Genomic DNA, 72,089 nt, shown 5'->3' on the forward strand with positions numbered 1-72,089 from the left:
CTAGGATAGTTTGACTCCGGCAGAATTCCATGAAATAAGAAACTTCCATAGGAAACTATTAGTACACTGAAAAAACAGTATGTTCTAAGAAACCTTAGAAGATTTTTGGAAGATTATTATACACAGTCTTTTATAAATGTTGCCAGAACAGTAGAAGGTTTAAGAGATACCATCATAGGGCTCGGTAGCAGATAAAGTACAGTTGGGGAAAGATGTGCATGCCAAGGTGTAAGAGGAAATCGTAACCAGAAGGATCATGACACCAGGATCAAAGGGTCAGGCACCTAAAACACACAATGATTGCCAACTTCTGTAAGAAAAGTCCTGGGGGCCTAGGGCAACAAAAACAAATGAGCAAACAAACAATTCATCTTTGTCAAAAGGCCAAACCATATGCTCAGTAAAATAGTCTCTAGCCAAATCTACAGGCAAAACTATCTCTTAGGGAGTTTGATGATTCTGACCTGTGAAATATTTCTACTAAGTAACAGAAAAAGTAGGAAGCTACTAAAAGTGCAAATGACTAATATTCAGCAGGAACAGACCTTTTCCATCCAGAAGAATTTAGAGTTTGAGCTCCTTATCTTTTACTTTTATGCAGTACGTTAGGATAAAGCTAAATTATTTTTACCTATAGATTTGTTTTTTTTATTTTTTGGTAAATGTTTGGTGAATTCTGATAGGCTAACCCAATACAGACACCATCCTAAATGAGATGTCATTTACCAAGGTCATCGGAACCTGGATGTCACTGCCAATTGGTTTAACTTAAAAAGGTTCTTTAATTTTAAGGGTTCAGGTCTCTATAAAGAAAACAAAAACACAAAATATTTGTTGAAAGTAACCAAACATATACTAAAGAATAAGATACATACAGTTTTAGTGAATAAGAAACTGAAAGATAATTTTATATAAAGCACAAAAAATATAGAGATTGCCTCTCTGTAATAGTAGAGTTAGTTTCAAATTTCTTCAATAAATATTACACAAAATAAAACACTAGGGAAATTCTGTTTACACATTTTCTATCCAGTCCTTGTTACATGCTTGGTTCTCTGTCATTCGTTCCTGATGATCTTTTTCATATTTCATTTGATCCTTTTTCTCTATGATAATCCTTCCCAAAATGATTTCTTCCATGTATAATGAAAGCTGTAAGTGAACAAAAATTCCATCATTCCATTTTAAAATTGATCAATATTAAAAATTTAAAGCTTAAAATTTCAGTTCATTCTATTTCAGCAAATCTGGATCATATTGTTTCTATTGACAAAGCAGAAATCTCTTCAGTCCTAGAGCACATAGAGTTATGATTTCTCCAGTGCATAATTTACAAGAATACTATGTTTACCTACTACCTGAGAATGGCCTCTTCTATTCATTTTTTACTCTATTGGCAAATGGAAGGTTATAGATTGGCTGCAATTTTGAAAAGAAGAAAATCCCTTTCAATTTGAAACCTATTTGCTAACATGTCTCCATTACTGAAAAGCAGGTAACTTTATAAAATTTCCCATGTTTCAAATTCATGTCAATGAATTATTTTCTACCAAATCAAAATATTCTGATGGAAACTTTCAATAATCATATTGATTATTTATGAACTTTAGCTGAGGAACACTCACTAAATGGTCTGACAATTAATTGCTACTGTGCAAAACACCAATAAGCACACCAAGCTCCAGCATTTATTTCCAACTTGGCGCCATTTCATGGCTTAATAAGAATTTAAACATTTTATATCATGGAGACAGCGTCTTTCCTTAAACCTTGTGAACTAGCCTCTGCTAGCTTCAAACTTTTCTTCTACAGCTTCCTCACCTCTCTCAGCCTTCATAAAATTGAAGAGAGTTAGGACCTTGCTCTGGGTTAGACTTTGGCTTAAGAGAATGGTGTGGCTGGTGTGATCTTCTATGCAGACCGCTGCAAATTTCTCCATATCAGCAATAATAGTATTATTATTATTATTATTATTATTATATTATGCACAATAGCCAAAATACATATGGAGAGAACCTAAGTATTTGTGGATGGATGAATGTAGAGGGAATATGTCATATATACACAGTGAAATATTATTCAGCCATGAAAAAGAAGAAAATTCTATCATTTGCAACAATATGGATGGATCCAGAAGACATAATTCTAAGTAAAATTAGCCAGACAGAGAAAGACAAATACTAAATAGTCTCACTTATATGTGTAGTCTTAAAAAAAAAAAGTTGAATTCATAGAAACAGAGAATAGAATGGTGGTTACCAAGGTTGGGGGAACATAGGGATGATGGGAAGATGCAGGTCAAAAGGTACAAACCTTCAGTTATATGATGAATAAGGTTTGGGGATCTAATGCACAGCATGAAGCATGGTGATTATAGTTGATAGTACTGTGCTGTGTACTTGAAATTCACTGAGAGTAAACCTTAAGAACACACACACACAAAGTTACCTATGTGAGGTGCTAGGTGTGTTAATTAACCTAACGTGATCATCCTTTCACAAGTATACATATGTCAAATTTGTCACATTTTGCATTTTACATATATACAATTTTCTTTGTCAATTATATCTCAACCAAGCTGAAAAAGTAAATAAGATGATAAAATAAAATACTAAAAACTGGAGGTAGAGGAAACACTCTGGGTTTTCAGCTGTCAGAGTCAGGAGAGACAGAAGAACTTGGAGAAGTCCAGCGAGTTATTCTGGGACTTCACAGAGTATAATTCAGCTACACTCCCCAAATTGGGAAGCCACAGAATGACAGAAAGAGAGAAACAGCCAGAGAAACAGCCAAAGAGAGAGAGATCGCTCAAGTTGCAGACAGCCAAGAGCAGTTTCCTTCCAGCCAAAAAGCTAACAATTAGACCGTAAGATAGGGAACAGAGAGAGAGGGACAGAGACAGAGACAGAGACAGAGACAAAAGGAGGCAGAGATCTTTCTGCCATGGTTTAGAGGGCTGATGTAACTGGGGATTTAACTGTAAAGCTTAAGGAGAGCTCAGAGGCCTGGAAAAGGAAATGTTCTGCTCATAGCCAGCAATAAACTTGAATCAAACTAAAGCTGTACGAAAGCCCAGATTCAGACCAGCTACAGAGTTCCACACTCTAGTCTTATGACACCTTAGTTTTTATTGTTTTAATACAAATTTACCATGTATAATAAACATGAAACCCACACAAATGTGAGAAAATATGACCCATGATCAATACAAGAAAACATCAATAGAGGATGAAACTGGGATGGCCCTGATGCTGAATTATTCCACAGGGGCTTTGAAATAGCTAGGTTAAAGGTGCTAATTTATCCAGTAAACAGAAGGGGAAAAAGTTCCACAAGGGAGACAGGATTGATTGTGGAAAGAAAGGAAGGCAAACAGATGATGCTAATATGATTGCAGAAGAATAGAATCAAAAATCAGACCTCATATGCTTCCATAGTAATTATTTCCATGGTAACACTTATCATATCATTTACTTTCTGTTTCTCCAAGTAGCCTGTACAGACCTTGAAGATAAGAATTTCCTGGTCTTGATCACTACTGTATGTATCTTTGAGGTCAACGTAGCACCTGGTACAGAGTTAAGTGCTAGATAAAATTTTGTTGACTAGATAATGAACAAAAAATTAAAAGGTTAACAGAGACTTCATTGCGAGCACAGTATAAAAGGAAAGAGAAAAATTCACTGAAAAATTAAACAATATTTATAGATTGCCAAAAGAGTATCTCGATGAATTCTTAATTTTACTACTAGAGAGCAATTAAAATGCTGGAAAGACAACAGCTTGATGTATTTCTATAAAATATATCAGTCGTTAAATTAAATGACTGAATTCCTTGCATAATTCTATGTTTGAACTGTTTTAGCTCAACACTAGAACAGTACTGTAAATTAAAATTTTTTAAAAAATTGAACTCTCCAACTCCATAATTTAACCATTCATCCATCACTGATTGCAGAAAAACTTCCTCTCATGCATGAACTTTAAATGCAAGCTCTTCAAGGCAGCGTTTCAGGCTGCAGGGTGAGGCAATGGTTGGAGAATTACTAGACTTACCCGTTGTGAAGCCAACTGGAAGACAAGAGGGAGAAGGAGGTGGCACTTCCATTGGTCAATGTCTTCTACCAGCTTTACTTCATGCATACAACTCCGGGTCAGTCTTTTGAAGTCCATTTCCATTAAAAGTGCAAAGGAATTTGCAAGGATCAAAAAAAGTGATGGATTTCAACGATGTCAAGCAGGGAGCAGTGGGGAGAATAAATTTAAGTCGGAAAAATAATTTTCCTTCATATGGAATCTTGATTCCAGTCATAAAGATTTCCCTCTAAACTCTGTTGGTGGAAAGGACTGTAGCTTGTTATTTTTTTTTTCCATTTTGATAAATCCCTAACCTAATAGAAACTCTATTTTTAAAAAAGGAAGGAAGAAAAGGGAAAATAATAAAGAAAGAATAAGAAAGATGGTACATCTCAACAAAAACCCAGAGGAGCACCTGAGTAGGAAACAGAATAAGAGAGGGAGATGTTGTGTTAACGATCAGGTTCAGCCCTTAGTTTATCTCCTGTATCATATCTCTGCAGTAAGAGAAGGAGAAACGCTTTGTTATTCAATTCAGCTTCCCAGTTAAGCAGCGTCACCTGTTCGTGGGGTATTATGGCACAGGAGTATTTACTGCGGGAGAATGTCCCCATTCCCGCTGCACCCCCTACACACCCAGGACATGATTGATTACTTCAGGCTTGATGCTTGCTCTTCGGACTCAGAAGAGAACAGTTGCATCTGGCTTCCAGAATTCTGCAATGTCTTTTTTATCTTGTGTGCCAGGAATGTATACCTAATACTAGCAATCTCTGCCAATTTTACTAAAAGTACTAAAAATGCTGTCTTCTGTTTAGGAGTAAGAGTCCAAATTGGTAGGAAAAGGGTTGATGGAAGGGATTTTACCTTAAAAAGGAAAATATGTCCCCAATGATTTTTTTTTAAAGGCAAAGGAAACAACATGTCTCTCTGAGTATCTTATTTCTTTTACATAGGGAAAAACCTCACAGTTTCCTAAAATATGACTTAAAATTACACAAAAATCAAGAAAGTATTAGTTCAGAGTTTTTAAGAGCACTTCCTAGTGCAATTCATTCATTTGTACTGTAGAAAATGGATTTTAAAATATGAACTTTATTCTATCATCTTGAGAAAAATTGATTCCATTTCTGGACAGACTCATTATTAACATTGTTTTCTGATAGTTATGGGTTTTAATTTGTCTTTTCAAAAATCAATAGATGTGAGCTCATCTGTAGGAAATAAATGCCATTGCTTTGAAATAATTTTATATAGCTTTCTGTGAATCTGATATAACTTTTTTCTTTTAACACTTTGAACAAGCAATGTTAAAGCTTCAAAACATTTTTTGCCCAGTTTCTATGAATTCCAATTAAAGATTCATTAGAGCATCATGCCAGTAAATTAAAGTTGCAACAGGCATTTCTGTATTTATCCCCAAAGAAGCCTGATGGTGATGGACAATCCACTAATTCAGTTAAGGAAAGAGAAAGAGAGAGAGAGAGAAGGGGGAAGGGGGAGCAGGAGGCAGAGGAGGGGGAAGGAGGAGGAGATGGAGGAGGGGACAGAGATATGAGGACAAGAGAGGACAGAAGAGAAGAGGAAAAGGAAGAGGAGAGAGAAGTTGACAGATAGAAAGGAAAACATGTGTTAAATTCAACTCACAATGAAATCACCCTCCTGTCAGATCACAGGGTAGCAGGATTTTGACACATGGTATTTATCCTCACGTGAGTCCTTATTGCACTTTTAATTTGTACCTTTTTAATGAATTAAAGAGATCTTTTTATATTTATATTTTATATGTACTTTGTGAAACTGGCACAACTAAATAGGCGTATTTATACGTTTGGAGTTAAACACCTGTTCAGTATGGATTGTTGTATAGCAAATGAATTAGAGATGTTAAGAACATCTATTCATTTCAGAAAGTACATTTTCTGTGTATCTATTTCATTGGAGAATTTTTTTTTCTCTTTATGTGTTTCAGTTTCCATCACTCATCTTTGAATATCTTTAAATATGTTTTCCAAAGCCCCTTCTATTGTGTAACTTTTCTCAGTGGCAGTCTCCTGTCTGCAAAGGTCATTTACTATCAAGTTTACTGTATATGCCTAATTTTATATTGTGCAATAAATCTTCAACAGCCCCTATGTGTGACAGGTCTGAAGGTTCAATCAGAGGTTGGATGTATCAATGTTTAATGCATTTCTCAATAAAAAATTAGCACATGTCTTCAACTAAAATAAGTGTTCTTATTTTATGTGCTCTGTTTTACAAGACTATTAAAATGGAGGGGTTTTTTTTATTATGGTTTTAGTATTCAGATAGGCATGGTATCAAATTGAACTATTAGGTTAACAAAGTAAAATGCACTGTGAAACATGACTACATTAAACCTTAAAAAATCTAAAAAAATACAGGTGATCAAGTGTGTGCAAATAACATAAAACAAAATATATTTGATCTATATAAAATAATGAAATGCTTTTATTTTGAGGAAACAATGTGTTAAGAATTGAAAAGTTAACCTTGCTTTTTTTTTTTACTTTAGAGGTGAAAATAACTCAAAGTATTTTATTTGGAATAGCAAGTGTGGTATGAACAACAACAAGAACAAAAATCACTGAATTACTTTCTAAATTATCAATACCTGATAACTTACTCAAGGATGTGGTTTCTTTTGATTCATAACAATAATTTTTTCAATTTCAAATGTGGGGCAGTCTGAAAGCTAAAATAAATGATTTTTAAAATTCTAATGTGTATAACAAAGAGAACTTTACTTAAATTAATATATCTATGTGTATATCTATATCATAATTAAAATTTTAAAGAAATACTGTGTATATATGTCCACTGTTTTCAAAACAAAACATTTTGCAGTACAAGATCTCATTAATCCTTCCTATAAATTATTTCAATATACAGATTTTTAGAGGCCAAAGCCATGTACTGAAATAGAAATCAACCCAGCAAGATATGCACATTAAAACTGATGTAATTTTAAGATTCTCCATGGTCATTCGGAGGGAAAATATAAGCCATCTTGCTGATAGAATCAGGAGGCTCTTATATTCAGTCATTTAAACCAATGCAATTTCTAATGGTTTTACTTGTGCTATGGTGAATTTACTATAAATCCCACCAGTATGACAGATTCAATCAGTCCATTTGTTGGAATGACAGGTCATATTTGCAGCGGAATGACCCGGCACCAAATATTTCAAAATCACTGAAGATATTAAAATGACAAAGAATGCAAAAAACAAGAAAATAGCAGTCAGTACAGAACAATTGCAGAAATAAAAAGCCACTTACATAACTACAAAATTACCTGTAACTTGCTGCTGAAAACAAATTGCTATCGAGTCTTACATTAAAAATACTTTGTATACCAGAAATTGACACATTGTAACTGACTATACTTCAATAAAAAATACAAATAAATAAATAAATAACAGATACAAAAAGAAAAGAATGCTTTGCACTTCAATTAGCTTCTACTAAGTTTGACAGTATTCCCTTCGGTACACCTTTTCTGTATCATAATTTCCATTGAGAAGCAGTGAATAATGCTGCAGGAGAAAATAAAAACACTTGGTACTTCGAAGCTCTGGCTCTTAGACCCAGCTCTGTGACCTTGAGCAAATCTTTTAACTACCCCAAGCCCAGATTTCCTCAGTTGGAACATGCAAAAACCCCTGTAGTCCCTTTGTCTCACAGCTGAGGGCTTAAAAATCAAAATTAAAAAAAAAATTATCATATAGATGCATAATAAAAACTGTAATGCAATAGACACTTGTAAGATACAATTGTTATGTTCACAATTGGTGTTAAGAAATTTGTTTAAATGAAAATTCCTCTGATTAATCTTTAAAATTACTTTATCTTCTTACTGCTACACAAATTATGTGTTGGTCTCTTCTCATAGAAATTGGTTCTCTCCTTTTCATGGTTCTCTCCTTTTCATTTACTATATATCTTCTGCCCCATTTTCATATTACTATATCTGAAAGCAAGATTAAATAAAAGAAAGGCAAAAAATTGCACCGTAAGCTAACTTACTGAAGTTATTTCTAATTTCTTTTATTAAATAGTAACTATGACTATTAATCAAACTAGACTCCACAAGAAGGTTACAGAAAATGGAAGACAGTTTTAACTAAGATGTAGAGAATGGTCATTAGTCTCAATCTGGGGCCTGAAATCTCTCTGAAGTATTTGGAAGTCCCACAGAGTTAAAATGTAAACAGAGGCTCCGTTTCCTTCTGGAGATCAAAAGTCTTGCAAATACACTCATACCAGCCATGGGAATTTAATACAAGTTTCCTATAGAGTGTAAAATACTAAACTATTGACCCTAACTTTATATATGTTGCTGCTCATCCTGAGGAGTTCCAAACCCTTGCTGCGTGTTTGACTCATATTCGAATTGTATAATGCTAATTAAAATTGATGATAGATGGATAGTTCATAGGTAGAGAGATGGATGGATGGATGGATGGATAGATAGGTAGATAGATAGATAGATAATAAATAGATAGAACAAGAGCTCTACCATATACAGTTGACCTTTGAAGAACACAGGTTTCTGTGGGTCCACTTATATGTGGATTATAGTCAACAAATACATTGAAAAAATTTGGAGATTTGTAATAATTTGAAAAAATTCACAGACAAACCGTGTAGCCCAGAAATATAAAAAAAAAATTAAGGAAAACATATAAGTGCATAACGTGTAGCAATACTGTCCTTGCATAGGCATAAGTGAGTAAATGTGTTACTTTTCTTACTAACTTTGCTTTCAAAGAACTCCATTACGGTACAGTATGTGTGTCTCATAATTGAAGAAACTGCATATCAGCCTATCATCACAGACAAGTGCTTTTTAAAAAATGTAACAGTGTTTCCAACATGGTATTATGAATATGCCATAAAATTTTTATAATGATTTGTCTGTTACTCTAGGCTAGGCTACTTTGACGCAATTATTGCTGCTCCTTTGTTATCAATACACGACTTGTTATACCCAAGTAAGTAAATGTGAATTTCTTTGGCACATTATCTTTTCGTGTCTTATGTCTAGTGTTAGTAATACGTATAACATCTGCAGGGTTTTGTATCATATAAGACAGTATACGATACTTACATTGTACTGACAGATGATTCAACTTATAAACAGATAATGTAAACTTCTGGTACTAAAAGTGTAGTCCAGTACTGTAAGTGTATTTTCTCTTTCTTATGATTTTCTTAATAACATTTCCTTTTCTCTAGTTTACTTTATTGTAAGAATACAGTATATAAAACATAACTACACAATATGTGTTCATCGACTCTCAGTAAGGCTTCTGGTCAACAGTAGGTCATTAGCAGTTAAGTTTTTGGGGACTCAAAAGTTACGCATGGATTTTTCAACTGACTGGGAATCAGCATCCTTAACCCCCGGGGTGTTCAAGGGTCAGTTGTGCTGCATGAGTTCTTGGGCATATTATTTATCCTCTTCGTTTCTTGGTGTTTCAGTTTCCTCCTTTGTACAAAGAGGATAATGATGGTATCTGATTAACAAAGGTGTGAGGATTAAATGAGGTAATGTCTATAAAACTACTGAAATAGGGCTTGACTCACAGAAAGCATGGAGTGAGTGCTGTGTATTGATATCATTATTATTTCTTATTAATTCTTATTAATTTTTATCATTTCTATTTCATGAGCAACTTTCTTACTCAGCCGTGCTTATCACATTTATAGGCCCACAACCCTCTCTGAACTGAGTTGCTGAATGAGTTCAGTCCTACCGGCACTGGGCTGTAGTTCTCTGTTGACTTGATTCACAGGCTGTGGGAAAACTAAGAGGCATCTCAGGGAATCCTCTGAGTTCCAGACGTAACCCTCTTTCCATTCACATTAGGTAGCAGTAACCCAAGTCCCTCCTGAAGTTCACAATCAGTCACCAAACCAGTACAAACTCACTACTTTGCCTGGTAAGTTATTGGCACCCAGACCCAGAGCCCAAAAAGCCAAGTGACAATCTCAGCTTTCAGTTTAAAGTAACCCATTGTCTGTTGCTTAGTGGAAGTATTCCAATTTTGGAAACTAAAACCATTTGATTAAAAGAGTCTAAACTTTGGGGAGTAGGAAGCAAAATTTTGTGGATCATTGGGGTAATACTGAGAAAAGCTACATCATTAATGTCTGTTGATAGCTGAACCCATGAATATTAGTTTGGGAAAAAGCCAGTATGTATATTATATACTATATGCTATAAACTAGATGAAACTGCCCCAATCCAAAACATGGCACTGGGAGATTTGATTTCTTTATATAAGTTGTGGGAAGGTAATGAGTAAGTGTTATTCTTGCTTTGATTATCTATTTTGAAATGCACACTCTTTCTCCAGATTTGCTTGCCTAATTGTGCTACTGCACCTCAATTTCAACTATGTATTTCTGTCTTGTCACTATTCCATTGAGGTGTGAATATATATTTCCTAAGTAATGCTGACTGCTGAGAAGTGAGAGGGGGTGTGGTGGAATGGAAACCGCAAGGGTGTGGAGAGAAACAATCTGGCTTATCTCATGGACTTGTCGTGTTCTAGGAATCATTTTCAGAGAGTTAGGGAGTTAGCTAATGTCTCTGACTCTAAGTCTTCACATATTTAAATGGATCTAATAATAACCTCACAGTGTTTTGTGAGAATTAGATAAAATATATATTAATCAGATAATAGGCACATGATAGACATTAGTATTCTAATTGGATTTTTCAATAGAGAGGCGTATACTTTTCCATAAATTAAGCAGGTTAAATATTATAAGGAAATAGAAAATATCATAAACCAAATAATTTTATTCAAAATGCATTTGAGAAATTGAATTTTGCTGTTTGTCTTGCATAACAAATACTGAAACAATATATTTACATTTGTTTTTACATATATCTGTTAAATGTTGGAAGAATCTAAATGAATTTATTTAAATATGTATTAAATAAATAGTTTAAAAGGTTAATCTTTTATTGAATATATACCATATATTATATGAAATTTATTTGATTTCTCTATAATATTTGTATTTAAAAATCTAACAGAAATTTCTTTTTCCAATGTTGTGTCTGGTAATTTTTTTTCATCAGAGTTTTGTCTGAATCTATACCATTAGTCATCTCCCTACACAACCTTTTAACTAAAATCAATGAACTTATAGAAATTCTAACAGTGAACTTAAAAAATATACTATCTATCCAAACTTTGATTAAACCAGCTGCCTAACTGTGCCCAAAGCATAAGGTTTTTGTGAAGATATGGTGAAGTCAGTGTACCAGCATTTGGTCAAGACATGTGTGTTTTGAATCTTTCATTCTTTTTTATTTTAATTCCAAAGTATTTCAAATCTTTCATAAAAGCATAGCTAAAGGTATCTACTTTTATTTAGTATGTATGTTCTCTAATCTTATTTATATTCCAGTATCTACTTAAAACATGGCATCATGAATTTCTAAAATAAATTTCCCTCTTTATACTAAGTGTTCAAATTACTTCCCTCTTTATTCTAAGTGTTCATATTATTAGAAGACACCTGTTTGCTCTGTTCTAGGTTAATATTTATAAGGATAAGACCTGAAATCATCAACCCTTACAATAGTTATTTAGAAACAATGTAAAAAACAATAATTGTGTAGAAACATTCTGAGCTTTTCATTGTAAATTGATGGAAGGTGTCAAAGAAGTTATGATGGCAATTATGCAAATGAATGTAGAAAATTAGCTTGCCACTGTACTTGTTTCAGGAGTAATTTTAAAAGCAAGAGGCAAACAAAGGAGCTAGAGATGAGCCAGTTCAAAAACACAACACTGTCATTGCCATCAATGGCTTCCATTCATTTGATCATCACAGAGACAGTACCAATCTTTATTTTTTAAAATTGCTGCTGATTTATGCATTTGTCTTCTGTATTATATACTTGTTGAGTTAAAAGTTAAGCAGCTCAAGAATTGCTGAGTTGAAACACAAAACATTTGAGAAGGTTAAACCTTTCATATATAATGGGAAAGTAACCCACCCACTTAAAAATAACTAAATAAATACTTTCAAAAAACAAAGATTTCAGTAATTGAAATAAAACTGATATTAAATAGAGTTAACTTTTTAAACTAGTGAGTTTTTAGCTCTGCAATTAAATTTTAAAAATTCCTTAGATGTATTTAAAATTCCTTGAAAACTAATATTTAGAATTAGCAAATGATTATTGAATGTTTATAACATTTAACATAGCATAACATTTATAATAATAAGCAAAGTATTCATTTTAATTTTGAAATATATAACATTATATCAGAATCTTTTATAAATATAGGACCAGAATTCTAAAAAAAAAAGAAGTAGAATCTGTAGATTAACAGGAAAAAAGTCTTGTGATTATTTTATTTTGTTTTGTTTTATTTTATTTTATTTTATTCTCTTTCTTTTTTTTCTTTTTTTAACTAAAGTCTTGTGATTATTTTAAGAGAAAAAATAGAATGTGTGATAATATAATATGAAACATTAGAGATTAGATAAAATAAAATTTACACTCATAGAGCTGACAATCATAAGAAAGGTAATAAAGGTGTAATATTATCGAGCATAATAATATGGCTCGATTCCTGTGTGTGCATATGTGTGGATGTTTTAAGGCCAGTCTAGCCGCAGAAGGATGGGTAAAAGAGGATGAGAATAACAGCAGAGACAGAGAGTGTTGCTGAGGCACCAGAGAGAGATGCTGAAGACCTGAACCACGTAGGGGGAGAAAGAGGAAGAAATGGATTTACGACAGTCATCAGGGTAACTGACACAACTAGACCAACTAGAAAATTGTCTCTGGGATGGTCTCCCCTCTACCTCCCCCCCACCCCAGTATTAACTAATGAGTTTACAGCAACAAAGATCTAACACTTCCACCTCCCTGTGTGCAAGTTTTACATCTTTTGTCAGGCAGAACAGTGGAGAGACTAATTGAGCTTCTATTCTGCATCACATGGTGGTAAATGAGCACACATAGAACACATAGGGCATGAGGAAAACACTGGAAAAAAATGATGGAAACTTGATATGCAGGCGATATTAATAAATTATACACCATTTGGCTTTTCCTCTTGTTTAAATTCCAATTAGAGTAAAAGAATGCTGAGGATGATCATGATGAAGATGCTTTTAAAATCATGACTTCTCTAAGTAAGGAAAGGGGAAATTACCGCAGAACTTTTAAATAAGGAAGTTGCCATTTTAGAGGTCAGTGTAATCGAAAAGAATGTGAGTTCCAGCAGGAAATAAAACAGCAGCTAAGAGAAGATAATGCACAGTTGAAGAGACCCTCTGGTTTACAGGGATTCTCAACAACCATAGTAGGAAGCAGTCAGGCTCCTCGCACACATCAACCTCTCAGGAACTGTGTGTAGGTCAAGTGAGAAACCTGAGCCGTGGCCGCCGTACAGAAGCAGTGACAGGTCAGAGAGGAATTGGAGACAAGTGCTCCCGCTCACGAAGATCTCAGTGGAGGCCAAAGGGTGTAATCGTCTGGTTCCCTAATTTATCGTCTCATAACAGCACCCTCAGATCTTGGTGCTGCATCAGAGCACTGAGCATCACTTCAAGAAAGTAAGTGCTTAGCCGTGGATCACAGGGCAGGTCTGCTTTGATGCTCTGGGTCTGTGGACTGCTGAATTGGAAGCTTGAAGTTTCCACATTGAAGGAAACAACTTTGATATAAGCCTTGGGGCTGAAATATCAAGAAAGGACTTCTAAGAATCAATTGATGATAAAAGCACCATTCTGTTTTAACTTACTTTTGTGTATGTGAAAAGAATGGTACCAATTATTCTGTTTGCGAGGCTGGTTGGTTGTTCCCGGTGGCAGGTTGCCCATACATCATAGTAAAGGGACGCTAACCCACAGAGACGTGTCAAATTAAACCTTTAACGTAAGGAAAAAAACATCAAGAACCTTAGAACCTTCAGAAAAATCTGTCCACAAAAGTAATATTAGATGGAAGAGAAAACATAAATATTCAGCTGCTTTAGTAAATGTGTAAATAATGAGGTTACAGGGTTTCTTATATAGAATAAACTAATGCAAGTCATTGCAAGCAATGAGAATATCAAAAATAAATCTTACTAGAAGAATAGAAAGTCATGAATAAATCTGAGATTATGCAAAGGTTTGCATTTCTTGGAAATTTAAGATGCAAGACGTCCTCAGTGGAGAAAAGGATGTCGAGAAATCAAGTGACCATAGTATTGGCATGATCAGTTATGAACTGGTGATTCACAGAAAAAAATGTAAATGGCCTTTAAACATATAGATAGATGTTCAATTTCATCTAGCTTATAGAAATTAAAATTAAAACTGTAATGAGTATAGAGAGATAACCATTTTTGTCTACAAGGTTGTCAAAAGCCTAAAGACTTACCACAGCCTTTGCTGGCAAGCCATATTCTCACTCACTGTTTATGGAAATGAAAATAATTTTCTATTTAAAAATTAAGTAAAAGTTACAAAACTAAGGGAGGCCAATGGTGATAATGTGCCATGAACTAAGGAGAATGATTAACTCAGCAATGCACCTAGAGTTAAAACAATGACTGGAACCAAGATCAAGGAGTGAATGTTTAATTTAAATATGAAATAACATTTAGCGGCAAACTTCCCAAATATAAATAACATATTTTTGACTGTTTATATGTCTTTAGCACAACATACAATGTATCACATAAATTATTCATTCATCTGTCAAACATTTCTTAATTTCGCATATCATTCAAAGGACTGCATTTGGATGTTGTGACTATAAAAATGAATCAAATATACATCTTGCATTCGGGCAGCTTGTAACCAACTGAACAGACAGAAACTGGGCACACAGTTTCAGTACAGAACGTTAGTTGGTAGAAATGATACACGTGCTGATCTGAGAAAATTTGGGTCAGGTAAATTTTCAATTAGAATAGACCTGAGTATTCTAAGTAGTCTGACTTAATTTTTTATGGCCAATTTCTCCCTTTACTGTCCAAGAAAAAGATCTCATTCCTTATTTTCACTCCTCAATCCTACAATACTTCCTTCCCCATCCTTACACTGAACTGATGACCAGAATTCTTCCTTCGCTGGAAAAATAGCTCAAATCCAGCATACTCATCTATTTTCGTCTATGCCTGTACACGCGACCTTCTTTCATACTGCTACGGAAGACTTGTCCATTCTCCTAAATCCAAATTTCAAACTTTCCATTTTTTCCAGTAGATTCTATCAGCTCTCGCATTCGCAAGATAGTGTCCCAATGATTATCCTCTCTACTTCCTGCATTATGATTTTCTCTGCTACGCTGATCGTTACAATCAGGATAACTGTGCACACCTACCAAGACACTGAAACTGCTTTTGGCAAGATAGCCAATGACCAGAGCTAAGTTCAACAGTCAATTTTTAGTTCTCATCTTACTGACCATAAGCAGAATTTAATGCAGGTGATCACTTCTCTCTCCTTGAAACTCCTTCTTCACTTGCTTCTAAAGCTCCCAACTCTTTTAGATTTTTTATGACATTGCTGGGTGTTCAGTATCTTTCTTGGTTTCTCATATCCTTGACCTCTTAATGTTGGAACACCAATGAGGCTTCTCTGATTTTCTTCTCTGTTCTCTTAGCATTTACTTATTTTTTCCTCTTGGCTTTAATACAATTTCTATGCTAACAATTTCCTCATTTACACTTCTGGTTCAAAACTTTCCCCTGAACACTTCCTCTTGGCTTTAATACAATTTCTATGCTAACAATTTCCTCATTTACACTTCTGGTTCAAAACTTTCCCCTGAACACTTCAGTCATACACAAACACACACACACACACGCACACAGGTCCATATAAAACCTCTCCAATTTGGTGTCCAATACAAATCTCATATTACAAAACTAAAAGTGAGTTTCCGAGCTACTCTTCCCAAAACATAAGCTTTATCTCCTACTACTTTCTCACATAAATCTACATTAGACATTCAAGGGACTGTAGTCATTTGATATATCCAAATGAGATTGCAGTGATTTGTGATTCCCTAATTCCCAAATTCTGCAATAGCAATCAGTTTCTCTCCTAAAATTCAGGAAAATATAGCTATGAGTTTAAGTAAGCTGGTCAAATCTTCAGTGAAAGTCATTACACATATATAAATATGTGGAAAACAGCAGTGCCTCTTTGAATACAGCTGCTAAATTACTCTCCCAACACTGGGGTATATGCACAGGTATGAGATTCACACTTGTGATGCACACATTACTACAACTCTTTATGAGCTTTCTGTTATTCACAAATAATGATACTGTTAAAGCCTCATATGCCCACAAGCTCATACCTTGCTAATTAAATTACACATAAATTTTAACGTGGATTATCAACTGTAATGTTACTCATGTATGTCTTGTAAGAGCAATTACACTTTTAATCAATCCCTGACTACTCCAATCCACAGAAATCTCTCTCTTCTGAACTTCCAGAATGAGAAATACTTCAACCACATGTATAGAAGAATAAACAAGGACCTCAAAGGAGTCCTGCGTCCCAAGTTTCATTATTAACTCTATTCTCAGATAAAGACTTGAATTTGGGAGAGATAAAGCTAATTACCAAAGCGAAGGTTTCATACTTTCTTTGTACTTAGTTTACTTCCATATTTTGACTGACCGTCTTACAATAACTATCAATAGTAAATAATTAAAATAATTATAATACCTAAAATTGGACTACTAACCTCTAGTAAGATGTTTTCATGTATAGATACTGAAAACATAAAAATGATCCAATAAATATTTTTGATTAGTGGATTATAAAAGGTGCATAGTAGAGCGTACTATAATGCGGTTTAACAGCCCTCAGAAAATTAGTATATAAAAGACCAATATTTTAAGGATAAATTTTTGTCTGAAGGTATTTTCATATACATTAGTCCTACTTACCACAAGAAATTGAGAGTGGCCATTCATGCTATAATCTTTCCACTTTAATAAAATCTCTCAAATTAAGTTTCTAGAAAAATTATAAAAAATTTGAATGTTTACCTAAGAACTTTCTTCACTGACATTGCTCCACAGAAAATATAGTTTAACCCTATATTTGGTAAAAATTAATTTCCAAAATGTAATTAAAACCCGATAGTTCTTGAAGTGACTGTAGGAGATCATTTATGAAGATAATTTAATATCACGACACTACCAAATTGAATTAATCTGCTTATGTATTTCATCCCAGAAACCAACTTATGTGTAACAACGAGGAAAAAAAAAAATTACTCAAATCAACCTAAGAGCTGTTGGCAAAGAAAAATACTACTCAGGATAAAACTTTAAATATAAACTCACTGTGCATAAAAACATACTATGGGATGTAGATGTAAATGGACTTTTTTTTTTCTGAACAATCACAGGCTAGAGAAGAACTAATTGAAAACCAATAAATTAAATACAGTGCAGCAAGCGGTCTCTAGCTAACTCGGCCTAGACATCAATAGGTCATTCTCAGTTAATTAAGTGAAGGCATAATCAGCTTAATTTATGTAGTTCGCGGAAGTTAATGATGTCATAGTACAGTACCTGACGTTTGGCCTGTCCGTATAACTTGTTTTACAGGTGCAGGTTTTTCTCAGTGTTCCTCTGGATGGGCACTTTACTTCTGTAGCTCACCTCCAGTGCTTGCCTTCCTGCAGAAAATGGGAAAGTCAATGATGAAAAGAAATGACAATAAAAAAAATCACTAAACAAAAAGTTATTTTTCAAATGGCCTGATGTTTCAGTGGATTATTTTGCACTACATAAACATAAACCGCAGTGACAAGCAGACGTTTTCTGAAATAAAAGTAAATATTAAAATGCAATGTGAAAAATCAGATGGGTGTAAATGTATATGATAATGCAAATATAGATACTAAAAAGATGAGCCAGCGAAGGACTCTTTAAAATATTGCGCAATGATAATATATATATATATGTGTGTGTGTATATATATATATATATGTAAGCGTGGAGTTAAAAGATGAAAAAATTCTTTAATATATTTGCAGGTTGTATTGCATTTCAACACTAGATTTTCTACCTGCTAGTGGACTATCTTCTTTTTCAGGAAGAGAGTTTCATTCCACTGTCTCGGTAGCTCATCTTCTCTTTTCTGAAGCTGCAAGTTTACACACAAAGACAAACCACAATGTCAACCAATTGGACCTCACTTAAGGAACCTAGGAGATCGATTTGTAAAGCAAAGAATGAACAGGACCCTATGTCTGAAGTGCGTTGCTCAAACTGCTCTTTCATTAAAAGATGCTCCTTCTTATTGATTTTGGCTTAAGTAATGAGAAAGCTTATCCAAAAATCTTTAGCATTTGGGCTCAAGTTAAGGAAATCAATACAGTCATTTCCCATCTGAACTGCATATGTGAGTTTTATGTACGGGAGACAAGACAAAGCCAAATTCAGATAAATCAATAGCATTGTCAATAGAACATGAAACTGACAAATGGCGTTTTTCAGCAATTAAAGTGAGCTGTAAACATACAGAGGCTAATCAATTACAATGTTGTGCCATTAACAGTTTTTAATTGGCAAAAAAGTTATGCATGAATGTGACTCTCCAGGAATGAAGAGTAGAGAACCTACCTGAGCATGGTGTGGGACAATTTCACCAATGTTTTTACGAACACAGATGACTCTACATACATCTGCCAAATAAAGACTTTAATTAGACAGATTGCATTTGAAAATAAAATGATTTATCTAAGCCTGTGAAATATTTTATAAACCCAGGAAAGGTACACATATTAACTGTGTTCTTTCCTTTGGAATGCACTATTTCAAACACTGCTTTAAACTTACAGAGACTGTTTACCTATTTTTGTATCTGCTAATTGAATTAAATTAAAATAACTTACAGCTAAGTTGAAATAATACCATTATTCATAAATCTGAGAAATAAAAGACCAGGTTAAAGCTTCACATTTCTGCCTTGATTGTATTCTTCAAAAATACAAAAAAAAGTCTTTAAAAATTATTTTGGTAATACATAGAGAATTCCAGCATTTATTCAAATGACTTCAAAAGTGTCTTGTGTCAGTGATAACCTGTAATAAAATACTGAATGATTATGGTTTGCCATTACCCTGAAGTATTCAGGAAAATTGCATTAAAGAGAGCCAAATATAATTCATAATATACTAAGGTAGGTATATCATTAAAATGTAGATAAAACCTTTGTTTTTAATAAAAAATGATATAACAAAAGTAAAAGGTTAATTGAAAAGCAAAATAAACTACCGAATTTAGTAAGGCACATTACCTAGATTACCAGAAATCAATGAAATCATTAAAACAATTAATAACATAGAGCTCCATTCAGACTAAGATAAACTCTGTGGCTATTAGAATGCGGATACAAGGCTACAGAGACATCTATTCTGACTGGGTAATTTCCTCTCCTCTGTAACAGTTCAGTAATATATGCAACTGGCATTATACAGCCACCCATTTCTTCCTGTGAGACAAGAGATCTTTCATGCTTTTTGCTGTCTATGCTAAGTGAATCAGAAGAACCACAGTCTTCACAGAAGGGAACATATTCCACCACCGTGTTCAGGATATAAAATGGGCCATTAAAGCATCAGTACTATTAATCAAAACGTCATAATTGTTCAGCTTCTTCCCTGGGTAGAAAATGTGCAGAGTTCTACTCACCCTCCAGTCAGACACAGGGATGTATATTCAGCAAGGACAGACACAGACATCTTCTCAGTACCTATGAGGGTAAACCTAAAGTCATCATATACTTCTCTGAAGATCATTTACTGGGAGGAAACTGAAAATAAGCACTCATGAACTTCATGAGTTCATGAACAGAACAAAAGTTATAATTATAAATGTTCTTTTTGCTCAATGCACACAAAAAATGTGAAATTCTAGAAGCAGAACAAAAAAATAAGGTAATGTTATGAAACAGAAAAAGATGCTTGAATTTTAACCCTATTCCAAAGCTTCAGCCTTGATTTAAAGGAAGTTTGTTTTAAACAAAGCAAAAAACACAGGTGACATTTTAAACCTATTTCAAGGTTTCATTGCCACCACTCTCAAATGCCAAGACTCAATGATCACATACTATTTGGGTCTTTTTTCATTCAGACTAAAACCAAGAATAGACTGGTGCTCCCCAATAGCAATATAACTTCAGAATAATTTATCATTTTTGATAAAAATCTTTGTATTTAATAAGGGAAAAATCTGACCTCCTTAAAGAAAAGAATGTTTTTTCATTCCTTTAATATCTAGCTAAGGAAATGCAAATTGTTAGTAAATATTTAAGAAATAGTATGCAAGCGAACAAAAACTGAAATCTTAAGTTTTTGAAAGGGACTCTGCTAAACAAAGAATGTTCTGTATAAACATCTAAGAAAATACATGAACAATTTACAACATATCAATAAACTGAATAGAAAATAGTAGACTAAAACAACAAAAAAAGTTCATTCTTAATTTTATGTTCTAAAGAAAAAGATATCCCAGTTTAAAGAAATAGTATGAGTCATGTAGAAAATGTATATTAGACAAAATCCTACAAAAACAACACATGCACATATGAATAATTAGAACTTACTGAATGGCAGTGGTTCTGGAGGCAGGCGGATCTTGGCTTGACATTGAAGCTCTGCCATTTGCTAGCTGTGCTGATTTGGGGCATATTTTATTTGAGAAATTCGTTATCTGTAAAAAGTAGAGAAAATAATAGAAAAATTTTATGAGGTTTTTATGAAGATTAGAGCAGATGATATATATCATTTTTGACATGGTGCCTTATACACATTAGGCCTTTGCTCAATGCTTCATGACCAGATGAATTCATTCATTTATTAATTAATAAACATTAGTCTTATTATAATACAGACTTTGAATACAATACTGAAATTTCAAAATATATTGCTAGTCAAGTCATTTGTATGTAACTCTAATTAAGAAAATGTTTTATTGTAGCTGCAGACAGAGGTCCTAGAATAACTCTACCAAGAGGGATTCAGATTGCTATAAAGCCATGATCATTCATTCACTCAACAAATGCATATTGAATACCATGTTATAGCAGGCACAGGATTTTAACCCTACATTGAGTAGAATTTTTTAGATGACACTCATTAGCAGAACCATTTTACATGTAACTGAGAACTATAAAGCAAGTATTACACTCAGTGACAAGATAATACTTTGCCAAGCACCGTTACCCTAAGAAGCAAAGTTGGTGACAGCTCTCTCCTAGATATCTGCTTTCGCCCTGGCTCAGAGGTCACCCGAAGCTGAACACATGAAGAATCAAGGCTCAGTTTTCGCTTTCAGCAATATATAGATGACCATAAGCCAGTCTCTATTAATTTCTAATAAAGTATATAAAGGCTAAGTAGGCCAAAATATTACTTTCTGTGTTTCATGATCTCACCCTTAAAAGGCAACATAAGATATCAAATTTGTGCATTCCTTCAACAAATATTACTGGCTACCCATTACATAGTAGGTGCTGGAGATAAAGCAATAAATTAGATGAGGAAAAACCCATGCTTTTATGGAGTTTATACTCTAGCTAATTCTTATTTGATACTTACTACATGTCAGGCACTAAACACTTTACATTTATTAATTTGCATAATCTTCATGACAACCCCATGAAGTCATTACTATTACTACCCCTATTTTACAGATATGGACACTGAGGCAAAGAAAAGTTAAATAACTACCTCAAGATTAAAGCTTTTAAAAGCTGCTCTCAGAGTTTGAACTAGGCTCTGTATACAATGAACTTGCAGTCCAGGCAGAGGAGCTGCGTGTCAGTGGATCACATTGCTCAGCCTAATGGAATACTACAAACTGCGCTACAGAATGCTGGCTGTCCCCAGGGCACTGGCTCCTTTCCCTGGGGCCCCTTGTTCCCTGAGTGATGCCTGGAGATGCCCTGATACAGACCTACTTTCCAGTCGTCTTTTATATTCATCCATCGATAGCACCATTACCTCATGCCTCATAGGTGTTAATACAGTTAAGTAAGTTACATTCCCACCACTTGGATTGCTGGGTGAAACTGAGACAGTCCTCTTGTACACCTTTCCCAGAGAGGAAGATCTATTTTATGCTTTCTTTTTTTTTTTTTTTTAATTTTAGTTTGTTCTCAATTTTGTGTTTTAGGAGTATAGGGGCTCCTAGTCTTTGACTACATCTATTACAAGAACTGGAACCAGAAGTAAGCATTTATATTACTAAATCATTTTGTTTCTGGAGATCAACAGCACATTGTTTACACACTGTATCAGCAAGGACACAGTTTTCTTTGTAGACTTCAGTTGAGTAATATTTTAAATATATATTCTGTGAATATTTCATAGCTATTTATATTTATTATCTAATACATAGTAATTTAAATAATATATATTTGGCTTTATTTATTTATTTTATTACCTATAATAAATAGTAATTTAAGTAATACGTTTAAGTACTATATCACCAGGTACATGCACGCTACATTCTATAATAAAATAACACCATCTTGCTTTTCAGCCCTCCTCAAAAGTATGTCTCCTCTATCATAGCAGTGGTTTTGTATCTGAATTCAAAAGTTTAAATCTAAAATTTCAGTAGCTTTTGAAATTGGCTACAAGCAAAAATTGATGATTATCATTTGGAATAATTCTTTAAATATGTTCTTACTTTTTTGTTTGTTTGTTTCCTGGTTGTTCCCTGTGTCTCTTTTCTTTTTTCCTTAATGTATCTTAGTCCCTTCAATTTCCTTCTCAGTACTCCACTAACACTTCCTCTCAATTCTAACTTAATCTACTATCTTCTTTCCCATTAACCTTTAATATACACGCTTGCTATCTCCTCTTTACTTCCTATCTGGCCCATTCATCTCTCATTTCTTTCCTAATATAATAGATGTGGGAAAGGAAACTCAATCCTCTATAAAACAAATACTGAAATTAAGATCTCGAAGATTAGAGAACAGGATAACTCCATTGCACCACTGGAATACAAACATATTTACATATCATCTTTTTCTCAGAGTTTTTTTCATCTTGCTTTTTCTAAACCAATGTTTCTAGCAGGGGGAAAAGGCAGACTAATTTTTAGTCCCTCTCTGCTCCATCAAGTGCAATTTCTCTAAACTGCATTTGAATTAACCTGTTCAAAGGATTAAGAGTACATGGTATTTATCTTTGAATCTCTGCTACCTGGCAGAGTGACTGCCCCGGAGTAGGCCCTCAGTGAGCATTTGATGAGCAGAACTGAAACAAGCAGGCTTCACACTTGCTAGGAAAATAAATACGTAAATTAAAGGAAAAACTGCTCACCAGTGCCTGTGGTGAGGACGGCAGAGTTGGTGGGGCAGGTAGTCAGTACACAAATTTTATCCCACTCTCCAATCTCTCACTCTTCTCTCTGATTATCTCTTCCCTTCTCTTCTAGGCCAGGTATTCAAGTTTCCAGCAGCTGTTTGAGGGTTAGGGTTAGGGTTTTACCTAGAGGCTCAAAAACTCAAATGGCTGGTGCTTTAATAAGCTGTGTTTTTGATCCGTGAATACATGGTGAACCAATCTCACACCAAGGTGCAAGAAAACCATAAATGTAAAAATTTCCTTTAATGATCTTTCTTTTCTTCCATTCCTATCCCTCTGTAACACTCAGATTTCAAGACATACTGAATTAAATTCTAACATGGTTTCAATACAACTTGGACTCACAAGTGTCAGCAGTGTGAGTAAGGCTGCGTATCATGGAGAAGAGTGGTGTTCACGTGGAATCTTTCAGAGGCTCCCATGAGGGTTTCAAAGTTTCCACCCCCTCCCCTCTGTTTTACCCAAAGAAGATCTGGTTTATTTTATACATTTGACTTCTGCATGCTTTTTTTTAGAGAAAGGAATCGGTTGCTATTTATATTTTGACATCAACCAACCCACATCAATTCTATCACCTAAAAAAAAAGAATAAAATTGGAACTAAAAAAAGTTAATAACTGGTATGTTCAAAAATGAGCAGATGGAAGAACCAGGATCTGAACCACTGAAAGTACCATTAAGTCCTTCATCTTCCAGGAATATGTTTTCTCTGGTCTGCTGTATTTGAGAGAGTAGGATGGTTGATAAGAAAATGATTCTGTGCTACACAGCGAAAGTTTGGTCTGCTGTTTATTTCTGCTATATTCAGAGTGAATCTCATTCTGAAACTTAGTTCAACCAGTTCTGGAATTCACATCCAGTGAAAAAGAAGAAGGATGTGTAGACAATAATATGTTTTACCAAGTAAATACATGAGTTAATTTCATACTAGAGAATGGAAACCTGTATGTGGTACAGTGGAGGCCCATGGCAGGAATAGACAATACTTCAAAGGTGCCAAACTAAGATGTGATGCAGGTAAATGACACAGAATCTGATAAGGGTCAGGTATGAGCAGGTTGAGACAGGTAGCCTAATTGTCAGAGTTGACTATGGTCAAGTTTGAGATAGATTGGAGCATTCAAGTGGAAAATACTTAAAGCAAAGAGGCAGTCTTCACACTTGTCACCAACTGAGTATTTTAGGATTTGTGGGCTTTCTAGAAGTCTCACACCTTCAAGATCTAATTAATTGTCCTTATCCCTAACTCATTTCACCTGATCGTTGAAAAAAAGATCTTTTAATTAGTCACTGTAACACCAATCATCTCCATTCCTTTTGAATCCTCCATCTGATAAAACGATTTTATCCCCTAGGTTTGGCGATTCATTTACTCGCCAACACAGTTCCACATTTAGTAAAATGTGGTGATAAATCTGAGAATGTAATCCGTCATATATAAGAAACATTATGTATATCTATGTGTTATTTCTATTTTTGGCTGTTTTGATTTGTGTGTTTGTTTTGTCTATCCATTTCTCTTTCCAGAAAAATTTTCATTTTCTTCGGGATCAAGATCTTTATACATTAATGATATATTTTAAAAAGTTCAAAATTCAGTGTAAGAGACACTCATCATAGTAAGATTCACACTAAGATTCCATAAAACATGTGGGGGATAAGGTAAATGAGGGATAAAGTAGAGGGGGGATAAAGTAGAGGGGGCTGGAGCACCAAATTTAGCTACATTGGAAAGTATCTTCAATCTCTCAGTGAGGAATTTATCCACTATGTCATATATAAATATTATAGCAAAATCTATGCAATCCTCGTCACAGAATGAGATCTAATTATTCTCAATGTGTATGTTTGCCACATTTTAAAAGTTAAAAATAAAGAACATATGTTGGTTATTGTTAAAGATAACTACCTGGACTCCCCTCAACTTTCATGCTCAGAAGATGAATCAAGGGAAAGGCATGTAATAGCATGTTTGGAAAGGAAATAGTGAATATTCCAGTAGTAAGGTAGCATCTGCTGAATGGTGAGCAAGCAGAAAAAAATTCATCTGCTGGTATTAAATCCTAAGGGACTAGATCATCAGAATCTCTCTCAATTTTCAATTTTACCAGTTCTCTGTTCTTAAGATCTTTAATCACACCAGGAAAAAATTTTCACTTTATCAAATTATTTCTTTTTTCACACCTTTTTCCAAATGAAAGCTACAGTCTACATTGACATTTTTCTGTCCTAAACCTTTTCAACTCTTTCTCCTAATACCAACATAAGCCTACCAAACCGATCAATAAACAGTGCCTTCTAAGGAAAATTCCTTAAGAATAATGACCAACAATTTCAAAACCATACTTATTAAATGTGAAATTCCAGTAACTTCCTCTTTCTTATTTCTCCTTGCTCACTGAAAGGGAGGAAGGAATTCCAGAAATAATAAGGAAGACATAATAATTGATTAGATGTAGAGTCTGAAAAGGGAATTGTTAAGGACGTTTCTCAAATGTCTGCCTTGAATAATTGGATAAATGTAATTTCTGTCATGAATAAGGACCAATGACATTCTGATTAGATTTCCATTCTGGAAAAGTCAAAGCTATAGGGACATGGACAGATCAGTGGTTGCTAGGGGTTAAGTGTTGGGGAGAGGTTTAATACAAAGGGCAGCATGAAGGAATTTTTTCGGAATGACGGAACAGTTCTGTAAATTGATTGTTGTGGGGTCTATGTGTTTCTATGCAGTGGTCAAAACTCATACCACTGTTCATCAAAAACAGTGACTTTTACTACAGCTAAAATAAAAAGTAAATAAAAGTAATCAGAGCTTGAAGATGAATTATTTTAAGTGAGGACATCACTTAAGAAATAGAAATATGTCAGAATGATTGTGAGGAAAATAAGTGAAAAATAATATAATGTTAAACTAGAAATTAGACTAGAGCACGGAAGATAAGATTGTGGCAGATTAGAAATAAGATTAAAGAAATAATACTAAATTAAGAGAGACAGAAAGTAAGAATGACACCTCTTAGCACTTCCCCAGGTGGCTTGTGTTTGAAAATCACTTCTGCATTTCTACTCCTCAGTCCCATCAAAACATTATTTTTTGGAGAGTGGTTGGTCTCCATGACTTTTGCTCAACTTAGCTGGTTGGCAAAATTCTTACTGCTGAATATACAAAGAGGTGGGTAAGAAATGTTAAGATGAGGCAAACAGTTTGGACAAATTTGATGGGTACAGTTTAATTTTATAGATGATAACAATGACCACATCCAAGTCACTCAAGACAGTCACTCAGCCTTACTGAATGAATGAGCTTTGCTGAATTCAGTTTGTCAAAGCACCTGGACTCATGGCAGTCAAAACAAGAGGGAGGCTACTACTGTCCTGGAATAAATTCCCTCTGCGCACAACCATCAACCAGAGTTAGCCAACCACCATTATCTCTCCTCTGCAGGACTCAAAGTCTTTGTCAGCAGGAGTCTATGGAGAGCCCCCAATTCTTCTCCTTCCATTTACTGCACTAGGACACCCTGCTTTCCATTCACATTCTTCTCTCCCATCAGCAGTCACAGCCTTGCTATCACTGACTTTACAACATCAGGATGGATGGCATCATGCCCTTTTCTGTCCCCAGTAGCCCAGGTCAAATCCTCATCCAGCAGCGGCCTCTGTCTCTTCTGACATCATCTCTTAACCCTATGCATCTCCTAAATTTTAACACTCTGGACTTTAAGGTCAATCATCAGTAAATAACTTTTAAAGTTTATACCAAACTACTTACATGAAAGTCCCCATCTCCTACTGAACTGAAGCTTGGTACTTCCATGACACTACTTCTAGAAGTTTTTCAAATAACTCATGGTTTATTTGGCTTTTGTTTGTTTGTTTTGTTTTGTTTTGTTTTTGTGTCCACATCCCTTCTGCCTCAGGACTGAGAAAGGAAGTAGATTATTTTTGGTTCCCCTTTGCTGCTTCCAGACCACTATCCCTGCACTTTGTAGTCATCTAATATTCCCCAAGGGACTCCCCTCTTTCTTTAAAAATTCTAGCTCCTGACTCATTAATATTCTGTTCAGTTCCGCACCTGTCCTCCTTCTTGGTGATTTTGAGCTCCCCATAGAAGGCAAAACTTTGATGATGTCTCAAATCCTTGAACTCCTTCATCCAGTGATCTTGTTCACCTCCCTACATCAGTTATTCCATCCCAACATCATATCCTTGACTTCAACATTTTCAATAACAAACTCTCTCAATTTAACATACCCTACTGTCTACTATCATTTTAATCTCTCCAGTTTACTCTTTCTGACACCTATCTCTCATAACTTTGGACTTCACTTGAACTTTCAACCCGTTTATCCCCAACTTGTCACTGCCCCTTACTCCCCTCATGTCCTTTCTTTACTATTTATTCAGCTTTGATTTATAGTAAATTATTATAATGAACCTTTCTCTTGATTTTTTTTCCACTTGCTAAACTAAAAGCTTGATTAAATCCAACTTTCCACCAACTCTACCCTGGGACCCCTGAAGCTAAACCCGGTTGGAAAACAATACACAATAGTGCTGACTGGTCTATTGTGATGACAAAATTTAAGAGAACTGAGAAGCCTGCTTATGAATAATGCTATATTTATTTAATCTATTTTCTCACCTACTGTTTTAGATAATTATTCTTCTCATACCCTCAAAACCTATTCCAATTTCTTCACACCCACTTCTTGACTTTGCTTCCTACTTGAGTGAGAATATAGAAGCAAAAACAAAAACAAAAAAAACAGATTTTACATAAACTGCCTTTAATCCATCTTACTTCCTGCCTGCATCTGTGCTAATAGCACCTCATGTTCTCTGCCATTACTGTGGGTGAGCTCTGAATGATCATAAGTAGGACAACATTCCCACTTATACATCAGGGGTCCACTCCAGCAACTTCATGTTCTTTCTTTTGCATTCTCAGCCTTTTCCTTTCCATTGGATCATTCCATCAGGGTGTCATAAGCTCCAATTTCAACCACATTGAAAAAAAAATAAAACTGCCTACACCCAATTCCTTCTTGTAGCTTACCCATAACTTACCTCCAATTTGATGACAAAGCTCTTTGAAAGAATCTATGCATAGTGGTCTCCTATTTCTTCCTTCACCTTTTCTCTCTCTTTTTAAAAAATTGAAGTATAGTCAGTTTACAATGTGTCAATTTCTGGTGTACAACCTAACGTTTCAGTCATACATATACATACATGTATTCATTTTCATATTCTTTTTCATTATAGGTTACTACAAGATATTGAATACAGTTCCCTGTTCTATACTGAAAAAAAAATATTGTTTATCTATTAAATTGGGAGGCTGTTTTCTCTAGAACCCACTAAATTAGGTTCCACCATTATCACAGCAATGAAACTATGACCAACTTCAGCAATGACCGTCACTTTGCTAAATCCAGTAGTCATCCCTCAGACTTCATCCTATTTCATCGGTCGTTATTCATTTTGTCCTCAAAATCATTTCTCTCTTTTTTTTTAACATATCTTTTAACATAGTAAAACATCACTCTCATGCAGGTTTTTTCCTACCTTTTTGGTCATTCCTTCTCAAAGTCTACTGCTTTTTTTTTTTTTTTTTAATCTCTGACTCAAAGGTTGGAATGTTCCTGGACTCTGTCATTGGACCTATTCTCTGTTCCATCATTATGGTAACGGTGCCATCCACTTTATGGCTTGGAATATCACACATTTATGCTGATAACTCCCAAGTTTATGCTTTCTACTTACAGTCCCTTATGAATTATAGACCCGTATTTTCAAGGGCCTTGGCAGCTCCATTTACTAATTTAATTTACACCTCAAACTTAACACATCCAAAACTGCTCTGTGATATTCCCCTAAAACTGCTCCTCCTCAGCCTTTCCAAAATTACTTAAGAGGAACTGCATTCTTCCAGTTATTCAAGTTTGATAATCACGTTGTCATTCTTGACTCAATTTTCTGTCAACCCCATAGCCAATCTGATAACAAACCCTATGATCTGGTCCTCAAATTCCAAAATATATTCAGAATTTTACTGCTTCTCCATTCTGTTACTGTTACCAGCTTGGTTGAGGCCACCATCATCTCTCATCTGGGTTATTTCAGTAAGCCATCTGCAGGTCTTCCTGCCTCAGTGCTGTCATTCTTCTATTCTCAACGCCACTCAGAATGGATTAAAGACTTAAATGTAAAAGACCTGAAATCGTACAATTCCTAGAAGAAAACACAAGTAGTGTGCTCTTTGACATCAGTGTTTATAATATGTTTTGGATTTATCTCCTCAGGCAAGGGGGAAAAGCAAATAGAAAGAAATGAGACTATATCAAACTAAAAAGCTTTTGCACAGAAAAGGAAACTATTAACAAAACAAAAAGCAGACTACTGAATGGAAGAAGACAGCAGCAAACAATATATCCAGTAAGGGGTTAATATCCAAAATATACAAAGAACTCATACAACTCAATTTCAGAAGTCGAACAATCTAATTAAACAATGGGCAGAAGACCCATATAGGCATTTTTCCAGAGAAGACGCACAGATGATCAACAAGCACATGAAAAGATTCTCAGCATCACTAATCAGCAGGTAAATGTAAATAAAAAACACAGGAGATATCACCTCACACCTATCAGAATGGTTATCATCGAAAAGACCACAAATACAAAGTGTGGGTGATGAGGAGGAAAGGGAAACCCTACGCACTGTTAGTAGGAATGTAAATTGGTGCAGCCACTATGGAAAACAGTATGGAGTTTCCTCAAAAACTTAATAGAACCACTATATGATCCAGCAATTCCACTTCTGGGTATTTTTCCAAAGAAAACAGAAACATTAATTTGAAAAGATACATGAACCCATATGTTCATTTCAGTATTACTCACAATAACCAAGAAAGGAAGCAACTTGAGTGTTCATTAATAGATGAATAGATAAAGATGTGGTGTGTGTGTACATGTATAATGAAATATTAGTCAGCCATAAAAAAGAATGAAATCTTGCCATTTGTGACAACAAGGATTGATCTAGACAGTATTGGCTAAGTGAAATAAGCCAGACAGAGAAAGACAAATACCATATGATTTCACTTATATGTGGAATCTAAAAACCAAAACAAATGAACAAAAACAAAACAAATATGACACAACAGAAACAGTTATAGATAAAACAAAGAGATGGTTGCCAAAGAGGAAGAGGGTGGGGTGATGATTGAAATAGATGAGGGAAATTAAGAGGAACAAACTTCCAGTTATAAGATAAACATGTACTAGGGATGTAATGTACAATATGATTAATATAGTTAACACTGGCATTTGTTATATATGAAAGTTGTTAAAAGAATAAATCCAAAGACTTCTCATCATCAAAAAAATATTTTTTTTCTTTTTCTTTGATTTTGTATCTATATGAGATGATGGACATCCACTAAACTTAATAAGGCAATCATTTCATATTGTACATAAGTCAAATCATTATGCTGTACTTCAATTATATTTCAGTAAAACTTAAAGAAAAAATATTGAAAAAGTTAAAGAATGATATTTCATTCTAATAGTTTTTTGAAAGTTTCCAAAAATTATTTATTATCATTATTGTTTACATCCTTTAAGCAGTTACTATGTGGTAGATAAGAAATTGAGAATATAGGAAGATACTTGGAAAGCAGGGATAATGAAGCATATGAGGACCACCATGAAAAGAAATCCACAAATTTCAATAGCTTAACACATTAGAATTTTATTTCTTATTCATGCAAACTCAGTGTGGTTGGTGGAGATTCTCCTACTTCCAGTGGCTCAAGAATCCAGGTCCCTTTTATTCTGAGATGCAGTCATCTTAATATGAAACTTTTGTGATGTCTAGACTCAGGAAAGAAATAACGTAGGATTCCATAGCCAGTTCTTAAATCTTCCAACCAGTAAGTGACAGATACTACTGCCATTCATGAAGCCATTGGCTAGAGAAAGTCACAGGGTCCTTGTCTTGTAGGAAATGATAGAAAAAGTTCATAGTTTCAATATGCTCAGAAATAAAATAATGTGTAACCTTCAAATTGTATATGTTCAGAAAAGAATACACACACACACACACACACACAGACACACACACACATATATATGATAAATTATGTCAAACTCTACCAGGGAGTGTAAGGAAAAAGGGAATTGAAAAGAGCGTAATTACTGAAGTTAATCAACGAGAAGCAGAATTTTTAACTGGAACTTTAATATGGAAGTAAGACTCTGCCAAGCGAAAAGAAAGTTAAAAGTTATTCTAAACAGATTTACTTTAATATTTTACTTTATTTTCCTTGTGTGATATAGCCAAATTACATTTTAATACTTCTGACAAGTGGTTAGAGACATTGAGTATGACCAAAAGTGCAATAATCTTATTTACATGCTCCCCCTGGATTAACATATTAACTGTTAACAGGTTATGCACGTTGGTATTGAATATATGGCTGTATGTTTATGACTCTTAAAATACATTATTCTGGACCATTATTGGTCATCTAGTATGCAGATAGATTCAAGTTTCTCTAATTTTTAGGAACTCTTCTTAAGAGATTCTTTAAGAATATTCATTAAGTCTGCAATTGTTAGCAATAATACTTAAAAAATACTTGGAGCTTTTTATGAGAAAAACAATTATAATAGTAATATTACAGCTAGTATTGTATGAGATTTAGCTATTACATAATAATTTCATTCCCTGCAAAAACAGTTGAGAGCCAAATTGGCATATAAATTCACTAAAATTATTCAAATTTCATCCAGTTGGTAAATCTGGAGCAAAATTTTCCATGTTTTCATTTGAAGCTAAATTATCAATATACTGTTCTACAACGAATGAGGGTTTATCACCGACCACATCCAGAGATTTCATTGTCAATCTCACTTCTAGTGTGATTCAATGGCAAACCAAAATAATATAAATTGTCTTATGTAGTTGAAAAATGCAGGGAGAACTATATAAACTTTCATCTCCTTTAATTTTTAGCTTTGTTCCCATAAAGTTTGAAGTTTTTATTTTCAAGTATTTTAAAAAATTTCCCATCTTGATTTCATATTATGAATTAAGGTTTCTGATATAGATGGAAAAGGTAGGGGCACTTATTAGGTATTTCACACATTTTCGCAGAAGTCAGATACATTTTGCTTTACTTCCAGGAGGAAAAATTATTCTAGGAACAATTCCAGTTCTTCTTTCTTGCCCATCCATTTGGCTCTAGTAGCAAAGTCATGATTATAGGGAAATCAGATCTGATCAGCATTACTGAAGTATAGGAGCACTTCCCATCTCTCTCCTATTCTTGACAATCTGTTTTACTGTCTTCTCAATTCTTGTGAAACAGCAGGCTTGAGTGAGAAGTCAGCCCCACTCTGATGATCTCTGAGCACATGTTACTGGCTGAACAATATACTTGCTTCAGTTAGTGAAATAGAATCAGTTGGCTGTTTTTTATTTTTTTAAACTTTGAGATCCCAAACTATCCAACTCTTACTCAACTAATATTGCAAGCTACATGCAGAGAAAACTTTACAAATAAGCTTACTTCTATTCACCACCTGTATACAAAAATATTAAGAAATCACATGCAACATTATCAGTGTTTTAGATCTTATGTAGTCCATTGTTTATACGTCTTTCAATATATCACAAGCAACAGTTCTACTAAATATTATTCTTTGGCGTAACAAGGATGCCAGCTTTCCAAACTCTAATGGTTGTGTTCTCACTGCTCCACTATTTCCAGAAGCACAAAGCCATAGTTTTAGTTTTATCTCATGCAGTGCCACTCTTCTGATTTTGGAAATATGAAGAGAAATAAAAGAATCAGCTAAAAGAGTTTAAATTCACTTTTTGAAAGTGGGACTTGAGAATAGAAATATATATTTGACTTTTTTTATTTCAAATAAATTATATAAAATAATACACTCCTGTATATAAATTTAGCCCAAATCAATGGAAGCAACCTGGCCTCAAAGATCAAATTTAAATATATTCCAAATATGACTTTTGCCCAAAGATGTAAGACTAGTTTGAGAGATAGTAGCAGATGGTAGCACTCTCTAGGACTATGGTTCTCAACTGGGGCCAACGTTGCCTCCCCTCCCCTCCCAGGGGTCATTTAGTTATGCCTGAAGACATTTTGTTGGTCATGACTGGGAGTGAGGAGGTGTTACTGTCATCTGGGGGGTAAAAGTCACAGAGTCTTATAAACATCCTATTAAACACAGGACAGTCCCCTTGCCCCCACCCAACACCTGCAACAAAGTATTATCCAGCCCCAAATGGCCATAGTGCTGAGACTGAAAAAAGCTGGTCTAGGCCATTGGATAGAAGAGACTAATCAACAGGTAGGAGCTACAAACCCATAAGCATGGTACCCCTAAGCTCTACATTGACCAGATGACTGACATCCTAGGATAGTAGAACTTGCAAATAGAAGATGTGGTTCTGGCAACAGAGTTCTTATCACAGGGGTAGAGAGAAGTAAATACCCTGCTGTAGGGTTTGGAGGAATGCACACTGCTAGCTACCTAAAAGCCTTGTGTACCTGACAACAGATATTGGCCCTGGAATCTGCCGAAGTTTCCCTCAACATCAATGTATTAATTGGACTGATTGGTGAGAGGCACTGAATTAGCATAAAACTATATCAGTTCATTGTAGAAAAAAAAAACATTTCAAATATATGCTTCACTGACATACTAAGCCAGTTGCTTACCAGAGACTGATTACTGAAGTAATAAAGAGGAAGAAAAACAATTATTTTGATGGATAGATGAACTCCAGAGTGTATATACTAATTTAGTTATTTAATTTTCATTACATTTATGAAAAACTAAAATTTAATACTATGCATATTTCTTTGGGGAGTTTCATTTTTAATTGGATACGAGTTGAGCTCACTCTTTTCCCACCGCAGAAATCACGGACTAACTCAGTAGGTGTGTGCCGCACATACACGTAGGTCCCTGCAATTGTATAAATAATTTCTCTTTCTTCATACATACACTCAGATGGGTCTTCAGTGGGACACAATTAAATAAGACAAAACAAAAGGCTGTGAGAAATTATTACAAGGGAATTTATCTCTTAAATTAATAATTCTCCCTCAAACTTCTAGAGCTCAGCACCAGGATTGTTTTTAATGATTTTAAATCTTATTTTACAGGAAAAAAAAGGTTCATTTCAAGTGAAAATTTTAAGAAACAATGTACAGGTGATACCTAGATATATTCCATTGTTCTTAAAGTTCTTCTTCAGAGATGAAGGAGAGTCATTTAAAAGAGTAATTTGTTTATTCTAATAGAATCCTGTAGTAACAGTAAAGCAGCTAACTATATATATTTTACTATAATGATATAAAGTATTTTAGACCTAAATATAGTTACCCAGATTTTTTAAAGCTTTAATAATAAATTAATAAAATGAAAATTCAAGAGAAACAGGATATTATCAGTAACTCTCAAAAACATGATTTGATTAAATAAAGCAACTTGCAGGGTTTTATATAATTAGATATCATTTATATAATATTTAAAAGGCAAAGCAATACTGGGTATGTCCTTGATCCACCCACATACGCACATACTTACACAATTTAAAGGATTGAAAGGATTCACATCAAATGAATAATCAAGGATGCATGAAAATGGGACAAGAAGAAACGAGGAGAGGGACTGGGCTGGCATGTGATGAGGAAAAACCAGGACCTCATCTTTATCTGTAATTTTTATTTCACTTCTTAAAGCGATATGTAAACAGAGTATGATAAAATATTCACAATAGCTAATCCTGTGTGAAGAATGTAAAGATGTTTGCCATACTGTTTTTAAATTTAATGTGCTTTTAAACATTCCTCAAAATAAAAATTCTGCTTAAAAATTAAACAGGAAACGTGTATCTGATATACAGCGGTAACTATTCGTAGAGACCAAAGAAAAAATGTCACAGTGTATATGGACACCCGTAAGTAATGGGGCTTATGTAGATATCTTGGGGAGAAGGCGGTGAAATGAGGCTAAAAAAGGAGATGGTGAGTTTGTGTTAAAAATTACAGCTGCACCCCAGGGATGATGGTTAGCTGTTGGAAGCTAATAAAAAAGAAAGGAACATGATCCAGTGTGCAGTTGGAAAGATCAACCTAACATAAGCAGAGACTCATTTTTCAGTATACGTTCCATACCACCTTTGCTGAAAAATATAATTAAGATGACTACATATACAGAAATCAGAAAAAGGAAACCTGCATATGCATCCAGGGTGTCTCCAAATAAGAAAATACATAACAGTTTAAAATATACATTGGATTATATACAAGAACATATTTTTTTCTGAAATAAAGAACAATTTGAATCTGCACCGAAGAGTGAACCAAGTCCAGGAAAAGCAGATACAGAATTCTCTCAGCAAGACCTCTGTTTTTGAAGTTCTTGTGGAACTTCAAGAATAAAGCCGCATCTAAGGATCCAGACCGTAAGGGAAAGGCTTCCATGAGAGGGAAAGATGAACTGGGTGCCAGATGTTTCCACAGCAGCATCCAGGGAGAACCACAAGGTGGAAGGGTGGTGCCCACAACATCTGAGCACACCTACACTTCAGATGGAGAGAGTGAGCACAGAATGGTATGCCTTACCAAGTTGTCCTTCAGTTCTGAAGGCAGTAGATCGATCTTCTCAAATAGAAAATAACCTAGAGTCCAGTGAATAGAGTACAGATAAATCCAGAGGGGGAAAAAAAAAAGCTAATGGATCATGAATAGTTTTTCAACAAGAAGAAAAAGCAAAACTTTCAAAACTCTAAAACTGTTAAATCATTGTTAAAAGAGACTAACTATATGGTAAATGTGGAATCCAATTAAACAGAGATCTAATTCTAAAAAATCACGGGGATCATGTTTATACCACAAAATGGATAGCGTATAAACCTTGACCCTATAAAAATTACTTACATTTTTTTCAAAAAATGATATTTTGGGGCAGGTATTGACTCCTTGCTATTGAAAAAAATGGGAAGATCCAACACAAATACACTTCCTTTCTCCTTTCCCCACTTTGTTCTAACTTTTAATTACCTCACCTTATAGTTATTCTACCTTTTGATTACCTCACCTACATGTATTGGACATAACGCATGCATGCATGTGTGCTCACATGCACGTGCACACACACACACACATCCAAAAACAGACAATGATTTTTAGAGGTAATATAGACATATCTATGTTAAGGAAAAGGGATATAATTCTACACACATTATCATCTGCTGAGATTCCCTTGCCCGAATAAATCATGGGTAGTGCTTTATGTTATTTCGAAGAGTGGTTTCAGTTTCTCCTGCTGGTAGAACACCTGCTGATACGTGAATAATAAGGTCCATAACAATTTTGCCAAATAATTGAACCGTTTGCCGCAATGGCTTCCTATAGTTACACAGATGAGAGACTAGGCAAACCTTGCAGGTTAAAAATTCTTTCTGCACTTTGCACTATGTCAGCCCCCACCCACAGGTTTTTATAATCTGAAGGGAGACATTTATTTTTATTCTTTCTACAACAAAATCAAATGAGCGCTTTCTTCTTCCAACTACATACACAATGGTATTTAGTACTCTTGCTGTAACTTATTTTAAAGTATTAATTTTCAACATGTACTGCACCACAGGCAATGAAAGGTTATTTCCCTAGACTCTGCTCTGTAAACAATCCAGAAATTTGATCAAACTCATTAACCATTTGTGCTCCTTCTACTTCAGATGCGATAAATTCCAACCGGAGTTTCAAATTAGCATGTAAAATATGTGAGTTTAATTAACTTTGTTGCATTGCGAGCAAAAGGTCGTATCTTCAAAGAAAATTAGAAAGAAACCCCTTTGAAGCAAAAATTAAGTAAGACCTTTGCAACCTCAAAATTAATCTTAGAGGTTTCCTAGTACCAACCATATTTTTTTCAAAAGAAAGTTTAGACTGTGTAATTTATTTTTTCTCAAGTCATTCATTACTCAGGACTCACGTTCTGTCTGACATAGTACAGGCTGCTTACTGTTTCCTCGCTTACAAAACACAGAAAGTTGTTATCAAATTGATAGCAATCAATGATGTTGGTAATTTTATTATTTATTTATAAATAATTTTATTATTGTTGTTGCTGTTGTTGTTATTGTTATTATGCTGATTTCCTCTGTCCCAGTTTGGCATTTTCATTTGTACCCTTAGATAGGCGTCTTCAGAAGGGAATTGTCTGAATAACACCAAAAAATATCTGTCTTCTGAATGACACTACAAATATTTTCCCTTTGAGATTGAAACTATGTATATGATAAAGTAACCAATTAAGAAAGCCAAATTTTCTCAAGCAATATTATTCTCAAGCAATATGCACAGGTTATTTTATGTTACCATCTCAAGTAATAAATCAAGTGAAGTTTTTAAAAAGAATGATCTTCTTCTACCTCTGCTTCATGGCATAACCAGCATCCTTGTTAAGCACATTTTCCTTTAAAAAAAATTTCTTGATTTCTCAAAGTATGCTTAATTCAATAAAATGATTGTAGATCATCTATAGAGAGACTTTTCTATAAAATTTAACCCCTAGTATGTTGAAAATACAAACTCAATTATCACCATATCAGTTCTTTCTATTTATTTTGCTTAAAGAATAGCATTTCACAATCCAAACAATTAATTGCCAACTCCCTCTTCACCCCTAGCCTGCATTACCTCTGTGAACATACATACATTCTTGCATTCACAGACATCTCTTGCCTGAATCTTATGAAGAATAATCTATTCCCAGGATTGAGTATGTGAAAAGGATGGCAGGATACAGAAAAGAGGAAAGTTCCTAATTCTTCTTGAACCAGGAAGTTTTATTATTTCATTCAAACGGAATATCCTAAACTCAACCCCCAAGTTCTGAGTCTGTATCAGTTGTTCCAAACACTCAAATTGCATAGGTCAGTAAGTCCAGAAAACAAATTCAGAGCCTGGTATAGCTAACATTTTTTTTCAGGTGAGAAGAACTTTTAAAGTCATCATTTTATTTAAGATAGGACATTTTAACTCCCAAAATACAGAAGGAACATAATTTTAAATTAAAAGGAACTATTTATAATTTTGCACCAATATGTATACCACATGGTATTCAGTTTTACTCATTTTATTCTAGACCTTTGAAAGCTCATCACAGGCAAAATCTACCCGTGATTGGTATTAGGGCTCATTGTTTTATTCCACACAGCATTTATTCCATACTGCCTTGTATGGATATTGTTTTAATCTATTTTATTTAGCATCTTTATTCTGCTTTGTTATTACCCACAGCACCTGGTCAGATGATTCACTCAAAGTGTGCAGTCAATATATTTTCGTAGGATGAATGAATAAAAAATACCATTTGTTTCATGTCTTCCTTCCTTCCTTCCTGCCTTCCTTCCTTTCCTTTCTGCACCACCAGATTCAAATAATAGTGGATTATGCCAATGAGACTTGTGCATACTCTGTTTTCTTTTAAAATGGATAATTTCATTCTTAAACAAAATTATTCTAAATAAAGTTTTAAAGTTCTAGTACATTCATTACTTACCTCCCCCCAGAAAAGAATTTTGATATAAAGAAACTATACCATATGACAATGAAGTCAGAGCATTCACTTAAGAAAAGTTTTCCCCAATTCAGTTACTCCTGAAGCTCTAAACCATGTCTAAACAGAGGAATTTGCTGGCTTAAAGTAACTTTAATTATATTCCAGGTAACTGTTGGGCTTCTCTTTGGTTATTGTGTAAAGTCGAAATTAATGACTAACCCTAACCTTGCTGTTTAATTCATCAGTATTTCAGATATCAACACCTAAAAGTTGCCAATTTCTTACAAAGCAAACTCATAAAAATAAAGTCATTCCATTTTTTAAGTAAACTTACATTAAACTATAACTCTAATCATAGTGCAAATATACTTTTATATTTTTGTTTCTCATGCTTTTCAGTTGCCCTGGTACAACCTAAAATATTAAACATGTCATTCCTAAATATTTTATATACTTACATTTCAAATTTTTATAATTCAGAAAAATATTTCCCCAGAGTTGACAGACTCTTATCTCTGAATCTATTGGAAATGAATATCAAAAATCCCATTGTATTTTCATTACATTGTCTTCAGGACAGTTGTGATTTGGACATCTGTAAAGATTAGTTTCTTAAGTAAAAATCAGTAAATGCAATGAGTTTTAAGTTTACTGTTAGGCATTCAGTCAACTCACGTTTTATCCAAGAATTTTTTTTTAATTCTTGAAATTACAGAAAATTCAGTATTTAACCAAATGTTTTTGAAATCTTGCTATTCTCCAAAATATCTTACCCATGAATTTAAAGTTTTCCCACATTCCCACATTATCACATACAACTTACACAACTCTATTTTCCATGACCAATAGCCATATTTTTAAATAACCACATTTATTTATTGCACATGTCTACACATGAATTATTTCTGTATCATTTCACCTTTAGGTACCCTATTTTGTCAGTACTCTGCTACATATGTCAGAAGAATATTTAAGTTCAATTTCTTTACTGTTTAATTTTCCCTATGTCTTTATCATTGTACCATCGCATAAATCAGCATAGCACAGAGTGGTACTTGGATAAGTACCCTCCTCCTTTCTCCTGGTTAGCTGGGCCTCATTCTGTTGAGTTACTCCCCATCTTCGCATCCATGAACCCAAGGAAGTGGCGCTATAATTAATCCAACACGAAGATGATATTTTCCTTGTTGCCTGTATTTGGTTGAGGTATGGGCATGCAATACAATTCTGGACAGTAAGATTTAAAATGATACTAGCAGAGTCCTACAGAAAAGATTTTCTTTGCTTTTATACGAATGGATATGTGCCCTTTGGACGTTGCAGTGTGAAGAAACCATGCAGCTGTAACCATCTCAGGAGCCGGAGATCTTGAGTCCAAAACTCTCAGAGAATCAAATACAGAGGAAAGACCAAAAGATTTGGTTTTTTAATGACATTGTTGGACTTCTGAAGCAACTGGGAGACTTTTCCAGGTTTCTCGTTCTCTGAGATTAAGCAGCCCCTTATATTTGAATCACCTTGGCTGTGTTTCTGCTACATGCAATCTGAAGCCATCTATGGGACGTCTCCATGATACTGATAAGAAAACCAAGACTCAGAGAAACTGTGTGGCTGGCCTAAAGGGGTTTGATAGAGGCATGGCTAGAATATAAACTCCTAGTTCAGTTCTCTTTCTAGGATTTGGTGAAGTCTCTTCTTTAAGAACAACTGGTCAGTTGCAGAGGACACTGATTAACTGTATGTCCTATAAAGGTACAGGGTACACAGTACAGAACTGTATCCAATAACACACACATATGCACGTTACCTTGCATCGAACCACATGAAACTACCATCCTTTGAACCAAAAAGTTCAAATATGAGAAATGTCATGTGGTTCAACCTAACAATTTTATAGAAGTCCCATTGCTAATGTAGAATAGATATATCTAATTAATGTACATTAAATACTCTTAATTTTGATTCTTAAGTTTGCTACCTAAAGTTTATGTGGAAGTGCCCTCATTTTTTTGTAAATTACCTTGATCAGTCTTCTTTCAGAGGTAAATTCTAGTTTATTTAAACTAAGTTGAAAAGTTTAAGAGCATATCTATCCATGACAATATTATAAAACTTAAAGCATCTAAATGACATGCTCACTTTTTTTAATGAATGCTTTTGGTGTTCAAAACTATGATGATGTAACAAAAGTGAGGAGAAACGTATCTTCCATTAGAGAACGCTGCATCACGTTTTTGCAAAAGAAATATAAACAGTGATTGTTTTCAATATTATAATTTGTTGTCCTTTGAAGTGGTATTTTATAGCTTACTTATGGTGTTAAACCAGGCATTTAGGAGTTTCTCCCCAATGTGACTCCCACTGATTTTAGGAAAATTACATATAGAACTCAAGAGTTGATTGGATTAACTCTCCTAGTTATTTTAATTGGTATGAGACCACAGTACTGAGAGGAGGAATTCAACTTTTGTGCTAAGGTGTTCACACTACTTTCTGTCTACTTCCAAAAGTATCTTTTCTGGAAATTGTACACTAACAGATCCTACAAAAACAAAGATTGTTTAGTTTTTAAAAGTTTAAACACTGCTTTAAATGCATAGAGTTCACAAAAATGAGATTAGCAACTTCAGTATTGCAGTGTAGAAATATTATAAAAATTATTACAGAAATCAATAATGCTTTCATTTCCAGAACTAATCTGATGGTAAGATCTTGTTTATATAGATATTAAACAAATGCATTATTCACATTTTGTAATGATTTTCTAGTGGGAAAAAAAGACTTTTTTTAATTATCATATAGAAATGGTGTAACAAATGAGTATAATTTTTATTAACAGAAAGTTAATTTACATAAAACAAATGCTCATTGAATTATTGAATATGATAATATCTACATGCCTATTCCTGTTTGTCACATTTTGTGCCTTTCGGCGACATCAGAATTATAACAATCTGATTTATGCATTAAATTTAATGCATAATATGACAACATACAGATATGTATGCCTTATAATGTATAATTTAAACACGACTGCTATATATTCCACCCATTCTTTCATAGCTTTACCGATTTTTCTCATGCAGCCAGAAATCACGATTAAAATGCAGGTTGCCAGATAACGAATGTCTGTTTGATTTAATGAATATTTTTATAAAAATACTCCAACTATGAATGTTTTAAAAACCTTGTCATAACATTCACCAAACTTACACATGACAGCAAGCATGTGTTACTGCATTTTCATCTTAAATATTTGATGATTGCCTCTTTAAATCCAAGATTCATAACCCAAAGGCTTTCATTTTCTTACACCATGTGTAATTCAAGAGACATTTATTAGTACAGTCTTCTTTCTATGCATCAACAAAACATATCTGAAAAAAAAGCAATATATGAACTTCCCAGAATTTTGGACATATTCTAAAGTATTAATTATGCATAACAATATTTTATAATATGTATACACTATTTATATTCTTTTCCTTTCTCCCTCCCAATGGAATAAAGATAGAATTTACAATAAAGATAATTCTGGTTAAACATTAAAAACTACAATACAACTGGAATCCCTTTCAAGTTACATTTAAAATGTGTAAACATTTCCTGACCTACCCACATTTTCAGGAAATGATTACAGTACACAGCTGCAATTTACGAGGTTCTGAAAACACCAATGTTCTAATAATTTCTTAGCAGTAATGTCTGTTTTTAAATTACAGATTTAATGTTCACATAAGTAAATAATAGAAAGAGGTCCAGTACAGTCATCTTTATTATTTAAGAAGGAACCCAGCCCACAATTGTAAGAGCAATTCCCTACTAGGTTACAACTGAAGGTCACCCACTGATGGGTCACTCTCCCCTGACCTTGGGTGTGCAGAAAGGTAGTTCACCATGGTAACCTTGGTCTTGATGCTTTCCATACAGTAAATCATTTCAGTCTCTTCATGTAATTCTTTTATTGGCTGTGCAATTGAAATGTCATGCTTCACGAACAGAGAAGCTGGTAATTTCATATGGGTGATTAAACCAACTTTCTAATGTATGAGCGTGGATAAAGTTGTATGAAACTATTTTAACACACTTCATCGTAATCTTTCCTCTGTGTTTTTCAAATACGCTAGTCAACGTAGTTTACCCTAACATATTTTCTTAATCCTTAAGTGCTTACAGTTTATCAGTGTACTCTCAAATATCTGGTATCATTTGATAAGTTACATGATGGTGTTTCTACCTGCAATTTCTACATTTCTTTCTACAGAAAAAAAAAAAGTGTGTGTGGATATGTGTGTATTTATGTTTGTACATAAAACAGAGCTCTTTAAATAATACTGAAATTTCCAAAAGCAGGCAAGTTTTAAAAGGACATTTTAGGCCCTAAGCCAACTCTGACATTCCACCTTTAATTATGTGAAAATCAAAAGAGTGTATTTTAATGACAAATTATGAGAAAATCATGAAAAACATACTTTCTTTAAAAAGCAGAGTTACAAAATTGCTTTCTCCTTTATGAACTGTTGATGTCAATATCTCCAAACAATCGTTCCCTTATGCTTTTATAATAAAAACTCTGCTTTTTAGAAGCTCATTCTATTTCCTTAAATTACTCTCACAATCACATCTGTCAAGACCCCAACCAGCCCTACCCTGACCCTGCACAACCACACAGCCCCCACATTTGTTCGAATCTTAGCACTTAACTCACAATTCCTTCATTCATAACAATTTCTGCCATCACTCTAGGAGATTTTAAAAGCCACATGGACAACTCATCCCAAAATCTGGCCTCTCAATTCCTTTAAATTCTCATTACCAGAAACCTTCTTTGGTTACTCACTTTTCTAGACAAACCCTTGATCTTGTCACCTCTAAAGCTCTTCCAATCTTAATATTGGTATTATAAGAATCCTGCCCTTTGACAGCTACCAGCTTTCCTTTTATTTTTTAATTACCATTAAACCCTAGAACTCATTACAAATAGAAACTTCAATTTGTTTATCTTTTAGTATCTTTCTATAATTAGTCCCTCTATAACTTCACCTCCCTCCCTACCAAGTTAATATCTTATGGAACATGATTCTAACCCTTGCATTTCTAATAACTTCTCCTCTGTCTTTTCACTTCACCCATTTTAAAGATCCCAAATTCAGGTGGTCCCAGTAGTCTTCCTTTTCCAGCCATAAGGTCAAGCATCTGAGTCCTGCTAGAGAAAAGCAAACAGGAAATAATGACACCTTTATATAAATAAAAAAATAAATCACAGATTTTAATGGAACACTCAATACTTTCTGGTAATTGTACCGTATTCATTGGTCAAGCCATGTCCCTGTCCTCCACACAAAGGTCTCAAACCTTCCACATTGTCCTCAAACCGCCAGCAGTCTCACAGAAAACCTTACTCTCAGCAGTCAGATTATAACCTTCTGCAACACGGAGTAAGTAGATGCAGGCAGAGGAAACTCCCTGATATCAAACCTATGAACTTGCCTGCGTTTGTCCCATTATCTCCTTGTTAAATAGATGGTGTCCTTCCGCTGAGCCACTTCCCTCCCATTCTCTCAGATACTGAAATATCAATGACCCCTTCTCTAACTTTGGCAAGATCTCTTTCTAGAATTCTCTTCCCACTCCTAAACTGATGAACTCTTATAACTCTTTAGATCTCAGTTCAAATGTTTCTTCTTCACTGAAGACTTACCATTCCCACCAAAATCAATCAAATTTCTCTATTTTTCAGTCTTACTTTCCATCAACTTTTTTTTATATTAAATATACTTCCCCAAGCTCTACAGTAGGTCTTTGCTGTTTATCTATTTTTTATACATAGTGGTGTGTATTTGTTCATCTCAAACTCCTAATTTATCCCTCCCTCTTTCCCCTTTAGTAACCATAAGATTTTTTCTTTATCTGTTAAGTCTGTTTCTGTTTTGTGAATAAGTTCATTTGTATCATTTTTTAAGATTCCCCAGATAAGTGATATCATATGGTATTTTTATTTCTCCTCTGGCTTACTTCACTTAGAATGACATTCTCCAGGAACATCCATGTAGCTGCAAATGGCATTATGTTGTCATTTTTATGGCTGAGTAGTATTCCATTGTATAAATATACCACATCTTCTTTATCCAGTCATTTGTTGATGAACATTTAGGCTGCTTCCATGTCTTGGCTGTTGTAAATAGTGCTGCTATGAGCACTGTGGTCCATATATCTTTTTGAATTAGAGTTTTCATCATTTCAAGATATGTGACCAGGGGTGGGATTGCTGGATCATATGGTAAGTCTATTTTTAGTTTTTTAAGGAACCTCCCTACTATTTTCCATAGCAACTGCACCAAATTACATTCTCATCAACTCTATTTCTTACTTTCCTGCATTTTAATTGACATGTTTATCACAATTTAAAATTCTATTTATTTAAGTGATTATTGAATTAATATCTGTCCTCCAATACTGTTAGCATTACAAAGTCACCATTATGGCACATAGTAAGAGCTCAATAAATCTTTGATCATGAATGACTTACTTAGCATTACTATATAACAAACCCTATATTTATAAACTCATTTAACACAGCAACCCAGTCTTCACTTTATAGATGAAAAATCTTGGCTCTAGAGTTGACCTAACAGCTACACTCAACTGTTCACAAATAGATGAAGTGAAATGGTTACAGTTTGCCTGCCCAGACAGCGAAAATATTAGAGCATAACTGTGATGAGATTTGGTCCATATTTTTCATGATATGCAGGATAACTATGAAGTTGCAAAGCTGAAATACATTAAAAGTTACTTTTGACTCTTTTGACACTATGAATTGAAATGTGAAAAGGGTAACACTTTTTATATTCATCTCAGGTGCTTTAATTTCATTCTGTTTCTTTCTTAGTAGCTTAATGATGTTCTAAGACCAGGTTAATATTAATGGTGAATAAAGAAGGAAGAAAAAGAAAATAAAAATCTAGAATATAGAACTTTGGCTGTTTGGGGATTATAGCAAGTTACCTTTGGTCTCCATGGTCTCCTGAGTCCCCTGGATTGGAGTAAATGGGTATACTCAAAAGAGACATAAGGGTGCTGAGGGCTGACTCTGGCTTTTGAAATACAAAGAAAATACTGGAAAGGAAGTGTATCATAATAGTGGAGGCAGGGGTGTGGGAGGAGCAGTTAGAGAGAAAGGGAAAATTCAGCTAAACAATATTCCTCTTCCAATCTTGGCTTTGCCCCACTAAATTCTTTAGAGCTGAATCTACATAGCCTTCAAAATATAGCAAAGAATCACACTCATTATATTTCATTTTTTACCAACATTCTATAAAGTATTGAAGACCTGAATATAATATCTGATTCAATAATCAAGAGAAGAGGAAGCAAATTTCAACAAAGCAATCCTCCATGGGAAAAGAAACACTCTTGAGAGAGTGTAAGAAGGCTTTCAAGTCAGTGGGAAGGGAATGTGAAAGCACTTCATTGAAGCTCATTGTAGCTTGTGCACAGTTTGCCTGCCAAGAAATGCTCATTCAATATGGGGAAATAAATTCCCATTCACTAATAAACACAGTCAAATGCAAAGTTGCCTTACAAAGTCAAAAGTCTATAAATATCTCATAAGTGGTTTATGCCCTACCATAGTTCCCCCAAATTATATTTTATCACAAGGCTTTTTTTAGTTATTCCTGTACTTTTCTTTGACTTCAGTGGTTCATAGCAAAATCGTGTGGTCCTTAAATTATTCATGTTTCCATGAGAAAAGATCATAATTCTCCATCCACAAGGATCATGCAGCATGGGAATATTTTATTTTGCAGGTTTTGTACATATGAATAAACAGGAAGTGAGATCAATGACTAGTAGTATTAACCATCAGCACCCAATCCTTCTGTCAGCCAAGGCTCAAGTGTCATCTCTTGACCTGAACATTGACCCAGGAGTCAGAAAAATAGCCCAGGGGTTGTATTTTCCAATAATGTGCTGGAAACCCATGACAAGCTCACAGCCAAGTAGTGAAACACTTCTTAACTCACAAGACCATCAAATAGGACTAAGTGCTCTGAAATCCATGGATAACAGGTGCTCCAAGGACTGAAGAGCTCACCAGGTCACCTCTTTCCCTCTGGGTCACTCACCTTCTTGTTCCCCATGTTAGGAGAATATTGATGAGCAGAGAGACAGAAGATGCCAATGGCAGCAAAAAGTGATGTAGGGGAAACCTATCAGTTTCTCATATACAAGTTTTATGCTGTGATGCTAAAATTCTATAATGATCTTTAAAATATTAATGCATTTGATCATTTGCTACAATTTTCAAAATCCTTGGAAGATTCTCATCAAATGATAAAAGTTGGTTTTACAGACAGATACTTATTTGCTTTCACATAAAAATTGCTCCTAATAACATGCTATTAGCCAATTTTAGGAAGATTTTTAAAAAATAGTTTGATGAAGCATAATGATTCAGTAAGATAGCAGTATATCCAAAATACAGAAGATGATCTAAATATAGCATCTCAGTGAGGGAAAAAAATCAATTTGGAGCTCAGCAAATGTACATTAGTTCATGGAAGCTCACTGATTTACGAAACTCAATTACTTGAAAATCCATAAAAAGTTATTTCGAAATGATCTAATTTGTTAATTTTTAAAAAGACTCTCAAAAACTTTTTTGAAATGAAACATGGTAGTAAAACATCATTTGAATTGAAAAAGTTCCTGCAGTAATTTTAGAAATGCATGCTTATTTGGAATTTTTAAACAATGTTTGCCTGCACTGCAGTCTGTTCATCTCCCTAGATGTACAGTCTACTAAATGAGTGGCCTTCAAAAAGTATCTTTTAAACCTTAGAATTCTTTTACAATGAATTTAGATTTCCTCCCTTTCTTCGTGGCAATCTGAAGAGATCTCTAAAGTTCAATTTCAAAACCTCTAAGTTACAGGAGAACTCCACTGGGATGTCCACCACTCCAACTGACTTGAGTTTTGGTGAAATAAGATTTCATTAGATACTCATTTTCCTCCTAAACATCATAACAAAGAAGGAAGAAAAAATGAAAAGTTTGTGATACAGTAAAATGTTTTTGTACTGTTAGCTTATCTTTCCTTAATATAAAAACACTGTGGTATAGTAAAATTGTAGCTTGTACTTTGTTGGATTTATTTTTGAACATGTCAAAAAGGCACAGCAAACCTTTGCAAAAAAAAAAGACATATTGACCTTTCCATCTCATTATAAAATTAATTTGTATTGTTTGTAGGAGGGAAAATACAAGGGCAGAAACCACCTACGAAAAAGCTCTAAGTGTGGGAATAAATGTCTTTAAATGTTAGTCAAACTAATTTACATATTTTTCTCTACATTTAGCTAAAGGGAAAAGTATGCAATTCCAACTTGGCCTTGAAGCACACATACAATGTACAATGGGCAGCAAAAGCAACTGAGAAATTCTGACCTGAAAGGAATAGGAAGGCAGTAAGTACCACACAGCCAGCAAGATGGACGATGCTGTGGCATTCTGTGCTTCCTGGTAAGGGTAGCACAAATCTGCATTTGTTGGCGTTGCTTTTCTCGGTGTATCACCTGGATTCTAGCCAGCCCCCAGGCTGCATCAAGCATGATTGTCCTTCTCCACTCCTAAAGTTGTAGAAAAGGAAGAAGAAAACCCATGGAAAATAAATGTCTCCACCAATCCCCTGTTTACAGTAATGAGAACTGAAAACTTTTGGTGATAAATAGAGATTACAGAACAGACAATATTTTTTATTGCATCAAATGAGTGTTTGAAAAAAATGTGAAGTGCTTTGGTGAGCTACTATGTAACTGTGAAAGTTAATTTTTTCAAACATTACCCAAACTGATTTACATATTTTTCTCAGATTGTTCCTAAAATAACGTATCTTCATTCAGCATGACTGTATGACTCAGATAAAGTGTGCAGTGGGCAGGAAGAATAAATGATAATTCAGTGCCAAGTGACCAAAAGAAGAACAGTTCCCTAAAATGCCCAGATTTTTGCCAACATGTAGGAAAAATAAAGGTACCCTTGCCTTATTTTGAACAGAATCGTTTACTTTATACTCAGATTTTATTTTCTTGGTAAACAAAATTCTTGAATGTTTTTGTAACTGTTTTCTGTTTGTGTACTGTAGACTTAATGATGTTCCACTGCTTTATGATAATTTAATAAACTTTGCTCATGATGGAAAGAATGAACTCATCCTTACCAAACATTTATTAAGAATGCCTCAGTGGTACCCATTACAATACACCTCAGAGGTATATTTTGTTTTGTGCAGTGGAGCCATTCTGCAGAGCACTGTGTCATAAATTCCTTCCTCCAATCCTTTCCTGCCTCCTGCAGCCAAAACAGTTGCTGCCAAATGGATGTGTCTATGGTCTACTTCTGGTCCTGTGCTGCTCTCTCTCAAAGCCATTCGCTGATTCCCCACTGCCCACCTGCTTACCAAATGCTAGGCATGGTGCTTATGACTTGGAATGTATATGTTGCTTCATCTTTATAAAAATTCCAGCAGGTTATATGAATATAATCTCATTTTTATAGAATATAAATAATTTTCCTAAAGTCATATAGCTTGGAGGTGGCAGAAAGGATTCTTAGCCAGGACTAGGAGATGCCAAAGTCCACGTACTTAACCATCACTCAAAAGCATTTTCCAACTTGCTGGAACCTAGTTCTCCAGATCCATCTTCCAAGATGCCTTAATATAAGCTCTATTCTCCAGCAAGACCAGTTTGTCTGCTGTGTAACTCACATCCCAGGACTGTCCTTGGTGCCTGCCAGTTGATGCTGACAGCTTCCACAGAACAGCATTAGTGACTAGAAAATGCCAACAAGGTAAAGCTTAAAAAACTCTCCTGATCTTCCTACTGATTACAATGTGCCCCTCATGCATAAATGAGAAAAGACAACTCAAGGGCAGTCAAATAAAATATACACTTGGCTTTCAAAGAAGGAAAAAAAAATTGTGCCTCATTTATGAGTTTTTTAAAAATCTAAAAATAAGAGAATCCAAATACCAAGTTTAGCCAAAAAGATCCAGGAACACAGGGCTGAATGAGCAACCGCTGGATTTGTGAATCTAGAAGTCATGGGTGATCTTTGTTAATGCGTCGGTAAGAGTAAAATCAGTTTGCAACCCAATGAGAAACGAATGTGAAGAAAGAAAATGGAGACAAAGTCATGACTTTCTTAAAAGCATCAGGTGATCCAGTAAGAGGAGAGATGAAGTTGGGTGCCTGTTCAAAGTAGATGGCTTTATTAATTTTTTGCTTGATTATTTCATTGTGGTTGAGCCGTGCACTTGTTATTAAGCTGAGCAGTAGCCACAAGAGAGGGAAAAGTCCTTCGAGTAAGAGAGGAAATAAATGACAGCGACACTCTGCAGAAGGCAATCGGTGGCACCAATGCAAAGTTTAGCCTTGAGCAAAAGAGCAATAAGAAGGACTTAATTTTTAGGTTAATGTGTAAAAAGAAGGACACTGGGCGTGCAAGAAATGGAGAATATTCCATAACATAAGAGAAGACAGTAAGAAGCAGGGTATCTAACATTAGGTAAAGGAGAAATTATTTAGATATGACAGTGGAGATCTAAGCGTATGTCAGCCCCAAGCCATATTTTATTCATGCAAAAAATATATTATCTAAAGCTAAATTGAACATGGGCCACCACGCCCTTAAGGAGCGCACAGTACCAGGAAATGTGAGACCTGTTCACACAGGACCAAGGTAACTCATGCTGTTCATCCCTCCTTTCTCCATATGTGCATATTATTTTGTTCTTTTCTCCTTTCATTTTACAAGATCACATCTCACTCTATGATCTTCTTTCTTCCGCATTCTCTGAAGTGAAAGCAGGAACTAGCGCAACTAACCTGAAAGCAGGAATATTTACCAAAGCAGTACCGTTGAGCTCTGGCTCCCGTCCACAGCTTAGCACTGTGGTCTCCATGCGGCTCATCAAGGGCTGTGAAATAATTTGGGCTAAGTGTACGAAACAAATGAGGGAAAGGATAAATCATTAAAAGTGTTCTATTTCTTCCCCTCCCATACCCAAACACACCTCCCCTTTGGGAAAGTATTACCCCCACTTCCTAATGTGAAACTGACTTGCCACTCAGCCAAAATATTTTAAAGATGGACATAATCGGTTGTATGGACCATTTCTCAAAATTTTATCCTTAAATATATAAGAATAAAAGTTATGTTTTAGGAAGGGAGAAGTTTCAAATGTGTATTCTTCAACTTCATTGAAGATCATTTTAACGCTGATTAAAACTTTCATCTTTTAGATTCATTTGAAAACATTCTACCATACAAAGGAAGACAGTCGACATTTATTTTAAATATGATTTATGTCAGCCTTTGGTTTTCAGCAATAAATGTAGAGACCAAGGTACTCATGACCAGCTATGATGAGAATAGTATGTATTTTTCTCAGACAGCAGTGTTTTTCCATGCCTGTTGGTTAAAGGAAGAAAATTTATCACATATTATATGTCTTATTTTAATTTCTCAAGACTAAAATCAACTTGCCCAAATTCCAAAGCAATTGTAACAAACCTAAAGTAAATTACAACTTTCTTTTCTGTATTTAATTATGTTTTCTTCTAAACAATAAGCACCATTCATCAATTAACTTCATTTTATGGCTGGCACATTACATAGAATCACTGAAGCAGAATAAAATATATAAAGGGAGGGGGGGTACCCCAGAGCACACAGGTCTTAGCCATGCCAAATTAGTTGATCCTTTTTACTTTTAAAAATCTCTCCAGCATGTTATTAATATTCTTCTTTTTAAGCACTATAGGAAATACAGAGCGTCCATCTGATATACTAACTATTTCTGGACTATGCAGTGACAAAGGGTATAAATTCACTAGGCTGCTCAGAGTGACAACTTGAATTTCCTTAATATATAGTTACTTTCTCTGAAATTAAACAATTAATAAGCCCGCAGCTGTGTGAATCATAAATTATTCATACTTAGTCTACCAATGAACATGAATCAATTACAAAGAGAGACAGAAATTAAGACCAAGAGAAAAAGTCAACCATAGCCTTTTAATATTGAGACTCTGCTAACCCAGTCTCTTTAAACATATTTGATTTGGGTAATAACATCAATGTGCACGGCTTGGCTTGCTGCTCAAGTTTCCAACAAAATAACCAATTTATGAGTATACATGCTGTCAACCAGTAACAAGAAATGCTCATCACAATTCTGTAGTCTTTGACTCAAAGGGCTCATTAGAGTTCTTTCAAATAATTGTACCTCATCAAATATTTAATATGAACTCTTCTGGCTTTCCAATGAACTTGAAGCACACTGGAAAACATCTTTAGAATTCTTTCATAGTTTGCATACCAATAGCTTTGCGCCAATACATATAAAGTTATAATGATCACAAAAGCAGAGCATCCACCTGGGCAGTGTCCCAAGCCTGGCAGTCGTGACACGTGCATCATGAATGAACACACATTCAGCAACAAACTCCCAACTTGTCATCATCTAATGAGAAGTTTCAACGTGTTTATCCCCAATGCATAGGATTTCTAGATTATGCAATGACCCGTTCTGATTAATTCATTTAAAATCAGAAGAGGAAAGGGCTACAGTTCCTGGTCTGCATTTTTTACTGAGAGTAAGGCAATAAAATAATAAGAGTATATGGATGGTATACAGGGACTTAAAACAGGGAGATGGAATTAATCAGAGTAAGAAAATTAGAATAGTCACCTGGTTATGGCGAGCAATCAAATATTGGTGTCAAGTATTACCTAGAAGTAGACTTGAAACCATGCTTCAGTTGATGCTTTGCAGAAACAATGTGTTTCCTTCTCAACAAGAAGAAGAAAGGCCCATTAACAGGTATCCTTGGATGTATTAGCTCACTGTTCTTTGGAAGCTAGGATTATAATATGGAAAGTTAAGAACATCCGAGTCTTAGTTACAATTACTTTTATTTTCTGTGCCCTTGAGCATTAGTAGAGATGTGACATCTTTTCCCTAACCTGGTACCATATACAGTCAGCTCAACGAGACAACCAAGTATTCCAAAGTTCCTCAGTAGGGTTGTAGAACTTCTGCTATTTTGGGTCAGAGAGGAGCAGAACCAAGACAACTTCACTGATCCTCAAAAAAGGTCACTGCTAACAGTGTTTCTCATCCAGTGGTCATAACACTGCAAAACCCTGAAAACTCACGTGGTCACCTTGAAGAATCACTAACTACTTATTAGTTCTCTCTTATAAAATCAACCAAGAGATAATACACAGAGTCCCTAATACACACCAGCACTATGTGAAGTCCTGTGAAACATATATTAAAACATCAGAGGCAATGACTATAATGTAAAGGAGCCTGTGATTTAATTAATGAATTAATTTCTATTAATGCAAAATAATGGCTGTCTACGAAAGGATCAGTTACATATGATAAGAGATGCTACAGCTAAAAGGGCTACGAAAATAAGATAGGTCTCTTCAATGACCATCAGCAGGGTCACTGTTAGAGATGCAAAAACTCAGACTCCACTTGAGACCCAGAGAACCAGCATCTGCATTTCAGCAGATGCCCAGAGCTTGTGATTTATAAGCACATTCAAGTCTGAGAAGCCCAACTGAGATGTTTTCATAAGAAAATGGTACTTTGATTCAGTTGTAAACTATCGAGTTGGCCAATAATTTTGAAGAAGATGGGCCAGGAGAGTACAGGCAAGTGAAAAAAAGCTTAGCACGAGAGATGTGAGATGTGTTCCAGGAAGACATTAGCTTGCCGAGGTAGCGGGGGGAAGAGAGCTGAATGAGAGTGCCACAGGATGAGCCCTGATGTGCAAGGTGGGTCTGTGTGAGAGATGGCCAGAAAGTTAGGTTGAGGGAACCACTGAGGATGTTTAAGTAGACCAGTGCTTTTCCAATCAATGTGAGTCGCTGTTCAGACTCCACCCTGCAGAGCTGAAGAACTCACTCCCTCCACCACCTTGAGGCTAATGGTGCCTCCAAGATGATAGCGTCCTTGGGAGTTACCACCACCAAAGGGAGTCACTTCACCCACATCCACACCCTCTTCTCGGAGGCAGTTCACACCCAGGACTGGGTGATGCAGGGTCCAGAGTTCTAGCCTCATGGCCTCCATGGGGGACATCTCTGAAGGGCTGTCCTGTCTGAAACCAATGCACCTCATTTTGATTTCTCCCCCTCCTCAGTCCTGCTTTCCTCCTTACTTCCTAGGTTATTATTCTCAAGAGAGCTGCCCAATTAATTTCCTGCACATAATTCTCCCTATCAGTGTCTGTTTTCAAAACATCTGACCTAATACCACGTTCCTCAAAAATGTCCATCATCCCTTAAAAAATTGATAATTAGTTCATCTATATAATTTCATTCCAGTATTTTCCTTTGGTTACTTTTTTAATATGCTTTACATATCCACATAAACATCTACATTTCTTAAAGGCAGGGAATATATTCTTTAAAAAAAAATCCACTGGGATAAATAAAGATCTGGGTACATAATAAATATTTAACTCTCATGAATTTAAAAAATCATTTCTCTGAAGTTCTTTTATGTTAACATCTCTGTGAGATGCCTAAGATAAGCAAATGAATAATTTTTTAGAGAAGCATTTATTTCCAAGCTGATTTCAGCCATCTGTGTCACCCGCATCACCTCCCTCGTGCATCCCTGCTACAGGACTTGGAACATACTAGAGACTCAGGAAATGTTTGTCAACCTCATGAATAAATGAGTAACAGTCTAGCTAAGTGTCCTATTTAATTCTCCCAGTAACTTCCGGGTGGGTAAGAGCTTCAGGTACAACAGGAAGCTAAGCACCCCAGAAACATCTAAGTTTTCAAAAACACAGATTTCCAGGCTCACCTCAGACTTTCTGAATTAGAATCTCTACGGGTTTTCATGACTTCTCCAACTTCAATGTGTATTCATTTCTAACAAGTTCCCAAGTGAGGCTGGTGGTCAGTGACCCACACTACAAGGAACAAGTTTCAAGTCAGACCAGTGAGAGAATGTTGTTACAAAGCTCCTCAGGAGACTGATTTCTTCTGCAGGTTATGATCAGGCTCTAGTCCCAAAGATTCTGTCTCAACTGGTCTGAGATGGAGTCCGGGAACTGGCTGCCTTTTTTCTCTGAATTTGTAGGCAAAACCAAGAACCACAGCCATAGCTTTTACTCAAGAATCCATGAAGTTTCAGAAGCAGAATGACACTTGGGTCTCAATCCCATGTCCGTGCATTTTCCAAAACCCCACACTACCTCCCTGGAGACTCCGTAGAATTTCTGAATTGCCTCATTTTCTCTCCAGATTAGGTTAGACCTTGGTAGCTACCTGAGATATATAATAACCACTATTATGTAAGTTTCTGAAAATTGCATAGCAAAAGACAGATACGTGATCGGAGAATGAAAGTGGATAAACATGCTTTAATTACCCTCAGAACTCCTTGGTAATCTCTCTGAATCTTTAACAGATCTGTCCCCTAGGGATTCCAGAAAATAGTTCTATACATTCTCTGAGCAACTATGTCATCATCTGGAAACTGCCCCTTTCCAACTTCTCTCTGTATGTGGAGGACACACATGCCTCTACCCTCCCCAATTCCCTTGTAAAATTCTTTCTAACAAGAGTGCTAGAAAAAATAGCTTTCTTTTCGCTGATATTGTCACCCTTTTTTGCAGGCAATCCGCAAATACTTCTCTGAAAAATTAGAGTCACCCATCAGGATGAGGGAGAAAGGCAGGCAGGCATCCTTAACCGCGTGTGCAGGCCATCAGTTTTTCAACCTAACAGCAGGCGGTAAAGCGCAAAAATGCCAACTGAGGTCTCAGCCACTAGATGCCGCTGATGTGTCTGGAGGCCTAGGAAGTGGATTCTACAGAACTATAAAGGCTCACATCTTGGAAAATAAAATGCTGTTACTATGGTGACCAGCCGAGATTATGGATAATGAGAGTACCATGTTTTCCACTCTCTAAGGAGCTATTGTTCTCCACATATTGCTCTATGCTGAACATTACTGACCTTCAAAATGTATCAAAATCATTGGTACTTTCTTTTCTAAAAAAAGAGAATATTTCATTCAGTACTTTTGTGTGAGCAAGAAGCTGTACACCTCAGTTATTCATAAACACACACACAACACACAATGTGGAAAGGAACCATTATTCAACATTTTTCCTCTTACAGAGGAGTGGTCACCAGTCTTAACTGTACAGTGATGTCATAGTTTCTACAACTTTAGGAGTCTCCAAATTCTTTAAAAGCTGTCATCCACAAAAGATAGAGGAATTGAAGGAATTAGCTTTTTATCATCTCTGTAATAGCATTAAATATCTGTTTGAAATAATTGTAAGGCAAGAGCACATTTTCAGTGGAATAAGGATGTAAGAAATTTCCAGTTTACTTACAGAAAATCTTGAAATAGACAGTTACTTTTCTTCTAAAGCTGCCACTGAATAGGAAAACAGTTACAGGGAAATAGAAATCTCTTGCATAAAACAGTTCTAACAGGTGTTAAAAGTTGTTAAAAGGATAAACTATATTTATTGCTTACTAACTAGTTGTTGATTATTGGTGAGTCTTTACTACGTCTATCTCCAATAAGAAATATGTGAAATTAAGGTTTATATTTATATACTTTTATAAAATTAAATGCAAGGGAAATGTTCAATGGATAGTGTGATGGTCAATAAGAATATCTCACCCCCTAAAAATTTCAAAAAAAAAAAATTACTTGAACTTGCAAAGCTCAAGGAAATAAAAATTAATTAATATATCCCAAAATTCAAGCAAAGGAATAATTAATGATCAGATTTTTCATGTCAAAAGACTTTACATAATAACTAATGAATATGCAGTTATAAATATGTCATTTTTCATAATATATGATGGATTCTCATTATTCCAGAAAACTTCATGTAGCCATTCCTTTCAAAAACTATCAATGAGCTGCTTAAACCAAAAGTAAATTTGATGTGCCACCTCCTTGGGCTAAGTCTCCAATGGCATTGAATGATTCATAGAAATCATAACTTGGTATGTAGTTCTTAATGGTAGTTGCACCTTTTAAAAACAAATAGAAGGTGGAGCTGACAAATATCTGGAAATAAATTTCAAGGGGCATTATTAGAATTCTAACTTGGTATTTGAGTCAGTTTCCTCAAATATATGGGGAATTCTGAACAAACAAGTTTGTGGCCACCCATAAGCAGCTGTCACTTCCATGAAGATGAAATAGAGACAATTAAGGGACTAAAAACAAGGGTGTGGTGTACCCTACAATGTATTTTACTCTCTGTATTAGTTTCCTGGGGCTTCCAGAACAAAGCACCACCAACCAGTTGGCTTAAAACAACAGGAATGTATCATCTCGCAGTTCCAGAGGCTAGAAGTCCAAGATCAAGGTGTCAGCAGGGCCACGCTCTCTCTGAAACCTGTAGAGGAGTCTTTCCCCACCTCGTACTAGCTGCTGGTGGTTTGCCGGTGATCATTGGCATTCCTTTGCTTGCAGCTGCATACCTTCCATCTCCATCTTCATCATCACATGGCATCTCCTTGGGTGTCTCTGTCTTCACATGGCCTTCTCCTTGTAAGGACACCAGTCATATTGGATTAGAAGCCCTTCCTACTCCAGTGTATCCTCATTTTAACTGATTATGTCTGCAACAAACCTATTTCCAAATAAGGTCACATTCTGAGGTCCTGGGGGTTCAGACTTCAACAGATCCTTTTGTAGGGGGACACAATTCAACCCATAACACTCTCATAATACTAGAAAGTACTTGGTAAAGCATGAGGCCTTATAAATTACTGCCATTCCCTTCTCTTGACTTAAAACTGCTTTTCAGAGCATGAGGCTTACAATCAGCTTTATTGATGCCACACTCAAGCATTAAAAATGAATTCTAATGACTAGAAAAAGCAGGATGGAACAGAGACCCAAAGAATACAAAGGACTAACTACAGTCTCTTCTGACATCCTCCTGCAATCAGACAGAAATGTATCTAAATCACATAATCTTAAAAATAAATTGGCATTTTTTCCAGTTGTCACTGGCAACTAAACAATTACCCTATATGAATAGACATGAATGACATTGACATTTATTTTGAGGAAATGCTTAATTCTAATAATGATAATTGCAGTTTCATATTTTACTAAGGAATGTATAGCACGCACCATTGGTTTCTCTAGGTTTCAAATAGTTATGTAATAAGGAAATTTTTTAGAATTATAGTTTCATGAGTCTGGAGATAATCATAAATGTCTTCCATGCTTCAATCTCCCAGCCAAGGGTACCTTAGCTGTATTTAAGCAATGTAACATTTTTCAAACTTTCTCTATTCTTATCAGATTCTCTTCCAACACTATACCAAAAGAGGGAACACAAATGACTTCCAAAGCATCAAACAATCAAAAATGTGCTTCCTGATCCCTTGATCCACTGATCCTTTCATCCTCATCCAGTGGGGATCTCCCATATCCCATTGTGATAGGTCCGGGATGTAAACAGTCCCCAGGCCTGGCAATGAAACCAGGCTATGGTGGTGCATATGCTCAGTCCTAACGAGACCACCAAGCTTGTCCATATGCTTGTTGAATCTATAGTGAGTCTCTGGTATTAGAATTGAGAGAAGAATGCAAAGGACATTGCAAAATATATATTTTGTAAATTACATCTTGATTAGGTTTCCCAGCAGTGATGCTAATGTGATTTTCTTCTGCATTTCAAGGGAAGCCTTAGGTTGCTTCTGCAAGTGTTCATCTGAAGAAACAAATATGCAGCCATATTTCCAAATGGCAACCACCTGCATGTCCTGCCAATACCACAAATTAAACATGTTCAACACTGAACACATCATCTTCATACTCTAATTACCCTTATTTGTATGTGCTGCTGAATTTTTTTTTGGTTAACACAATCACTTTTCCATCACCCAGGTTCAAAAATCAATCTCTTCTCTCTCTTTTTTTTTTTTTCCAAACATTCCCTTTAGGAAGCCTCTCATTCACTTTCTCATTTTAACTCCACCATATTTTTCTATCTGTTCCCTTTTCTTCATTTCCACAAACACCACACTCATTACTTCTTTTAGAATAGTGGCTTTCTACATGGTCTTTCAACTTGCTTTTCCAGCATATTTGTCTCCTTGAAGCACAAATCTGATCATTATAGCCCCTTAACTAAAAATCTCTATTCCTTCCATTGGTCCACAGAACAAAGGTCAAAGCCCTTTGTCTGACATTCAAGGTCATTCATAATTATCTCTTATCTCTATTTCCTATCTTCCTACTGCTCATCATACCCAGAATACTATTTTCAAAATAAAATTACTGCCATTAACCTGAGCATTTTCAATTCATGACATTTCTCACACAGGTTCCTCACTGAGAATGCCTTCTTAGTATATCCAAATTCTATTATTCAATCATAATAATTTCTCTTTTTATTGTACTATATGAAATGAGACTGAACTGATATCCTGTGACCCAATGATATACTTTCAAATCCTTCAAAACCTACAGCTTGCTTTAATAGCTCCAAGATATATCAGAAATATAATATTTTCAAAAATTCACATAGTGAATGATTATTTGCAAGTTTGATATTTCCATTATTAATAGGAGAAAAGTGTGAATGTGGATTTTATTCTTTTAAACTATCTAATATGTTCTTCTTTGTATAGCATAAATTATTCAAACTCATAATCACTCTGTTCTGAAATTTTCCACAACAAAATTCTTCAAAAAAGTATAGCCAAGAGTAAAATACAATTTGTTAACAATTAGATTTCCAATTATTACTTTGTTCATGTAACTCTGGGTTCATTAGCTCACATAGTATTTTCATATTTAATATGCTTAATATGAACATAGAAGAAATAAATGCTTGATATGAAGTAAGAGGAGAAATTAAGTTTTCAATTATATGCTGGTAAGAAAATTCACAATTTAACTTTACTACAACCTGAATTATTGCTATTCTAAATAACTTTTTCATAAATATACTCATGGAAAATATCAAATTCAAATTTATTTCCATTTTAGTATAATTCTTTCAAATCAGTAATTTTGTTTACATTTCATTTTTAATGATGTTAGAACCTCTAGAGATAATTAAAGATGAGAATTTGGTAAGAAGTTCTACTTAATGAAATTATATTAATATAGGAAATAGATGTTTTCTGTATATGGCATTATAGAATTTTCACTGAAAAATAATCTTTGAGAGTTCTACTCAAGATGGCAAATAAATGTACTTTGACATAGGCCCTGTGTCCCCAAAACATAGTAGTGATTGATAAAATATAAAAAGAGAAAACCCAAAATTCACCAGGCCTCAAAACTAAGATATGTATTTCTGTAATCCAGAGTCCCAAGAGGAATCAGGACAGAAGCCCAGGACAGCTGAGCTCCTGGATGAACAGGCATAGTGACAGGTTTTGTCCAGGTGATGAGCTCAGGGGATAGTCCAAAAGGAAGTGGGAAGCCCAGAAACAGGGCCACATGCATACAGAGGAACTGGGTATGTGATGTGATGACCACACGTGCCAGTTCATTCAGGAATCAATGTCCCAGTGAACACCTGCTGTCCTGGTGCTTTGTCTGGCTTAGGAGTATCGTTTGCTTGCTTATTTCATTCTTTGATAATTTCCAATAGTTGCATTAAATTAAGTAGGGTTGTGACATCTCTTGTACTTCGAGAGTCTCCCATGGTCTGTCCAATGTTGTGTGAGACACATGTGTAAGGAACTGAGTTAAAGTAGCTTTGCCCAACTCTTCCCAGATACAATGTCACTAATATTCTAGGAAAATGTGCAGGGTATTTACTGATATGTGTGCTTTGAGAGGAGTAACTAAAGGCTCTTTCCAGCCTCCAGAGGTGGTAAGAGAAGCATTTGATGCTGGATGCAAGCCACTTAATACACCAGCCAGCTTTGCCATGCCTTAGGCTTTGCCTTACAAGATACATCAGACTGCCAGACCACCGGTTGGTGGATCATGTCTTGGCCTGAAAGATGTGCAAAGCTGATAGTTGATGTGGTCCTTGGATATTGTGGGGAATCATGGGATGTGTTTGTAAGATACAGAGGTAGGTTTTATTGTGGACTCTGTAGATATTAGTTGGAATGCATTTATTTAAATAATTGTGTGACAGATGTAATAACTTTTATTTTTTGCAGATAAACCCTTTTGATGACAATGAGCTAAAAATATGAATGCTTATACTTAATAAAATATTAAATATAGAATTTATGGATCCCAAAATGTTGATGGACATAAAATTTCCACAAAATGTTTATGGCTTGTTAGTCACTATAGAGGTCTAAGAATATCATGACTACATGAAAACTAAAATACACAAATTTGCCAAAGAACCAAATTGAAATTATCTTAAGACCATGTTGAAGACTACAGTTTATTTTAAAAAGAAGCCACACGAAGTATATTTTCATCCTTCCCTGGGAAGCATGACTTTTCATTTAGATCAAATTACTATTCTTTTAAATTAAGTTCACTCATCTTCAAATTCAAGTTTTCTTATGCTTAATTGAAAAGTTAAGCAAGTGCTGTTAACAGGTTGGATCTAATATTAAAATAACTTCACAGCTTAATGTCCCTGTTTGTATATGTGTTATTAAATGCTTCAAGTAAAATACAGGTTACTTCCAAAATTCATTGGATTTTTTTCAACAAATTCATGGAATAACACTACAGATGTTAGAAGTTCATTATGTTTTAGTTTAAATGTGTAAAATTATTATGAATGTTGTTATAAATTTAGTATTTAAAAGTTAAGATCATCCTTTCTGGTGATAATATAAATTTTGGTGAAGCACATTTATGAAGAAATGTGTGGATTTTATACATAGTTGAAAAAACACTTAAAGATCAATACAAAGAACAAATAAATCCACATTTTACTCATATTTATAACATAACTAGACAATAATAAATACTATAAATTTCAATGTATATTAAGGAAATACAGAAGAGGAAAGCCTATAAAAAGATACTTGGCCTCTCTGTAAGCAAAATAAAACAATGAGAAACTCACAGGAAATAAAAAGCCATGTATTTTCACCATTTTGTGAAAAGGAAACTTTAGAGCCATGAGCTAGGAAAGAATTCATGACCCAACACTTTCTTCTGAAAGTACATTCATGTACTCATTTTATTTTAAAAATGAGCAAGATAAAAGCATTGTATAGACTCCAAATATTCATTTGTAAATTACACAAAATAATTTTAATGCCCCTACAAAAAATGAAAGCCAGCCAGTAAGTCATGCTTACAAAGGAAATAAAAACTGTAATTTACTATATCAAAATCAGCTTAAAGAAAATAAGCAATGTAGAAACTATAAAATAATATTATACTGTAAGTTAGAAAATCTGCTAGAAGTCAGTGAAGTAACACATTTTAAATGCTGAGGAAAATAAAATAGAATCCACAAGTTTTATATCCAGGCCAAGCTGATCTTTAAGCATAACCTCAGACAACCTGTTATGAAATGCAAGAATTTGTGGGGTATTGTTCCCATGAGTTTTTCCCAGAGAACAGAAAGAGAATGAGCTTCAGACACCAGAAAGTCTAGAGATCATCAACATAAAGACAAGGGAAACCTTGAGGCCAGGTCCCACCATTAACCTGGTCAGCTCCTGGGAGCTATTCAAATACCACCAACAATTTCATCATCAAACTTGTCACCACCTCAAACCAGAACACACCAAGCACTCATTCATTCCTAGTTTTGAGCTCAAAAATCTTGAGCTGCTGGCAGCCAACCTTTGTGGAGGTTCAGATCTAAGTTATTCATTCGGTGCAAGTGATCCTTCTTATTCAGCAGTTTTCATGAGAGATTTCTGGAAGCTGTGTGAGTGAGCTTAATTGTATCCACTGGGCCTCTGCAGAAGGCAATTGTGTTATAAACACTTAGGCCACTGTATTTACCCTCAAAAAATATGAAATTGCTTTCTGATTTTTTTCAATATATTTATTTTCCCTGTTGATGTGACTTCCTGATTGTAACCCTTCTCTTTCACTCATTAAAGACCAGTTTTCCACAAAAAGAATGAAAGCAAGGGAGAGGAAGAGAAGGAGGAAGAAAGAGGAAAGGGAGAGCTGGAAAGGTTAAAGGGGAGCTTGAGAGGGAGGTAAGGAGGAAGAGAGAAGACGCAAGGGGAGAAAGATGGGCTGAGGGGGCGGAAGGAGAAGGAGGAAGCAGAGGGGCAGAAAAAAAAGGAGGAAGAAAGGGAGAGAGGGGAAAGGAGGGGATGAAGGGGGAGGGAAGAGAAAGGAGGAGGAGGAGGAGGGGAAGAAGAGCTAAATGCACGAGGAACTATGAATTCAAAGTCAGTAACTGGACAGAGACAGCAAGGTCAACCCCAAGGGCAACACTGCAGTGAGACACCTCAGGGTAAGCAGCAGCGACGGCAGGATGGCAGATTAGAGTGACCAAGTTACACAGCAAAGAGCAGCATCAAGGTAAATTTCACAGGCACGGGGAGGCTTTGTGAATCTCCAGAGGAACAAGAGAGATGTGAAAGAGCTGGAGTCTCAATGCTGTAGCCCGTGGGGGCTCAGCAGTGATGAATTTTGCTTCTAGGTCTGTCTCTTTCACTGTTCCTTCAGGTCGATTAGACCCAGAGAAGTAGGGATTGCCTTAGATTGAAAACCACCACAACAAAAATGTTGTTAATATTATGCCGTGGGAGAGCTGACCAAAGATATCAATCATGTGCCAAATAAACAGTTTCATCCATAGGGTCACTGAATTTATTTCCCTTTTTGGCCTTTTGAGAAACATCCTTGTGAAACAACACTTAACTGGTACTGACAGAACATACTTTGTGACATCCTCTTTGCTTGTTTGCAGAGCACGGAGTACTTAAAATTAGCAGATTGCATTTTAGTGTATGTTGTAAGTCTTGCGAAATGCATCCCCTCTTACTTTCACTCCACTGGCACAATCCACAGCTGCTTAAACTTGCCTTTCCAGGTACAAAAATATGAATTAATGGACTGTTTGATAGCAAGAATTTTCTGGATTTTAGAATGTCATCAAATAGTCAAAACTTTTGAAAGTGGTAAAAAGTTAAGCTAAAAATACATTCAGTTACTTTAAAAACAAAAATACCTAAATGAAACTCATACTTACATAAGACTCACAGGTATGTCTATTACCAACAGAAAGTTTCATTGTAAACATAACTAATATATGCCTAAAAATGATCATAAATTCCCAATAACACTTTATCTTCCCTGGAGCTAAAATACTTATAACAGGGAACGTATTCAGTCGGTATTAGATATTATCTGTTAAATTAGCTTGGCAGAAAAAAATTTGCTCAAATTTAGAAAATATTTGAGAACTAAGAGGAATGTTCTATTATTTATAATTTTAAATAAATACGTGTCTCCTTGTAGAATTATATAGGCTTAAATTTCCAAATACACAAACTGGAAATTTAAGTTAAGTGTAGTTTGTCAAAGAAGACAAAAATGTTTTACTAACAAACCAATAAATATAATTATATGTAAATTCCTTATAATTCCAATGAGTATATAATTATACATAAATTCCTGCTAAACTTTTGAAATTTCACAAGAAAACAGAGGGAATAATCATACAATGATGTCCTTTCTGAAGGCCAAATGTCACTTTAAGCTGACATATATAACTGCCATTTATTGAGTAACCTCTGTATATTTGTGGGTGATTTTTTGCCCAATTTATCTCAAATCCAAATGGGACTTCTTACTCCAATTTTTTGGATACAGCACAAGTTTCAAAGTTTTAAACAAGATGTCCACTTTCACACAGGCCATAAGTATTAGAACTGGAATTCCAACGCATATCTGTCAGAGAACAACTCAAATTCTTTTTTTCTGCTATGCTATATACATTGATCATGATTTAGTTTTTATTTTTTAAAATACCAGGTTACTTTTGTCTAAAAGAAGTTTGTGTCAAAAAGTTTTAGATAAAATTTATAGAAGTTAATCCTAGATAAACTTAGCTGAGACATTGTTGAAGACAAAAGAGGATACTCGTCATGGAAATGAAAGAACAGTCAAGACAATGATAACAGAATGGAGTTTGGTCTCCAGAAGATCCAAGCTGCCTCCTAGTGTTTTTTTGTTTGTTTGTTTGTTTTTTTTTTTGTACAAGAACAGTGTGGTCATTATCAGTGGCTTTTGTCAATGGACATATCAGCCATCCTCTTAGTTAATTACCTTTCACTGTAAAAGAGCATTCATACCCTGGGTTAGGTAGTAATCCTATGCTAGTCATTGATTTAATTTTTTGTTTATCTTTTATAGAGAGTTCTGATCCTAGAGAAGGAACAAGGGTTGTGCAGTCAGACAGACTTAGATTCAGACCCTGGTCCCCTCACTTACCAGATGGAGCTATTATTGAATTGTTCTCATCTTTGTCTCATCATTTATAAAACAAATCAATCAATAGTTTGCCACATAGTGAGTGAGGATTAAAATGGTTTATATATATGAAAAGGGTTTAGCCAATCCAGCACTCATGACAGGCACTCAGTAAAATTAATCATCTCACTTTCTTTTTATTTTTGTTGTAACCTCAAAATGCTTACCTAAGTACAACATTCACAAAGCTCTAAGCTTAACTCCCATGAAAATAATAAATGAACTGTGCCAAAGATTTTCATCTACCAATGAATGAATGAAGGCTTCAGTACAGTGTTTAAGACTAGCTCAAAGAAGAGTTTGATAAACGGATGTATATATAGGCAGTCAAGAATACTGAAATGAATTTGTGGATGGATGCAAAACCTGTTAAAATAAGTTTTAAAATGTAATGTTTCTAATGTTTGGCAAGAAAATGTAATATTGGGGGTTGTCTTTTGAGGGGCTGACAATCCTTTGTTTCTCCACCAGCCAAAATTTGTTTGCATTACTATGGACAAAAATCATTTGAGTCGCTATTAGTTCTCTACAGGTTAAACTCTTCCCCAACTGAGTTGTAAAATACCTGAGACAATAGAAAATTCATCAAATGTGCACACTCCTCCACAATAAAATAATCCCCACAGGTACCATTAGACAGGGCCTAGTCCTTTCCTCAAAGGAAACTCAGTAACCTCTTCCATGTATTCCCAAATCTGGGGATGCTGTAAAGTACAAAGCTGTGGTTTATAATCCTCTATCTCAGTTTCTGAACAAATGATTCCTAAGCCCCCATTCTCTCTACAATAGACAAAACAAGTTTTTAACATTTTAGGTAAGCTAGGTACATTTTTTTCTTAAAGCGCTTTCTCATGAATTTCCATTTTCCTCTTCCTGTGTCTCATGTGTCTGTTTGGATAGCATATCTCTCGCAGAGATTAAGAAACATGCTCCCGAGGCCATTCCGGCTCATCACCCACTAGCTGTATGATCACAGGCAAGTCACTCCTGCTCTCTAAGCCTCAGTCTTCTCTGAAAAATGTGGAAAGTGAATGTATCTGCTTATTGAGTTGTCTTAAGGGTTAAATACAGCAAGATATGCAAAATTTTAAAATCATTCCTGGCACGTGGTACTCATTCAGTAAATGTTTGTATTTCCTTGTTATTTCCCAGAGAGATGGGGAGAGCATCCATTCAGCCTTTGGTTGTAGAGTAGCCAGCAGACAAAAAGAAGAAAAGCAAGTTAGAAAACCTTCGTGACATTGATAATAATGACAAACGTGATGATAGCGTCAGCTTGACCAGATCAAGATGGTGGTGCAAAAATCGAAGAGAGGCACCGAGGCTGGTTTCAGGGGACTAGTTTTCTTTCTTCAATTACATGGCCCCACACATGTCCCCTTGGAAGACACAGTTGTAAAACAGAGGTGGAGTTAACACCAAGTCTTTTCTTCACAACTAATACCCTGCAAAAGTTATTAGCCATGCTATATTGTTGATTTCTTTTGAAAATTTAACTAGATAGGTTATGTTTGGAGTTTGTTAACTTATGAAATGAAAAATGATTCTGACTCAAGTACCTTCCTTTTGCTTTTAAAGAAAATCATATTAAACATCTCACTCCCTTACGGTGAAGGATGTCCAAAGGTGGGACAGTCTGATTTAGAAGGTAATGAGCCTCCAGTCCCTTAAGTGAGAATGGTGCAGGAGGAATATGCTGAAATGCCACCAGCTTACTTCTACGTCTGTGATCTTGAAGCAGGTTCTGCTGTAGCATAGAACCCCTGTATAATACAGGCCAACCTCAGACCTCTAGGTTTTAATTTCTTTTGATTATTTTTGTTCTGTAATATTCTGCTTTTTACCCTTCAAAAGGTAGGGTTAGGAAAAAGGAAAAAAAATTGATGCAATTGGATGTCTTTGGGAAGAACAGTTAGATTTATATTCTATGAAATCTTATTAGGCTTAGATATCAACTAAAATATCCTATAATTGTTTAAATTTGAATGATGTGTTAGAATAAGTTTCCAAAATGATGTATTAACCTTTACTTTTTCAAAAAACATATTTATATATACAAAACTTTGATGAAAACACACTGAGGGTAACATAGTGTATTCTTGGCTGAGAGATGACTCATATACTAAGCAAAATTCTCTGTTTACTCTCTAACTCAGAAATGTAAAAATATAGAACACATCTTATGTGGGGGACTAAATGTCTATGTCCAAAGCCATGAAATTACCAACCAATAGCCAAAATTTAGGGTCTCAAAAATTAACTGAGTCATATCATACACTTTTTGAATTACAGTTCTCTAATATTTCACTACATAATTAAGCTGCAAATATGTAGCATTTATATAATTCCATGGTTTGAAATTTAAGTATAAGTTAGGAAAGATTTTACACTATATATTATTTAACCAACCACATTTATTTTGGAAAATAGTTGTGTTTTAAGTAAAGGAAAAAAAAAACACAAAGCAGACTAACATGGGGCAAAGTTCTGACTTATTTTGAACACTCCATGTAATAGAAGTTTAAAATAAATTATGAACTAAATGTGTTAGACACTGAAAAGCCAGAAATTACAAAAAAATAAATTTAAAACTTTCATTGTGCTGTCATTTAACCAGAAGAGCTACTGGAACTCTTCTCAATTCATTAACACCATCTACAACTTTTTTGGGCTCTCAGAGCAAAAGCAAAAATACAACATGTGAGCTGGCTCGTAATTTAAAATGAACGAACGTTCAAGTATCAGATTGGGACAATTTAAGGATACAAGTATGACCTAAAAATCTAAAAGAAGTAAAATTAGAATGAAGATAGATCTTACCAGTTTTTAAATGGAGATTTCTAAAGCTACATTTTCCAATTCTTTGTCTTCTCTGAGATTCCATAAAAAGATTTCAAAAGGCATTGTGGGCTAACATAAAAAATGTACTACTGTGCTTGAGATTTCTTAAGAATATTATCTACTGGGGAGATAGAATCAGATACTAAGTTCAGTGAATCTGTACATAGTCACTTTTCTAAAACAGCAGACTTTTGGCTCTGTACCACCTGACAATTTCTTTGTCCAAGCCACACTAAAAATAGGTCTTTATATAATGGAAATGTTGAGACATTAACTGTAGCAATGTGAATAATCACCACTATAATAAGGATTTCTCATCAACTCTTGGTTTATGTTGTATTAACATATGAAAAAGCTATTTAAACATTAAAATTAATACATCATAAAACAATGGTAATGCTTCATACAAAATATAGTTTTATTTGAATCACAACTACTCACAATAGCTATGAATATCCCCATTCAAATTGCTATCATGAATATTGTATAAAATGAGAAGAATAAACTAAAAGTAAAATTGGAATACTGCTTTATAAATTATAATATGTCAAGCTAACAAATGGTAGACTTGTCATATTGAGCAACTAAATGTCTAAATGATCATTCAGCACTCATAGTGTAGGAAGGAAAAAACATTGGCTTTGTTGCCTCTGAAGCAGTTGCTCGATTTTTCATACTGTCATTCTGCTCTATTAGCAAAGCCTAACACAATTAGGTATGACTATGCAGTAATAACATGCAAATTGTTCCCTCACAATTGCCCTAAGGCAGCAGTCTCAGCCTTTCGAAGCTTGGTTCCTTCTACATCATTACAGGTTTGGCATAATTCATCAGAATAAAAAATACCTCAGCCTTATTGCATGTGGCCAGCTAGTAAAATCATCAGTAGTTGTTAACCACTCTCCCTCGATGGGTCTGTTAGCGATGCCGTCCCCAGCTCCCTGCCACTCCTGCACTTGTACATGTTTCCCTTGGGTAATGTTAGACACTACATTTGAGCCTGCCAGAACAATTAACCCTACTGTTAATTAGAATGAGATGTCAGGAGCACAGATGGTACAAGCTGGCACCCTGCCATCCCGCCAACTGCTGCTGAAAGCAGCTACCCCACTGCTGACAGCTGCTCAGCCATGTCCCAAACCAGCAGATGTCAAAACTTTCCAGCTGAGGAAGGTTAAAAAAAGCCAAGAGGAGGGGTTTCTCATCCCAGCAGCGATGATGACTGTTTTACTGTTATTGTATCTATTACCTGTTGTCATACTTTACCAACCAAGAGGAAGCCTGCAAGCAGCGAGACGCAAATTTAAAATAATAATACTAATAATCATAACATAAATAAACACAATATGGCTAGAACTCAACACAAGTAGAAAACCGGCACTGGCAACAATCAGAATCCCTGAACTCTTCACTGAGTTCGCCATCAGCTGAGCGCCATGTTTTCAAGCACGTTTTCAAAGAGAAAGAAAAATCTTTTAACGTTCCCAACTCAGGGCATTAAAAAGGCCACAAAATATTGCCTCCCTAATCCTCGGGCAAAATTTCACTTTGTTCCAGAATTCATGCCTAGAGACGAAATTACTACTTTTTCCTAGTGTCTTGCATTGCTCGTAATCTATAAACGTGAATTACGTGATAATTTGTTTCCCTTTATCCTCAAACGCACATAGGTTGTCACCAAATGGAGACGACAAAACATTATCCATGGAAAATATAAAAAGCTAAAATTAAATCTAATTGGACAATAAAATCACAGCTGGATATCATCTTGGTTAGAAAACAGCTTCAGAATTCTGACCTGAATAGTGAGTGAATTTTGTGGTTTAAAAAAAAAATAGTGATCTTATTATGAATTCGCTGGAAATTAAAGTTATTTCTAAACCCAAATGAACTGGATCATAAACCCCTAATGCTTATGTTTGACTATAAAAAAACCAACAATTTTGTCTCTGATTATTATTAAACATGGAAAGTGTGGAGGTGTGAAAGTAATCTCCTCTCCATTGTGCTATTTTGAGTCATTCTTTTTAACAGCGTGAAAGCAGGTGGATATTATAACTTAAATGTCACAGGAACTATGCCATAAAATTTAAAGTTCATGTTTCTGCTATTTCTACTTCAGTCAGACAGCATTTATTAATAAATTATTCATTCAGTATTACATAAGTACACACACATAGAAAAGAAAACACAATGTAAAAAGCCTTTTGAGTATTCAAAAAGAATTCAAAATCACACACATGCCAACCATTCCCATTAATTAGGCAAAAATAATCATAATCCTAACAGCGATATGGACCAAATAGGGTTTTTCTGTCACACATAACCAAAATGAACTTGTACCAAGAGGAGACTTCTCAGAAAGGTATGGACTGGTTCACAGTACATTAAAAAGATTTTTTTAGAAGCTGAAAAACTGACTTGGAAAGAACAGAAACAGTTTAGGGAACTAGGTGGCAGGAATAATGGACACTCTAAGATCCAAAAATGAATCAGCTCAAATCACTTTTTTTCCCCAATTTTTTCTTCTAAGAATTTAGAGTTCATTTGTCTTACTTTGGTTCACATGCCCAAGCTGGGTGATCAGCAGTGCAACTTAATTAATGATTCCAGCAACACTGAAATACATTTTTAGGAGGCTGTCATCAGAAGACAGGCAAGTGGATTCTATGCATCCAATACAATCGTGACAAAGGGTGACCAGAATATCCTGTGAAGTCAATGCTAAAGGATTCCATGAAGGAATCTGAAGCAAGCTTGGTTAAAACTGAAAGGATGAGTATAAGCAGATATTCCAGGTATGAAGCTGAGAGTAGGCAAGGTTTTGCATGGGGTGATAAGAAGTCTGACTGAAATGATCACTGAATGTCTCACTAAAACAAACTATTAATAATGACAATGACAACTATCACTCTTATTACTTCTACTAATTTCTTCTACTAAGTACTACATTTCTATAGCCTTTTTTGTTTGTGTATTTGTCTAATTGAAGTACTGTCAGTTACAACGTGTCAATTTCCAGTGTCCAGCACAATGTCCCAGTCATGCATGTACATACACATGTTCGTTTTCATATTCTTTTTCATTAAAGGTTATTACGAGATACTGACTATATCTACAGTCTTTTACAGTCTGTAAAATACCTTCTCAGCTAGATTCTTCTTTGATTCTTATCATATCTCTGGGAAATATGTTTCACATATTCAATGACTTTAGTGCACAATCAAGCGGCATGTTATAGGTACGCTGGGGTCAATGTAAGAAAAGAGTTTGTTGCTGGCACACATGATGGTAATGTTTTTTTCTAACAGCATGAAAATGATCTCTTAAATATTATTTCCTACTTCGTTATCTTATTCCAAAAACATTATTCAAGCAACTGCCAAGTCTCAGGTCCAAAGCTAGATACCTGGAGAAGTGAGGAAAATAAGACAACAGCCTTGCCCTTATGAAACTCAGAATCTAATACGGAGAGTCAAGGAGAGAAAATCATGTATACAGAGATGTGAACACAAGAAGGTAGTGGTGACCATGGGAACCTTCATGAAAAGCTCGTGAGAGTGACATGATATTGATAAATTACATTTGAAAATCAGTCTGAGAAATTCACAAAATATCCCTCAGCGTATGAGAGAGGACAACAAAGATATTTATG

At 35.0% G+C, this 72,089-nt stretch overlaps 1 long non-coding RNA gene across 1 annotated transcript; it reads right to left on the reverse strand.

Annotated features, from left to right (window-relative positions):
* Positions 1 to 18,745: 18,745 nt before the first annotated feature.
* Positions 18,746 to 20,725, reverse strand: LOC116660425. The gene is made up of 3 exons (XR_004315928.1): positions 20,716 to 20,725; positions 19,803 to 19,863; positions 18,746 to 18,793 (listed from the first exon to the last, which is right to left on the reverse strand). It is a non-coding gene; the product is annotated as an uncharacterized LOC116660425 (long non-coding RNA).
* Between the last annotated feature and the right edge of the window lie 51,364 nt (positions 20,726 to 72,089).

This window comes from Camelus ferus, chromosome 29 (genome assembly GCF_009834535.1).
Source record: "Camelus ferus isolate YT-003-E chromosome 29, BCGSAC_Cfer_1.0, whole genome shotgun sequence".
NCBI lineage: Eukaryota > Metazoa > Chordata > Mammalia > Artiodactyla > Camelidae > Camelus > Camelus ferus.